This window comes from Canis lupus, unplaced genomic scaffold (assembly GCF_011100685.1).
Source record: "Canis lupus familiaris isolate Mischka breed German Shepherd unplaced genomic scaffold, alternate assembly UU_Cfam_GSD_1.0 chrUn_S2017H2216, whole genome shotgun sequence".
Lineage (NCBI taxonomy): Eukaryota > Metazoa > Chordata > Mammalia > Carnivora > Canidae > Canis > Canis lupus.
The window spans coordinates 1-57,078 of NW_023330891.1; the positions used below are offsets into that span (position 1 = coordinate 1).

The 57,078-nt window shown below is 43.0% G+C and overlaps 2 protein-coding genes across 2 annotated transcripts; both read right to left on the minus strand.

Moving 5' to 3' along the window:
* Positions 1-541: 541 nt before the first annotated feature.
* Positions 542-23,103, minus strand: LOC119878870 (TRAF3-interacting JNK-activating modulator-like). The gene is made up of 16 exons (XM_038589418.1): positions 23,022-23,103; positions 19,193-19,596; positions 17,174-17,318; positions 16,967-17,030; positions 16,684-16,708; positions 16,388-16,417; positions 16,197-16,292; positions 9,774-9,845; positions 7,413-7,553; positions 7,161-7,298; positions 5,812-5,941; positions 5,168-5,230; positions 3,653-3,712; positions 2,425-2,561; positions 1,438-1,551; positions 542-784 (listed from the first exon to the last, which is right to left on the minus strand). The coding sequence occupies exons 2-16, from the start codon at positions 19,535-19,537 to the stop codon at positions 692-694; spliced, it is 1,653 nt and encodes a 550-aa protein (XP_038445346.1). The 5' UTR covers positions 19,538-19,596; positions 23,022-23,103; the 3' UTR covers positions 542-691.
* Positions 23,104-35,117: 12,014 nt separating this feature from the next.
* LOC119878869 (corticosteroid 11-beta-dehydrogenase isozyme 1-like) lies at positions 35,118-37,506 on the minus strand. Its single transcript, XM_038589417.1, has 2 exons — positions 37,336-37,506; positions 35,118-35,675 (listed from the first exon to the last, which is right to left on the minus strand). Exons 1-2 carry the CDS (start codon positions 37,472-37,474, stop codon positions 35,455-35,457), a joined length of 360 nt encoding a protein of 119 aa, XP_038445345.1. The 5' UTR covers positions 37,475-37,506; the 3' UTR covers positions 35,118-35,454.
* Positions 37,507-57,078: the final 19,572 nt, after the last annotated feature.

Consider the following 57,078-nt stretch of genomic DNA (forward strand, 5'->3'; position numbering starts at 1 on the left):
AGTCACGCTCCCAGCAGTGGCTCTCTGACTTTAGTGTTTCTCTCATGTGGATGGTATTCAGAAAATGATCAGTTCTAGCTCAGGGATGACCTCTCAAGTACGAATTCTGAGCATCTTGAGAACAGTAGGGAAAAATGCTGTCATCAGTTGTGCACATTGCCATGGGCAGGGGGAGTAGGTGCTGGTGGCCTTGGTCATACATTTTTGCCATTTCTATACTAGGAAGTCCTCTTGACGTTGCTGAGATATCTGTTGATTTTTTTTTTTTTAATTGGGTAGGCGATAGGAGAAAAGAGATTGTGAAGAAAGGTGGTGGAGGACAAGCAATATACTCTTGTGTGGTGGTTGTAAATATACCTGCCCTAGTGGATAGTGTCTGCCGGAAAGTGGAGGACTGGGTAGGTTTTACTGCATGTTCATATACCACCAACTTAATTGGACTATGGAGACTAGACCAGGATGCTCAAATGTCTTACGTTTATGGATATGACATGTCTTTCAGGGGTAAACTAAGAGTTCCAAGGAACAGAGACAATTAGGTGAAGTTTGTTTATTTTACAGTAGGTTAAAAAAAAATAATAGCAAAGTCAAAAATCTCAGGGAAATCCACACTTTAAAGTATGTAAACCTTCTGAATTTTTCATTAAGTTTCTTGCTTCAGATTTTCACTCATGCAGCTGTCACAAGTGATTCATATCATCAGGCTGTCCTTGTTGGCCAGGAGCACTGCCAGTGCTATAGCAATCATTATCATCAGCATCGAGAGCCACTGGCCATATTGCCTCTGTGAGGGGGTTGAGGAGGGGGTGTTGGGGAGAGAGAAAGAGGCCATGGGTTGTTTAGAGAAGGTACAGGCAAAAATAATCTTCCTTCTTCTCATCCCTGCCCAGTGGAAAGTATTGGGTCAGTAGAGGAGAAAAAGCTGTTTACATCACTGCCCCTCTCACTTGGTCACTTCCTTTGGGATTAAATCACTTTACTGCTGGTCACTGGCTCCTAAGCCAGGATTACTGGCCCGGGGAATCAAACCCAGCAAAGGCCAGATACTTAAATACGATAATAATCAAGGATGGAAAATAATTCAGCAAAATTATATTATTCTCCGTTTGTATTCCTTAGTGCTTTTGCTGTCCTTACTCTTGCCACTAGCTCATAATAGGCTAAAAGAAAAAAACAATAATAGGCTAAAAGAACACCACTTCATGTTTTAGCTAATAGTCTTCCCCTTCAGGTTCAAGAGTTCCATGAAAATTAGGCTTAGATGCATGAGCCAGTGTTTACTGACACTTGCTATACTGTCAAGTATATAAACCAGGCTGAGTGGAACAGGCTGGCCAGAGGTTGGCACAGGCTGATAAATTTTATCTGCAAGATTTGGCCAAAGGAGGAACCGTCCCACCATCATCCAGGACAATACGGGAGGATAGACTCTCTTACTCTGGGAGGCGGCTGTTGGCTCTGGTTCAGCTCTTCTCGACAATGCTGCAGCTTACGTAGGCAGGAGAGATACTCGTCACTGAGGTTGTCTAACTCCGAATGCAGTTCTCTGCACTGGGGGGAGAATACCACCAACGTCATCACCATCAGTTCCTTCTGGGACAGCTCAGATTGGGGAGAGGGCCCCATGTGAGTTACCCCTTCATTCATTTGGAATTTTTACCATCATCCTCCCTTCCCAGCCTTTCTCAGAGATTTCAGTTTGCCTTTTGACTGTCTCACCTACTTTGTCTGGAATGTGTCCATTTAAATGATTATAATGCATATTATAATATGTATTGTACATGTCAGTGCTCTCATGATTGTGTATGTGTAAGTGCTTTGTAGATGGGGGCACCAAAAAATGACGATCTTCTAGCACAGAGGACCTGGGAGTGATCTTAGTAAAAGCATCTTTGCCAGGACCTGGTTGAGTTGCATATGAATACTTCTGGGGATATGTATGTTCCCCAGTATGTAGATGGAAAGGGCTTTGTTAATTAAAAGACACTATATATGTATATATGTGTGTGTGTGTGTGTGTATATATATATATATATATATATATATATAAATAATTAAAATTATATTTGCGTAAAAGACACTATTATGTATATATATATATATATATATATATATATATATATAGTTTTGAGATAACTCTAGGGCAAAGTTTGAGGAAATAATATGTTTATTAAATGTGTTTGAGTTTAGGTTGACTTTACAAAAGGTAACTAGTAAAACCCTGAATAACAGTTGGTATAAATAAAGGAAGGAAAAGATTGACAAATTAGCCCAAAAGTAAAGACATTTTATAAAGGCAAATGAATACCTACTGACATCCAGTCACAATTTAAACTTTGAAATCTTTGCTCTCTGGCTGCCTCCCAGTAGTTTTCCTTACTATTGTGGGATGATCCCCTCACTATCTTGAGGTCACCGTCTCACCTCCTTTTCCTTGGCCTGGAGCTGCAAAGTCTTCTTTTGCAGCTGGTCTCTGAAATCCCATTCTTTCTCCTTCCCTGTACCCTCAGGTTCCACTTCATTATGGGAGGGCTTTGGACTCCACAGAGGCAAAGCCTGATCTAAAAAAGCAGCCAGATTCTCAGTGATAGTGAGGTCCACACCTCCGAGGGAGGGCCTTATCACTGAGAGAACCCTGGAGTGACGGGAAGGGAGGAGAGGGAGCAAGGGAGGACCTGTCCCTGACGAGACTGCACGGAGTAGAATTCTCTCACTTCCTCCCATTGGGACCTTGCTCAATCTTGACACAGAGCTGGAATTTGAGCCCCTTGAGGTCAAGATTGGCATCTTTTCTTTGTATCCCTAGTCCTGTTTAATGGCAGATATTTCTAGAGGATACTTACTAATCCAGTTTCTTTTGTAGTATTTCTGGTGGTAGGTTTGTTTGGTGCTGTTGATATAACTAAGCCCTTTCCCTTCTGTCCTCATTTCAGTCATGAGAATGGCTGTCCTACCCTAGAATTCATCTTCATGGGGTGGCTTAAGGATGGCTTCTGAGCCACGTGGCAGTCTTAGTCTTGGTGAAGAGAGCAGTGAACTAGGAGTTAGAAATTGTGGATTGTTGTCTTAGTGGTGTCCTTAATTCTTATGACCGTAGACTTTCTTTTTCTTATCCATACTATGTGAGTATAATAATTTCTGTCTTATCTTTTACATGGTGATTGATGAGAAAACAAAAGACCTCATGGAACGCATAAGTGAGGGTCTTTCTCCCTGCCCGACCCCCGCCCGTACATGATGAATTCTTCTCAGAGAGCTAAGGCAGAAGACTCTTGAGGGTTAAGAGTGAGGTAACCGTTGCATGCAACACAGTGTGGACTTGGGGAGTTGGATTTGATTCAGAAAGTCAAGTGTAAAAATTGACATTAAATCCTGAGTTCAAAATCAATTTATTGAAATGTTCAACACAGACATATTTTTTGGAGAGAGTAGAAATTCTTTTCACAGTTTATATACTTCTCAGGATAGGAGGCTAACTGGTTAAAGTGTTCTCAAAGCCAATGATCAATCACCAAAAAGCTCCCCTAGATTCCTGCCCTAACAGACTCCTAGAACTGCATGGGACTCCAAGAGGTCATGTGGTCCGTCTCCTGCCTCTAGGTAGGCAAAGAAAGACCACTATCTTAGAATTTGTGGAAGTAAATTTGCTGACCTTTCTTTGTTAAGAGTTTCTCCTGTTCTTGAAGCTGTAAGGATTGATTCTGGAGCAGACCTGCAGGAAAACATAAGGAACTTTTCTATACTAGCATATCTACTGCAAACAGTGTCTTTTCAGAACTTTGCTTCGAAACTTAATTATTCAAAATGTTCTTGTCTGTTATTGGTTGAATAACCACCACCATTCATAGGAAATCCTAACCCCTAGGTCCTCAGAATGTGATCTCATTTGGAGATAGGTTCTTTACACAGGTAATCAAGTATTTTAGGATATTAGAGTTGGCCCTGATTTCATATGACTGATGTCCTCCAAGAAGGGGAAATTTCAACACAGACGTGCATAGATAGAAGACAAGAAGAAACACAGGAAGAAGAAGGCCATCTGCAAGCCAAGGAGAGTGGCCTGGAACAGATTGTATCCTCAAAGCCCTCAGGAGGAATCAACCCTGCCAACACTTTGACCTTGAACTTGTAGCCTCCAGAGCAAAATAAATTTCTGTTAAGTGACCCAGTGTGTGGTATTTTGTTATAAGTACATCATCCTCATATCTCATCCTACTTTGTCTTTACCTTTAAGTCTCTGCTTAAATGTTACCTTAGAAGAAAGACTTCCCCAGATGACTTTGTATGAAATAACAACCGGTTTCCCTTTAACCTGCTTTATTTTTCTCCATAGTAGTTACTGCTACCTGACACGTACTTAGTTATTCACAGAAACTCTGTACTTTATTGTAGAGCTTATTCAGAATGTAAGCTTCCCTAGGGAAGCTGCTGTGTCAGCTTGCTCAGCACTGTATCCTCACCATGTATATCTAAAGTACCTGGCACTTGATAGGGGCTCAACAGATATGTACTGAATAAATAAATGCACGATTTTGACATGGCTCCTTGCCCATTCAGCTTCTGCCCAATAGGTGCTTGGCATCTGCTGGTGGTTGCCTTACTTTTAATATTCATTGTGTGAAATTTCTCTGTAGGGGTGTCCGAGGTTAAGGTGGTGGGCAGCCAGCGGAGATATTAATCAAATCAGGTTCTCTTTTCGGCAATTGCCTACTTCCTTTTTTCTACAAAAACTCCCTCTTTGGCTCCAAAAGGTAGTTTTGAGGCATACATGGCGTGAACTGATTTTCTGAACCATTCCTAAAGACAGAAGTCTATAGGACATATTCACATATGTAATGAATGACAATATATAAAATAACTGCCTTAGAAAACCTACCATTTTTTTTGTTTTGTTTTTGTTTTTGAAATCTGAAAACCAGGGAAATTTGGGCGGATGTCATTAGCACAGAAAGAGAGAAGTTTAAAGAAAAAAAAAACGGCAAATATTAACTTGTGAAGAGCTATGTACATGACCTCACTTTCCAAGAAGGTCTGAAAATGCACAGAGGTAGGGGATATGTCAAAGACAGCCCCAAACCCCTCCACTGGATGCCTTTTGTGGGACAGGAGCCCCAAGAACACCAGAGAGCCAGCTGTGCTACTTTGAGAATTTGGAAAGGGAACTTACCCTGCAGCTGCTGTACTTTGGCCATCAGGGTGAGTTTCTCCTCCTCTGACCTCTTCAGTTGATCTGAAAATGAAATAATGCAAACTGAAATAGACGAACCTAAGACTTAATGAACCTGACACCAGAGAACGAGTTAGTAGGTGCCTCTGATGTCTGTGGCCTCTGATGTGTGTCAAGTGGAAGCTACTCTTCTACTTGTCACAGTACTGGAGAGGTAAATCAGCTCTCGAGGACCTTGGATCTCATTGGCCTCAGCAACCTCAGGTTGAATCAAGAGTTGTGTTTGCATAGGATTTGGTACCTGCCCCCGCCCTGTTGACACACAGGCTGTGATGGGAGACCTTCACTGTCCCTTGTGTTTCAACTGACCTTTCCCTTTCAAATTAGAAATGCAGCTTCGCCACGTGTGACTAAAGTGGGAATGCTGTGACCTGGTTCAGAGGGACTGGCTGGAAAAGCAGGCCGATACTACAAGATTCGCTAGTGCAGCACAATTAATTTTCAGTCCTGGATGATCAAAACAGCCCTGCCTTTCCCTCGAGGTAAAATGAAATCACCAACCCAACCAAAGCCTGAGGCCTTCTCCTCCACCTAGCTTCCTTTCTGGGGCTCTCTCAGCCAGAGGCCTCCGAGGAGCCGGGTACCTTGTAGGTGTTGGGTATCTGAGCTGTCTCTGTCCCCCTGTAGAAGTTCAATCTTGGCCTGTAGTTCCTGGTGCTCATTCTCCAGAAGTTGCAGAGCCTGGTTCATCTGTAGGTCTCTACTGTCTGCTCCCTGTAAGGAGGAGGGCCCGACACAGAAGCAGGTCAGTGCCAGGGTGGAGGTTGGGAACAGATCCCATAGAAGAGGAAAACTAGAATTTCATAGACTGAAGTATTAGGGAAATGGAAACTAGGATTTTTTTTTTTTTCCTGCTGCTCTATTTCTCACATTTTAACAATGCATTAGACTTTTGGATGTTTCACAAGGAACTCGTTTGAGTTAATGCCCAAATTGAAAAATACCAAATCATCACTTTTTAGGTGTCTTCACATTGTCTTTTCATTCTAACACTGCTATTTTTTCTCTCAGATAGGGTCGTTTTTTTTTTGTTTGTTTTTTGTTTTTTGTTTTTCTCAATAAGGTTAAAAAGAAAAAGACCTTTATAAGAGATGTGGTTATTGTGCCCTGGTCAGCTGGGTTTGTTCCTTCGATAAGACTCCCATGCCCTGTCTTATTAATTTGGTTACTCAGGTTTCTGCTTCAATGAAATTATAAAGGTAAATTTTTGATGTGGGTTCTCAAAAATTTCAAACCAAGTAAGTAAAATCTATGAAGAAAAATAGCTAATATATGTGGAGGCTTGTATGTGCCGGGTATTGTGCTACATACTTTGTATGGATTAACTCACTTAATCCTACAACATTCCTATGATATGGGTACTATTAGCCTCCTTTCGGAGATGGGGAAAGTGAGATTTAGATTAGTTAACTTTGACAAGGTAACATGGGTTGGAAATGATGGAACCCTGGAGAATGCCAGGGGTCTACTATAATTGCTTAAAATCATAGTGGCAGGATGTTAGGTAATACCCAGCCTATAAGTAAGCTAGTGATGCTTGTTCCGTGCCAGTAGTAGGCATTTCTGAGCTGGATGCTCTGCTGGGATGGGGTGCAGAGAGTGGGTTGGAGTATGACAGCAATCTGATGAATATTCTAGTCACATCCTTTGCATTTGGATGGTGTCATCCAGTGAACACTTAGTTCATTGGCATGAGCAGTGCAGACATCCTTGCTGAACTCACAATTAGATTTCAGAGCCCAAACAGTGAGTCGGGTACAAAGTGGGTAATGAGTGAGGAACTGAAAGAGTGAGGAACTAAAAACCACATGCTCTCAGGCTGTTTTGGAACCCCCGTCCTAGTGGCAGCTTCTTTCCTTGCTGCTGTCACTGTCCCCAACCCAGGAGCCCTGCCTTCTCTCCCCAAGTCCCCACCCCACCCCGGGCCTGGTACCTGCAATTTAGACTGAAGCACATGGAGTTGGCTCTCCAGCTCTCGGTGCTGGGTCCCCAGTTTCCTCCAGTCCTCCTTCAGAGCTTCATACTGGCTCCTCCACTCTTCACACTTCTGCTCGGCCAGAGCCAGGGACCGCTGAGAGGGTGGTCAAGACAAGAGGAGGGTGCCTTGGGGGTTCCAGGGAGTTGTGCAGCTGCCTTCTATGCTGCCCAGAGCCACCCCGGGGTCCCAGGCCCAGCATCCCCACACCTGTGTGCTTTGCAATTGCTGCTCTGCACTCATTTTCTCCTCCAGCACTTTCTGCAGTGACTCCTTGGCCTTCTGCTCATAGCTGTTTTTCTGGTCTTCCATCTCCAATAACACCTTTTTCATTCCCCAAGGGGAGTATTTCTGTAAATTTGATCCAATCAACAAACATATTGAGCTTCTGTGTGCGAATCCCTGAGCTGGGATACAGAAAGGAAAAGAATTTGGTCCTTGCACTCACCTCCCCTGCCCCCCTGAGCAGAGATAGAAGTAATCTGATGGGTCTTCTTCCAGGCTCAAGGTGGGCAGGGAGAGGGTCCCAGGTGATGAGGAAGGTAAGCACGCATAACAAATAGTGCTCTAGGCATGTTGGGCATTCCCCCAGGCCTTCCAGAGGCACTTCAAATTCAGCATTTCCAAAGCAAAATCGTCTTTCTCAACCTACTTTCTCCTGGGCTGCTGCTTCTCTCAGTGACTAGCATCCTCACCCACTGTCTCCCAAGCCTGAGACCAGGGAGTCATCCTTGATTTCTCTTTCTCCCACTAATCAGTGGTTCATTGAGCATTGTCAAATCAACCTCTTTAACAGTTCCAATCTGTCTCTTCTCCAGACTTTCTGTCAGTTCAGACTCGGACAATATTGTATGGGTCAATTCAATATTTTCTCTATCTTCAAGCCTTGTAGCCAAAGGGTACTTTCTGAAATGTAAATCTAATCACGTAACTCTCTGTTAATCTCTCAGTGACTAAGGAGCAGGTCCAAATTCCTTGGCATGGCTCCTCCTTATAAGCTCAGACTTTGATTCTATGCTACTTCCACCCAAGCTGAATTGCTTATAGATCCCCTAAGCACTGGGCTTTTTGGCCTTTGCCTTTTTCCGTATAGCTTCTGCCTAGAGCATCCTCATCTACCCTTTTCACCTAGTTAACTTCTACTCATGCTCAAGATTCAGTCCAAAGATCACGTAAATTCTGATAAATCTTGACCAATCACTCCCATCCCTCAACTCATTATGGATTAGGTAGCTTTTCTTAAGGTTCACATAGTGTCCCTTGTATGTCTATCTTTTCATTCTATTGACTCTCCATTGTCAATATTGTCCCTTAGGGGATTGTAAACTCCTTCAAGGTAGACAGCATGCTTTAAAAAAATGTGTAGCTTCAGAGATCTGAACAATCCTCAGTACTCTTAATTTTAAAATTCATACATTTGCATTAAAAATTGTCTTGGCTTAACTTAAGAAGTTAAGAGCAGCTTTGCAAATTCCCTTAGGGTCTTCCCCTTCCTATCCTTTTCATCTTTTTGCCTTGTGATTCTGGAGAAGGCAGGCAGCTTTTACTGTCAATTCAGTTATCCCACTGAATAAGCAGTAGTCCAGATGATGCAAATTTAGGGATCAATATGAAATAATTTCCATTTAACTTTGGAATCATCTGAAAATTTGAATTTAAATATCAGTAGATCTTATGTTCTTAAAACTTTCATTAGAAGCCAGATCTAGGAGCTACTGGCTGAGGTCATACATGGGTATGTTCTAGTTAGTGGATTTACCCATACTGGCCAGCTTTACCCCTCACTGAAAATATATAGACTGGTATTTTGGATTAGAAGTCAGTATTTTATGAGCACAGTTGGCATTATTTAGTTCATAAGAGTGACAAAGCAGGCCATACTGAAAAAATAAAAATTGTGGATCAGCAAACCTGTATATAAACTCTGTTCCCGCCTAAGACCAAAACCGTGCAGCCAGGTCCATCTTATCTCCCTAACTTCACATCACCTCATTCTCTTATCTGACACCTCATTCTCTTATCAGAAATCCATCACTTCTCAGGTGTGAAAGCTGATTTCTTTCTATCTCTTGTAATCCAAGACCAGGCTAATGAGTTAACTGAAGATGGATAACAGTGCAATAGAAAACCCAAGAGTGGTAGCCTTTTACTTCTTCCCAGGGATTGCTACTAGACTAAAGTTGCCCATGGAATGGAAATCATTTTGTAAGACTTTATTATAATATCCAACTTATCTATTCAGAGATTGGGACCTATGAAGGTCTATCTGGGTATTGTGAATCTTTACCTAGGGTCTCTCCCTACAGTTCCAGGTATTCCTAAGATTCCCCTGGAACTGGCACAGTACTGATGCTAGGGTTCCTTCTCAGGGTGCAAAGGGAAGAACGCCAGGAAAAAGGGAGAAAAGGATGGGTTAGAGGCCAAAGTGAAAATGGCAAAGACAGAACTGAGTGAGTAGGTATGGGTGCTTTCATCTCTTTCAAGTGTCATTTCTAGAGAGTAGAATCAAGGTTCAAGCATTCTCCTTTAATTCTAGATTCCTGGGCTGAAAGTGTCCTCCCGAATGCTTACCTGGGTACAGGTGTACAGCTGGTTTTCTAAAGATCTCAGTTTGCCCTTCAATTTGTCTTCATTCAGCTGGCCCTGGAGCAAATGGGATGAGTTAATGAGTTTGGGCCAAAATACAGCATGCAGAGTTTTCTTCTGTTTTTCTAGCTTATTGCCTAGAACGTGGTCAGTGTTCAAGCAATGTTTTTGGAACTGAACCCTTTCAGGAGGTAGAGAGGAAGAAAAATGACAAAGGATCTTTTCCAGTTTCTCTGAAACAGGAGAAGGGAGAATCAGACTGTCCTCAGTTCTTCTCTGTACCTTGAGGTTCTCTAGCCAATGTTTCAGGATATCAGATTAGGAGTTCACTTGAAAGAAATCTTCTAAGCTTTCTTTCTTTCTTTCCTCATTACCTCTTTCCCGTGTCTAGGCACTTCTATATTCCTCATCTCTTTATAGCCTTGTACCTGGAGCTTTACTTCTAAAGTATAGGCTGGTAAGACTAAAGAAGTCTCTACATTCCCTTCCTTACTTCCTTTCATGGGCTGAATTGTGCCCTCCCTCCACTGCCTTCACCCCAAGTTTAGATGTTAACATCCTAACTCTCAGCACCTCAGAATGTGACTGTATTTGAAAATAGGGTCTTTAAAGCGATAATTAGGTTGAGGGGAGCCTGAGTGGCTCAGTCTGTTGACTGTCTATTGATTTTGGCTTAGGTTATAATCTTGGGGTCGTGGGATCGAGCCCTGCTTCGGGCTCCCAGCTCCGTATGGAGTCAGCTTGAGATTCTCTCTCTCCCTCTCCCTGCCCCCCTGCCATGCTCTCTTTCCTTCTTTTAGAAAAAAAAAATAATTAAGTTAAAATGAGGTCATTAGGGTGGGCCCTAATCCAATATGACTGGCGTGCTCATAAAAAGAGAACAGAACATCATGTGAAGACAGGAGAAGGCAGCCATCTGCAAGCCAAGGAGAGAGGCCTCAGGAGAAACCAACCCTGTCAACACCTTGCTTTTAGACTTCTAGCTTCCAGAATTATGAGAAAATAAATTTCTGTTGGTTAAGCCACCCAGACTGTGGTATTTTGTTATAGCAGCCCTAACAAACTAGTATCTCCCCTCACTACCTCCCCTTTCCCTCAACACACACACACACACACACACACACACACACACACACACACTGGACTCAAGATGAGAGTGGGGCGCCTGGGTGGCTCAGTTGGTTGAGTGGCTGGCTGCCTTTGGCTCAAGTCATGATCTTGGGGTCCTGCTTAGCCTGGAGTCTGCTTCTCCCTCTCCCTATGCCCCTCCTCCTGCTCATGCTCTCTTGTGTGCACGTGCACACTCTCTCAAATAAATTAAAAATCTTTTTTTTTTTTTTAAAAGTTGAGAAATCCTTTAAGAAAGCAGGAAATGGAGGAGAGCTATCAAGGCAGGGTGTGTGTATTTGGGGAGTAGTCGTGGTGGTGAAGGGGCTTCCCAGAAAGCCACGTTCTGTGTATTCCCAAGCAGGGTGGGTTTGATGCCATCTTGGACATTCCAGGAAGGATGCTAATCTCAAGGGTGAGGGTGGAGAGGGCAAGCTGGAAGAGGCTTATCTGTTTCTCAATTTTTCAGTATTTCAGCCTAGTAGCTAACTACCTCTTCGCTGCTCTGTACTTTCCTCCACCTGTAATTGTCTCCCTTTTTCCCAGGGCAGGGCTTTGTTCTTCCAGTCTGACGGAAGGTTGTGTGTACGAGGGGGTTGGGGAGCGGGTGCCATCAATGAGAGCTGGTTTCCCAGAGGAAAGGCCATGGGTCTCTAGCAAGAACCGATTTCCATATCCTTTCTCTGGCTTTTCCAACCAGGCCCTGTGAGATGCTTGTGAGGTCTAGAAATGACATTTCTCTCAGTGCCTAAGATGCCATGTCCCCTCTCAGTCAGGCGGCTTGGGTGTTTGGAACCCTCATTATGCTTCTGGTCTACCGTGGCCTGGGTGCAGAGGAGAGGACTCTGTTTTGAGGTCTGTCCCCTTCAATGAGTTTCAGGGCACCTGGGGGAGGCAGGAAGTGGTATCTCACAGCTCCTGTTTTGATCTTGTTTGGCTGATTCTTCTAAACCTTGGGAGCCAGAGGGCGCCCCCACCCTTTCTGCTTCCTGTATTACTCAGCTGGGCTTTGCAAAAGCAAAAAGCTTTGCCAAAAAATTTTTCAAAGTGCCTCCTGCTATTAATGTTTTTCATAATGTCTCGTGTGAGAGCTGAGAGTCCAACTGGATTTGGCATCGCCAGTAACCACAGGGCTTTGGGACAGATAAAAGAGATGGACAAAGACTTCCATTGTTTTGGGCTTGGGACTAACTGGTAAAGGGCTGCCTTCCCCTGAATGGCGGGTTCACTGTCAATCCACGGGTCCTGAACTCAACTTCTGCACCCCCATTTCCTGGTTCAGATCTCTACATTTTCCTTGTGCCTAAACTCCTTGCTATGGCACAGTGTAATCAAACCCACCGAGTTTAAGGTTTATCTGGCTGTGGTTTGAGAAGAAAGCAGACCAGCCCAAAGCAATATCCTTATATTTTCCCCTGTCTCTTACCCTTTTTTTGGGTGATTCCTCACTCCTCCCTTACTATGGTCTTAATCCAGTATCTTGGCCCTCCCAACTATTTTTGTATTTTAGCCGTACCCCAGATTACTTTTCCATTCACAATGCAACAGAAGACAGTTCAGGATAGCCCCTTCAGTGGGGATGAAGGACCACCCAAGTCTGGGGCTTAAAAAAAAATCTCCTCCACAGCTCCACCTTCCCAGACTCCCTGAGGCAGGGAAGAAAGTTGTAGCCAAGTTGTTGCAAATGAGGCATGTAGTTTCCTGGTGTGAGCCCCAGCCCCCCACGCCCCCCTCTCCCGTCATGAAGCCCAGTGGTGCAGTATGTGGGAAGAAGCACTCTTTACAGGCCTACAGTGGACCGTTTTTTGGCAATCGCCGCCCCCCGCCCCAGCCTGGGAGCCCCAGGGCTCAGAGAGCAGAGCACCCCCCCTCCCCCAGCTGGAAAAGGGAGCAAGGTGGAGGCTGTACACACCTGGTGCTGGTCTGAGGGCTTCAGCTCCTGCTTCTGCTTGGCTTTCCCCAGCCTCTGATCTGTTCTCCAGAAACACTACCACCTCACCACAGAAGCACCAGCCCACAGCTCATCTCTGCTCTAGCAGAGGTTGATTGAGGCTTGCAGCCAATCCCCCGCTGGGCTGTCATCTCAAAAATCTCGTTTCCACTTTACAGAACTTAAAACCCAAGTGTGCCCTGCCTCGGTTTTTGAATTGCCCAACACTGAGAGCTTGCTTTCTCTTATTACCCGAATTGTTTCTGCTCTGGAGTCCCCGCAGGGCCCTAGGCCGCATCATATTATCTAATAGGCCCAGAGTCAGCTTTGAGGAGGAAGCAATGGAGGGACCTCATTCTTGGGGTTCTCACAGAGCTTGTGGTGAGCTTCCCTGCATGTGAAGTTGGAAACTCAAATCATGGGGGCCAAATGGAAAAAACAGAGGCCTGAACTGGGCTGAACGCCAGCCCCCGTTTTGGTCACATTCTTCTCAATTAGTTTTCCCAGGACCACAGTCTCGGGCTGTCCTTCCATGGAAGTTGAGGCTTCCATGGCAGGAGTAGAGGGTTGCTTTATTTTGTTTTGGGGGAAACAAGACCTCTTAACTGAAAAATCTGACTATTTCTGTTAAAAACAGGAAGCTGTGGGGGGGAGGGGGTTGGTGGAAAGGAGGAAGAAAAGAAGGGTGAGTATAGGGAGGGGTGGGAAGACGGGAGGGAGAAAACCACAAGCAGAGGAACCGAGGCTCTCATGCCCCTTGTGGCGTGAAACTGCCTCCAGAGGTGACCTTGGAAATGTCTCCCATTTCCGCCAAGCTTGCTATGACTCGCTTGGGATGTCAACACAGCTCTGGCCACTTCCCCACCCACCCAGAGCCAGGGTCCTGATTGTTGTCAGAGAACATTTCAAAGCACAGATCTGATCATTCATTTTCGACTTAGTTCCTCAGCGATTTCAGCGTGTATGCTGCCAAAGTGACCACAGCTCCACAGCTATTGACTGAGCTCTTCGTGAGGATGGGCCAAACATTGCTAAGTGTAGGACTTTAAACCCAAATACAGAGTCCTCCCATTGCTACCCTGCTGATGGCCTGGAGCAGTGTTTCTCGAACTGGGAGTAGCATGTATTCTCCGGGATCTGTGATCCTTTCATTTAGGAAAGAGTCTCTACATTATTTTAAGGTTGAGATACCCTGTCCATCTGAAAAAGGTTAAGCTTCATAATTCCAGAGACCCATCTGAAGCCCTTTCTGGTCTTATCTTTGGAACTCCTCTGACATGATGCCGTCATTTCAGCCACACTCGGCTATACCCAATTGTTTGTGAGACAGAGGCCTATAAGCATTCTGATTCCTTTACCTTAAACAGCCTTTCCTTTCTGCTTTTTCTTCCCCATCATCATTCCTACTTCTGTAACCAGTAAACGACGCATCCTTCCTGACCCAACTCAAGTGGTCCCTTTCCTTTGAAGCCTACCCTGTTCCACTTTGGGCCGAGTAATTATTTGCTTCTCTCTCCTCCGTGTCACGTTTTAGAAACCACTGTTACAGCTTCATCACACCGTACATCTCTCTCTTCCTGGCTGATATGTGAGCTCCTCAAGAGCAAGAACCCTACTTCTTTTTGTCCCCATAGCACAGGGCTCAGCACATAGTTGCAACTTATCAGATGTCTGTTGAATAAATGAGTGAGATGATCTCAAATTAGTTCAGCACCGGAAACCACCTGGCATGCACAGCTGTCTGTCCCAGGCTCCTGCTCGGCTGATGAAAACAACTTCCTTGACAATCAGGACCCCTGAACGTAGACACTAAATCCCGTAGAATGCCACGTGAGGAAGGAGGACTGCGCTTAGGAAGTCTCTTTTATATCACCATTAACTTCTCAGTTTTGTTTTAAACCCTCCCAGCCCATCTCTCTGTCTAAATATGAACCATCTATGCCGCAGGGTTAGATGTTCATGGAGGCCCGTGAGGTCATGCATTCTTTTTTGGACCAGGCACTTTATGCTCCAGTGGCGTAGCTCCCTGAACATCTAAGGGATCTCACTCTGGGGGTCTAAGGACCCCTGAGAGTCCCCGAGACCCTTTCACAGGTTCTATGAGGTCTTTTCTCTCCCAACTATGTATCTGTGTGAGGCTGGATTTTCCTCCATACGCTTCAACCAAAACAATGTATTATAGCAGATGGAAATACGAGAATCTTCTGTTCAGACTTTAAAAAGATTTGCCAAAGTGTAAAATAGTGTTACTCCTCTCATGATTTTTTTGGAAAATAAACTTATTTTTCATAAAAGTATGTCATTTAGGTTCGCATGTAGTGGGTTTACTACTGTATTTTAAAATTTACACACATTTTAAGTTTCCTGTTTTCATTTCTAATATGGTAAATCCTGATGTGGTAAATACAAAACATTCTTTGGGGTTTTCAGTAAACTTTTTGAAGAGTATAAAGCAGTCTTCAGATTAAAGTGTTGTTGGAGACCCATTGCATTAGACTATATTATGCCTCTAGGTCTTTGTCTGTGCTGTATCCCCAGCCTAGAATATAGTTTCTGCTTCCACGTTAGTCTGGAAAATACTTCCATAACTAAATATTTCCTTGGTTTTCCTCTTCTCTGGAGTCATTCCTTCCATCTTATATATACTATTATATACTGAAAACATTTCTCTTATTTCGTTTGTCATATCTCTGCATTGTTTAGGCATCTGCCTCCCTGACAAAACCACAAGCTTTCTAAAAGCAGGAACTCTAACTAATTAATATCTCATGATTTCCAGTGCTCAGTACGGAGAACATGATCTATAAATATTTGTTGAATGAATGGACTAAAATAAGGAGGCCTGAGTTTTAGTTCCAATTCTGCCTCTAACTAGCAATGTGACTTTGGGCAAGTCACTTGACCTCTCTGACACTCAGTTTCCTTGTTGGTGAAATGGGAAAACTTAGACTACATGATCTTTCAGGTCCCTTCTCACTTTGACATTGATATCTAAGCTGAATAGTAGGTGCATGATGGCTCAGAGTTAATATTGGTATGAATCCCATACAAAAAGAGTTGACATTCACCATAGTCAATAACGGCAAATGTATTGGGATCATCCTTCTTTTCTTCCAACAAATTGAAAAATGGCAATTCTTGCCTGTTTTGGTTCTGAGTCTTCCCTGGGTGTGGAGCAACATGAGCCCAGCTAATGATTCTGGATTTAGCTGAGCTCTTCCATATATTTACTGTGGCATGTTTGACCTTTAGATCTTAGCACCTCCTACCTCGCCTCTTCAGTAGTGAGAAAACCCCTTCTCTTGCGGGTGGTGTGTAAAGAAGAGTAAGAGCCCACAAGCTTTGTTCAAACAAAGATTTCATTCCCTTACCTTCCAAGAGCTGTCAGAGGCCCTTATCAGAGTGGACAGTAGGTCTTGGAGAATGACCATTTTTTGTTTTAGAACCAGCTCCCTCTGTAGGGCCTCCTGGGGGGGCAAAAATGCAAGAAGGCATGATTAATCTGGATGAGAAGAGAGCAAATGGGTGAAGGAGCTGAGGGGAGAGTTCACATGTTACTTACTTTGAGGTACTCAGAAAGCTGGATGATTTCCTAGAGAGAAAGAAAAAGGGTATTCAAGAAGACTCTAGGTCCCCTGAAATTCTTGAACATGCAACGAGAGCCGAGACTGGCTTGTGTCAAGTAACTTTTCTTCCTTGACTCAGACAGAGTCCCTCCAGGTCCTCCTGTCTGTGCTCATCCAGGAAGAAAGTGCCCCTCCATCCCAGCTGTGTTTACCATAGAATTCCAGTATGTCAGAGCTTAGAGGAGCTGAGATACCCTTTGAGTCAACCCCTTCAACGCGAGGATTTTCTTACCTTATCTAGAACTGCAACTCCATAAGGAGAGAAGAAAATAAAAACAGAAATGACACTCGATCAAAGAAACAAGCACATCAGGAGATGGCGGGTGGATTCCTTCTCTGATCTCTTCTGAAGAGCCAATAGGGTGGGGAAGGCCTTCCTTTCTCTCAACTAAGGTGGATGTGGAAGTTTGCTGTGTTCCTTCTCCACATACTGGGTGAGGATTCAAGCAAAGCTTAGAAGAGAGGAGTGGATGGTATGGAAGGAAGCTGGGGGCAAGGACATGGAAGGTACTCACTTGGTCTGCTGACTGGCATCATTCTTAATTGCTGGCTGGGCTGTTTCTGCCTTTGTCTGGGTGCCTGAGTGATAGAGGATAAGGTGATTCAGAACCCATGGAGGAGGAAGTGGGAAGGCACAGGGACTCTCCACTGTCAGCAAGCTGAGCCTGCTGTGGCCAGATTCTCTGCAGGCCCCAGTGAGGTGGGGGAGGCTCTGCTCTTACCACGGTGGTGTTTGGGTGGTTTTTTGGCGGGATAATCCTTCAGTGAAAGGTCCTCAGCCTGGGAGGGCTGGCTGGCCAAATCCCTCCAGGGGCCTGAGGGAAGGTGATGCTGGCTTGGAAAGACCTCAGAGCTGGTCCCTGACACCTGGAAAACAAGTAGGGGATGCGGAAAGCCTAGAGCCTCTTAGAGCATCATTCTCCAGCTGACCGCAGAAAAGTGAACCAGTGATCAAGTTTCAGGTCCAGAAAACCAAGGTAACCCATTCAAAACTTAAAAACTACAAAGTTGTCCCTGCTCCTGGCCTTCCTCAGCTGTGGGAGGAATGGTCCTTCCCATGCCAGGCAAATGGGGAGCTGGGCTTATCTCTCCTTACTTTCTCTAGAACCCCTGACTTATCTTATTTGGTTTCAGCCACCTATGCTGCCAGCATGGTGATGTGGAAAGAGAACTGGCCTGAGAGTGAAGGCATCTAGGGTCAGACCCTGCCTTTTCTACTAGGTCTCATCTCCTATCTGTGCAATGAGTCTGTGTGATGTAGATGATCTCTGAGGTCCCTTCCATGTTTGAGAGGTGGCTTCCTTCCTCTCAGTCATGGCTGGAATACTGCTGAGGTTTTGTGAGAAGACAGTAGAGCAGGAATGTGTAGGGAGGGGTATAGTAGTAGTTGTCACAATCTAGTCGGCTCTTTTTATATATTCTTCATGCAAACTCAAAAATTCTATGGTTGTAACAGAACACCAAAAGGCTAAGGGGTGCCTGTGGTATCCAATCATGCAGACCGACTCGAGCTCAGTAAAACTTCGATAACTGACAGGCTTAGGCAAAGTTCTTTAGTTAAATGTGTTTTTGCACTTTTTTCTCCTTAAAAAAATTCTTTTTAAACAAAAAGCATTCAGAAGTCTTCTCGCCTTAGAAGGTAAACAGTTGGTTTTATTTTACAATCGGGCTCAAGGATCGTTTTTCTGAGCAGCACCTTCTATTACTGATAACAGATCCACTAATTAAGAAGCCCGACTGAGGGATCCCTGGGTGGTGCAGCGGTTTGGCGCCTGCCTTTGGCCCAGGGCGCGATCCTGGAGACCCGGGATCGAATCCCACATCAGGCTCCCGGTGCATGGAGCCTGCTTCTCCCTCTGCCTGTGTCTCTGCCTCTCTCTCTCTCTCTCTCTCTCTGTGACTATCATAAATAAATAAAAATTAAAAAAAAAAAAAAAAAAAAAAAAAAAAGAAGCCCGACTGAACTTCTACTCTGGGTGCGGAACCAGGCCAGGCACTTCCAGGGAATACAGCGGACCCATCCCTGCTGTCAGCATACTCATAACATGGGTAGGAAGACACAGATGGTTTGCTGGCTTAGATCCTCTCAGCACACCCTGATTTTTGCCAGCACTGCTCCTTCCCAGGCCAGAACGATGGGTTCTCTAAGTATTATTACACAATCTTAGAGGATTTATAACCTCATAAGGACCACAGAGTGCAGAGGTGGCCTGGAGAAGCCAGGGAAAGCTTACTGGACCAGACAAGACCTTCGCTGCATGAATTTAGTACAAACGGAATGGTCCAAGTAACAGAGAAAAGGTAGGTGGGTACAATAGTCTCACAGAAGAGGAGAGGAGAGGGTGTGTGTGTGTGTACTCCTGAGAGTATCAAGAAGATAGGCCTGTGTACCTGGCACACAGTAAGCACTCAGTATTTGTTGTGATGGTGATGAGAAGAAATGCTCTAGAACATATGTATAGACTGCCTAAATTTGAACTGATAACTAAGAATTAGCAATGGGATTGCTTTTACGTTTTTTTTCTTCCTTAAAAGGCCAGTGCAAAAACAACAAAAAAGAGCTAAACAAACAAAAACCCAAACAACAAAAACCTCTGAATGAGTAAGTGGGTAAGGGAGATGCTCTATGACTGAGGAAGAAGGAGCTTAATTTAAATCACTTTTTGGTGAGTCTGAGCCCAATCATCTGCCTTAGTACCCCTGCCTCCATCCAGAGTAGCGTGTCCCTTGACATGACCCACCTGCTGCCGGGGGGAAGAGATCCTGTTGGCCCAAGACAAGGGTTCCTTGAGGTCAGTTGGCTGGCCTGGCCTCCTGGAGGGACCTCGCTCCTTGGCCCTGGGGCTCTGGGCCTTGCCTGTCTCCTCCACCTCCAGGTCCCTCCTCCTGAAGAACTCCCGTTGTCGTGCACTCTGGAGCTGCTCTCTCTGCTGGGTCCTCAGTGCCTTCCCCACCCGGCGGCAAGTGGTCACATTGGGGCGGCAACGACGGCTCTCACGGATTTCCTGCCGGCGTTCACACTTGGCCTCATAGCTCTCAGCCCCCCGGGCCAAGCCAGGGGAAGGCCTGGGGTCTGGGCTGATCATGATGACCTCCTGAGCACCTGTTGTGCTTGGCTTCCAGTTCCTGGAATAGCTGCCTGGGTCTGCCAAATGCCAAGAGGGAGGAGAAGGGGAGGGGTCAGGAGATGGGCAGAAAAATGACTATCTCCCTGGACCAGGGGGCAGAAATAGCACAATGTCTCAGTTGAAAACTGAGGAGGTGATGGTGTTGAACTTGGAGCAGGACTCCTAGGTCCAGGCTCCATACTAATTTTTGCTTTCCTCTGGCCTACGTTCCCCCTCTGCAAAGTGGGAAGATCTCTTTGCACTGCCACTCTTCCTTGATCTCACCTTCCTTGATCTCACCCTGTTTCTAAGTCAGGGGAACCTGAGAAACGATTGATAAAAATTGTCAGGAGCATATAGCATTTTGGATGGCAGATAGGGATGTGTTCATTTTCCAGAGACTTCTAGAGAACAGGTAAACTGGCTCTCTCTTCTCCAATCTAAAAGGAAGGCCCGCATCTTTCCTGCTCTCTTGACCCAAGCTGAAATAGCTGAGTGACTCTTTTCTCAAGGCCTGGAATAATAACCAGACCCCCCCCCCCCCAAAATTGGGGCCAGTCCTGTGACTACCACCCACTGCTGTCTTCTTAACCCTTAGCAACTAGCTTCTGAGCCCAGACCTGGGCATGGTTTAGGAGGAAAAGCTCACACTAATTCCTCCGGTCATGGAGTCCTGACGTTGGTCCATTGGTATCCACTCCTGTCCCAGGATTGGGATCTGACCCTCAGGAGCACATCAACTCAAACCAATATTGGCTGAGTACCTGCCATCTGTGCAGTGTTGACTGAAACCCATTTCACAGCTTCTAGCTCAATAACACTCCAAGCTAAAGGTTTCATGTTTTAGAATCTCCTCCCTGCTAGGGCTACGTAGGCTGCTAGGTCTGCTCTCCTTAGCCCAAATACAAATCATACCATCAAAACCAGCAACCACATGAATGATACCTCAATAAGGCTATTATAAACAAATGAAAAAAATGAAACAGTAACCACAAGTCCCCAGGGAACCAGGCGTGGTGTAGAAGCCGTACTTGCTGCCTGTTTAGATAATCTTACCTGGTATTCACATAACCCCAACTCTAACTTCTTCTTCTTTCTCTATGCTTTCTCCCTCTTTCCCATTCTCCCTCACCTACCTTCTGCAAATTTGTTTGGGGCTGGATGTGGCTGAGCCAGATCCTGAACACAGGAAATTCTGTGCCCTGTTTCCACTGACCATTGGAGCTAGCCCAGTGGAGGACGAAGGAAGAGGGACTCCCCCTTCCAGCTTCTGTTTCTCCTTTCTGTCCTACAATGTCACTACCCACTGCCCACAGAACCTCGTTCCTGGATAGGTCAGAAAGGGCATCTCAGCTTCATTGACCAGCAAGTAATTGCCAGCTCTGGCCCCTTGAGTTTATTTATAGGCCAAACAGACTCAACAGGTAGCAGCCTTTTTGTCCTTTCATTGGAACTTTGCTGCCCATCTGGCTCAGTCCAGAATTCTCTGCAGGATTCCTGCTATCTCTCTGATCAGACCACTCATTCCCTGGGGTCATTTGTGGGTGGGGCAATCTTACTCCAGGAGAGGGGTCCTATAAGGTCAAGCCAGGCATGCTCTCAAAGAGGCTTAGTGGGGGATACTCTGGTATGGGGCAGTGCAGACCCCAGGCAGAACTGTGAGGCTGCAGGGTACTTGGGTGACTCAGTGGCTGAAAGTCTGCCTTTGGCTCAGGTCATGATGCCGGGGTCCTGGGATCGAGTCCTGCATCAGGTTCCCTGTAGGGAGCCTGCTTCTCCCCCTGCCTGTGTCTCTGACTCTCTCTGTGGTCTCTCATGAATAAATAAATAAAATCTTAAAAAGAAAGAAGAAGAAAAGAAAGAAAGAAAGAAAGAAAGAAAGAAAGAACAAAGAAAGAAAGAAAAGAAAGAAAGAAAGAAAGAAAGAAAGAAAAGAAAGAAAGAAAAAAAAGAGAAAGAAAGAAAGAAAGAAAGAAAGAAAGAAGAAAGAAAGAAAGAAAAGAAGAAAGAAGAAAAGAAAGAAAGAAAGAAGGAAACTGTTGATGTTGTGGATGCTTGTTCTCTACTCCATCCCTGGGAGGTAGATGATGCATCCCCCCCTTTCTTTAGGCTTTTCTCCTCATTCTACTCTGTTACGGTTCCCTGACTTCCCACCTGCCACTTCTGTTATTTAAAAACAGAACAGGATGCAAAAGACCCATTCATATGAGTTGTAAATGACTGAATGGAGGAGACTCGGGATTATTACAGGTGAATCCCATGTCCAGAATCTACCCTTCTAGGAGCCTAAGCCGTAGCTCCTGGCTAATTCTACCTTAGATGGGGGGAAGCGGAGAGAGCCCTCGCTCCTGGCTGTGTGGGTTCATATCCTGGCTCTGTCATCTACTACCTTTTTTGCTTTTAAGTGCCTCTAAGCCTTAGTTTTTTTCATTTATAAAACGAGACCCCAACCTCCCTTGTAAGTTTATAAGAATTAAAGGAAGAAAACGCACATCAAGCATCTGGCACATACACACACAATAAATGTCAGCTTTTTTACAATACTGAAGTAGGATTATTACTACCCCTGGTCTTGCTGATCTTCGGCTACCAAAGACTTGGTGCTGTTAAGCCCAAGCCTTCAGCTGGACCAGCACCCCCAAGATCAAGAATGCCTCATCCTTCTGTTCCCCACCCTTTTCTGTTACTACACGGAGAGGATGTGGCCTCATGTGGATCGTATTTACTGCTTCGGTTCGTCTGACCTCTGGATGTGGGCTACAAGGACTTGTCCTTGAGCTGGACACAACCGCCATGTCAAATAGGCCCGGCAGAAAAGCAAAGAAGAGGTGGGGAGAAGAGCCGGTGTCCAGCCTGTCTGCATCCCACCATTAAAACGTGGGCCCCAGGTAATCCTAGGGCTTTGTAGAGGGGGCAAAGCCTGTGATTATGGAGAATCCTCCTACCTTCCTGAGGGGGGAAAAGCGCCGTGGGGGAGGAGATGGAGCCTGAGATGAGGTCTCCCCAGACTGCCTGACCCTGGCCAGTGCACCAGTCTGCAAGACACATGCCAGTGGCTTTGCTCTGCTTCCTAAGGGGCAAACACTGGGACCTGTTGCCCAAGTGGGGACTTGCCGTCCAAAGGGCTCCTTACAGAAGGGAGCATTCGCAGACCCCCAGGGCCTGACACCCGGTAGGATTAGGTGCACACAGCTGAGTGGAATCACATCCAGCTTTCGGGGGTGTCTTGACTGTTCTGATTTGCTTCAACACAAGAAGCCATGTGGCATGGTTGACTGACAGGGATGGGCTGTAGAAGAAAAGGGAACTAGTCCCTGTGTGGTTCAAAGAAAGGTCACTGGGCCACTGCCCCAGGCTTTCTGGCAGCTGGCAGCATGACAGGGCCCATTTGAGCTTGGGGAGGAGGGGTGATCTTGGCTCAGGGCGTAGTGGCCTCAGGGAGAGGTCAGGGTGCTGCCCTCACCTGACAGTGGTTTGTCGCTGCCTTTCCAAGTCTGCTCCTACTTCCTGGCTGTGTGTGCAATGAATGTCTTCCTGTATAGGTCCTGGCCGTCCTGGTGCAGAGCTCCCAGTGTGAGCCCAGGAGAGAAGGGCCGGCAGGCACCTGGGCTGTGGAAAGGCAGCTTATTGTTTTGGGGACTCCTGCTTTGAGGGGAACTATAAAGAGCATTTAACTCATGCCCTAGTACTGGGTAGCTGGGACGCTAAGTCATTTGACTCACCTCCTAATACAATCTGAAGGACGGAGCAGAGGAGCGTTTCAAAGATCTACCCCTATGCCATGGCTAGTGCCTCCGGGAGCCAGCCAGGATGCCTTCCTGCTTACCCAACCCCAAACACTCTTAAACTAATCCATCTGCTTCCGTGTCTCCCCCTCTGAGCCTAGGGAAGCTTGGATGACCGAGCATCTTCCCCACCCCAGAGTCAGAGGTCCCCAATCTGGACACAAAAGCATCCTCCCTTCTCAGTTACCTTGGGCCCAGGCTCCAAACCAAGCAGCTCAGGAAAGCATTCCAGCTCCTGGGCAGATCTTGGCTCTGGTCTCAGATGGGGCAGGACAGCAGCTGAGTAAAATGCAAGCTCCTCAATCCATGGCTCTGGGCCCCCCTTAGCATTTCCCTTCTTGGGTACCGTCTTTCTTTTTGCACGGCAGCCTTGCTTGAAACAGGGAAACAGACAAAGCACAGTGCTAGCTCACCCCAGTTCCTCTCTCTTGCTCTCGGGTTACAATCTGAGTGGGGCCCCCGAGCCCTTGAGGCCTCTGGGGCTGGGCACAGGGAGCTCCTCCCATCTTTGGGCACCCACCAGCCACCCTTTCTCTGGCTAGTGCATTGGTGTGAGCTCTCAGTTGGTTGCAAATCAACGATCCCTTTCTAAAAGTAGACAAGGATGGGACTCTGGGTCACATCCAAACCTTGCAGTTTCTATGGGGAGGCAAACAGCTTTTTGACCATAGAAGAGACGTTCCCAGCATAGGTTTTCATGTATATCAGGTAGCTGTCTCTGTAAAGATTTTCTCTTTCCTCTGGTTACCTCTTCCCCAATCCCAAAGAGTTGTAAGGAGTTTCTGCTCTCTGAAGTACCCGGTGTCTTTTTCAGAATTCTGGAATGAGGCCAGCTCTGACTTTGCTCCTTTCTGAAGTAGTGCGGGGTAGGGGGTGTATGAAAAGGTGGTGGATGGATGGCAAGGGAATGAAAGGAGCCATAGCAGCAGAATCTCATAAAAAGAATTTCCAATTGACAAGAAATTTGGGTAAAAACTAGAAAGAACCGATCTCTGTGCATTAAAAAGAAGCTATTACAAATGATACGTCAGGAAATGCATAAGAAGGTGGAGGGGAAATTGCATTAGGACAAGTTAACTAAATAGCTTTGTAACCATGTGCAATCAGCTTGGTCTGTATGGTCCACTCAATACAGCTTCTGTGAATCCTACGTCTTGGCACATGTGAAGGCTATGACGGGACTTTTAAACAGTTGTGATAACGTGTATTTATTGACCTGTGGGAAGTATGTCACAATCTTCTCCAGTGCCTACTCCTTCCCCCGTTCTTTGAGGAGGAAGAAGACAAGGAGTAGGCAAGGGAAAAGCACAGAGGATGGATTCTCAGGCATTAGAGCCGAAGGCAAACAACATTCCTTCAGGATGAGAGACAAGAGCTCAAGATCCTGGAGCCTGACATACGGAGGCGAGAATCAGCAGAGGATAGAGACGCTGGGGAGTCCAACAGAGCAGAATAAGAAATTTTATTGGCACAGAAGAGAGAGAAGGTTCTGGTAGCTTAGGACACTGGAGTATAGAGATCATAACAGGAATTCCTATCGACCAACTTTTTGGACTCCATTAAAAATCAGAAAGGGGACGCCTCGGTGACTCAGCGGTTGAGTGTCTGCCTTCAGCTCAACGCCTGATCCTGGGGTCCTGGGATCGAGTCCCGCATGGGGCTCCCTGCAGGGAGCCTTCTTCTCCCTCTGCCTATGCCTCTCTCATGAATAATAAATGAAAACTTAAAAAAAAAATCAGAAAGAAGGGGCCTGGATGGCTCAGTGAGTTAAGCAGCTGCCTTCAGTTTGGGTCCTGATCTCAGGGTCCTGGAATCAAGCCCCACATCAGGCTCCCTGCTGAGTAGGGAGTCTGCTTCTTCCCTCTCCCTCTGCCTCCTCTACCCTGGTTATGTGCTCTCTCTCATGTGCTCTGTCTCTCTCTCTTTCAAATAAATAAAATCTTTTAAAAAGAATCAGAAAGAAACGTGTATGAAGATCAAAATCCCTTTTAGGGCAACATACTCAATGGGATACCACCCAATGATCTAGTGAAAGGTAAAAATGATTGCTTTTGTCTTCAGCCAAGAATTCTGAGAGCCTAAACAACACTAACTGTATTCACTACACTCTAATTCTGGAGATATTTGCTCCCTAGTAAAATTAGCTCATTTAATAGTGTTATCTTCTTTCTGAAACTGGCAATTTTCCTTCCTGGTTTAAACTGTCATTCCTTACCACAGCCTTGGTTAAACTGTCCCAAGTTATTTCATAGATGTCCTCCACATTCCACACTGAAATATCTTCCAGAGCCTTTTCTATATGTTTTTCATATTTCTATACTTACCTTACTTACCTTTAAAAAAATTTTTTTTTACATAAACTCTACACTCAGCATGGGGCTCAAACTCATGACCCTGAGGTCAAGCGTCACGCACTCTGCCGACTGAGCCAGCCAGACACCCTTCCTTTCTGATCTATTTTATATTCAGAACAATCTGTTGTTCATAACAGAGAATATTTAAATTGATGTAGTAATATTGAACCAAAACTGATCTCACCAAAGCCACTGACAGATTGCTGTCAGCCTGCTGTGCAGAGAGCATTTTAGGAGCACTCTCTGAAGACTGATAAGGCAAATTGATAGAAAGATGGGTCAAAAAACATTCAGATTTTCTTTTTTTCAGTTTGTAAAAATTCTAATATGATACCATTAGAATAACTTTATTTATTTATTTATTTATTTATTTATTTATTTATTTATTTATTTATTTATTTATTATTTATAAAGTAGGTTCCACACTCAGCAGGGAGCCTGACATGGAGCTTGAACTCCTGAGATCAAGACTTGAGCTGAGATCAAGAGTCAAGGATGCTTAACTGACTGAGCCACGCAGGTGCCCGTTTTATAGTTTTTTTTTTTAAATTACTCTCAAAGTAGAAAACAAACATCTTAATCTTACTCCCAAACGCAAATTTCATCTTTTTCACATTCCCTCCTAGTTTTTGTCTATATATACACCTTTTTAAAAAACGTATTTTAAGTGTAGTGAACCTATAATTATGCGTTTGTTTTTCCACTTGATACTATCTTTTTTTTTTCAGAGTTTTAGTTCTTTTTTGGCATTTTTTTTTTGGCATTTTTACCTTTTAGTGTCATCATATATTCCATAATGTTAAAGTACCACAATCTGTTTAATAATTTCCTTATTATTGAACAATAGCCATGTCAGGCTGACATTGCTTAGGATAATTATTAACCCCTGGTAAATACAATTTAATAGCCATAGAAAAATGAGCCTGAGTTATCATAACTTTCTGTAATTGCAATCATTAATTTAGAGCTGTGATAACTTTCGACCTTATAACAAGATTACTTTGTATATCACATCTTGGCACCTGCTTTTTAGGGCCCGTTGCTCAGTGGGAAGCATACTGCCTGAGTAGCAGCCTGGGGCGGAAGATCAGCAGGACCTCTCAGAAGTAGGGCTGCCTGGATTGGTAGCCTGGGTTTACCATTTGCTTCCTGTTTCGGCTTAGTAAATTAACCATCTTTGCATCTCTGGTTCCTCCTCTGTAAGATGGCAATAATGATCATACCTACTTGATGTGATTAATTTAGTATAACATTTAGGATGCGCTCAATAAACTAGCTGTCACTACTGTCATAGTAACATCTGCAATTTGGAGCATCTGCCCTTGTGACTTATCAGTGGTTATGACTAAACAGACTCTCGCTCAGACCTGCAGTTGTATGGAAATGAAGTAGTTCGGGCTGCAACAGTGTGTTTTATCTGATACCATTTCATAAGTATATCCAGAGACTAAAAAAAACATTTAAAAATAATCACTTTGAAAATTAATAAACATAAGGAACTTCTCCATCCATGGAATGATGGGAAAAGTTAAAATATGTAAGTTTTTTTAAAAAAGATTTATTTATTCCATGAGAGACACAGAATGAGAGAGAGAGAGAGAGAGGGAGAGGGAGAGGGAGAGGCAGAGACACAGGCAGAAGGAGAAGCAGCTCCCCGCAGGGAGCCTGATGCGGGATGAGCCTGATCCCAGGATCACACCTTGAGCGGAAGGCAGAGGCTCAAACGCTGAATCACACAGGTATCCCAAATATGTAAGTTTTTAAAACTCACCCAACTCAAGTCAACTGACGATGTTCTTTTACAAATATATATATATATATATATATATATATATCACACAATTGCATATGGAAGAAAAACACTTGATGTGCTTCACAGCGGTCCTTCAAATAAATGTCTTGTAGACCATTTTATTTTATATCAGACCAAAGAAAATGTGTTCTGCAATAAATGGGAACACAATAGCACCTACCATCATAGGGCTGTCTTGAGGATTCAATGAGTTTATATTCATGCAATAGAATAGTGCCTGAACATAGTAAGTCCTATGTTTGTTAATAAAGTGGAGTAAAAAACAAATTGTCCCCCATTGTAGGGAGTTTATTCTTAGATTCTGCATGATGTAGTTAATCAGTTGATTCATATGGAGATTATATAGAGAGATTTATTTTTATTTATATGGAGATTTTAGTCATTTCTAATTTTTTTAAATTTTATTTATTCATGAGTGACACACACACAGAGAAGCAGAGACATAGGCAGAGGGAGAAGCAAGCTCCATGCAGAGAGTCTGATGTGGGACTCAATCCCAGGACTCCAGGATCATGCCCTGAGCTGAAGGAAGATGCTCACCTGCTGAGCCACCCAGGTGTCCCTCATTTCTAATTTTTTAAACAGATTTTATTTACTTATTTATTTGACACACAGAGAGAAGTGGAGCACAAGCAGGGGGAGTGGCAGGCAGAGGGAGAGGGAGAAGCAGACTCCTTGCTGAGTAGGGAGCCCGACAAGGGACTTGATCCCAGGATCTTGGGACCAAGACTGGAGCCAAAGGCGGATGCCCAACTGACTGAGCCACCCAGGCACCCCTGTCATTTCTAATTTTTAACTTTACAAATAATACTGCAAATGAGCATCTTCAGGCAGGCAATTATGTGTGTGTGTTTTTTGTTTTGTTTTGTTTTTGTTTTTTTGTCTTTTGAAATACTTCCTGTAGGATAAAATCCAGGAGTGGGTATGCTGGAGCAGTTTCAAGAGGAAGCAGTTTAGTTCTGATGAGGAAGTTCTGCAGGAAGTGGGCAGGAAGGAACAGAGCTAGGATGTGGGTCACTGCTGGAGATGGCAAGGTTCTGAGAACCGCTGAGAGGTGAGGGACTCTCCCAACGACTAAGGTGCTATTGCTTGTAGGCAAAGACAGGGTGGTGGCGGGGAAAAGAATAATGGGCAGGAATCTGATGAAATGACTTTTAGATCCAGCTACACCTCTTCCTCAAAATGAAAAGTTGTTTTGTCCACCTGTTAAGCCTTTCCCAGTATTAGGGCCTAGGAGTCCTTTATTTCTCAAACATTAATCACATACCTTATTCATACCAAGATCTGTGTTCAGTATCAGGGATGCAACAATGAGTAAAAAGAAAATAAATACCTTCAAGTAGTTACAAAAGACCATTTTAAAGGTAGATTTAAAGCATAGTGAGCTAAAGTGATTGACAGATACAGAAATTATAGAGGCATGGGTGGGCGGTGGGAGAGCACCCATCCCAGCACTGTGGATAGGCCTGGGTGGAAGGAAGACACTTGTCCCTGAGGAGGTCAGGGCAGAGCTGAGTCTTGAAGGACAGGTAGGAGCTAAGCAGACAATAGGGAGAGTGAAGAGCAGTCTGGGCAGAGGAGATAGCATGGGCAAAGCCCTGGTGGGAATAAAAGGCTGCCTTCAGAGGACCGGCCATTCCTGGTCCTTGGGGAGTCAAAGGCAGGACAGGTGGTCTGAGACGTGGCGATGGAGGTAACCAAGGCCCTCGGACATCATTTTAAGAAGTTGGGTTTTCTTTATACCTTTTGGCTCTGCAAACATGCTCGTTTGCAGTGACCGCCTAGAATCTGCCTTGGTCTCCCCACTTCACATTGACCTTTCTTTCCCTCGGAGGCTCACAAGCACCCTGCTTTTAAGGGTGACCACTAGCTGTCGCTATTGAACAGATCTAGCTAAAAGCCAGTGGTTTAGGGCCTAGGCTGGCGGCTAGGGACCGGCGCCCTAAGCCTGATTCTCCGGGGTGAGGATGCGAACCGGCAGGAAGAAACCGCGGGCTCCAGGTCACCGGTCACCGGTGGGGGGGCTGCGGAAACCCTCGGGCTCCTGGCCCTGCGATAGCCTGTGCACCCTGCACTTCTATTGTCCCCCCCAGAGACTCCTATCTCCAAAGCCTCCCCAACTCAAACAGTTTGTTCATCTGGCACTTTTCTTTCTCTTTTTTTTTTAATTTTTAAATTTTTTTAAAGATTAATTAATTAATTAATTAATTAATTCATAGAAACACAGAGAGGGAGAGACACAGGCAGAGGGAGAAGCAGGCCCCATGCAGGGGGCCCAAGGTGGGACTCGATCCCAGGTCTCTAGCATCAGGCCCTGGGCTGAAGGCAGGTGCTAAACCACTGAGCCACCTGGGCTGCCCACCCCCCTTTTTTTTCTTTAAGAACTCATTTCCTAGCCACCCACTCCTTGATGAAGTGTTGGAATATAAGTGAGGTCCGGAGCCAACCACCAAGAAAGAATTCTTGAGCCGTCTTTGGTGCAAAATGGTGGTTTTAGTAAAGCGCAGGATTAGGACCCGTGGGCACCAAGAGCTACTGCCCCGGGCCTCTGAGGGTAGCTGATTGGATACCTGGGAGTTGGGAGGGGTCTGGGGAATTTTGGAAGCAAGGTTTCCAGAACCTTGAGGGGCCTAGCTATTGTTGGGAAAAAGTCACTTATTACCGTCTAATAAACCCTGAGTAATGAGACTCTTCAGATGTGTATCCTGGGCCGTGTGCTGGGGGATGATTGCCAGCAGGTATCTTGGGGGTTTAGAGATAAAGGAAATTTCTAAAGGAATTTTTATATGTTAAAGTAGACTTACAGGCTCCTGGGGGTTGGGCTAAGATTGCCTCGAGGCAGTTGAGTCCATAGAGGAAGGTCCCTCTGCCTGTTTCAGGGACTTGTGCATGTGCTGCCCTGGCTGGTGCCTGGTCCTCAGCTAGCCCCGTGTTCCCCCATCATCCTGTGGCTTTATTTATTTATTTATTTATTTATTTATTTATTTATTTATTTATGAGAGACACACAGAGAGAGAGAGAGAGAGAGGCAGAGACACAGGCAGAGGGAGAAGCAGGCTCCATGCAGGGAGCCTGACATGGGACTTGATCCCAGGACTCCAGGATCAGGCCCTGGGCAGAAGGCAGCGCTAAACCGCTGAGCCACCTGGGCTGCCCCATCCTGTGGCTTTACCTTTTGCTCTAGGTTCCTGTCCTCCTCACCCTATGTGTTCTGGATCCATATGGACCTAAATCTGCTTCTCCTGGCTTTTTTTTTTTTTTTTTTTTTAATTTTCCTGTAGGCATTAGCATCCTAAGTCCTGCTTTACCTTTTTGAAAATTCTTTCTTTTCTCATTGGCTCTGTCCCTGTCCCTGGTTCCCCCCTACCTCCTCCTTAAAAACTGGAGAATTTAGACACGTTCTAAGTCTAACTAGAGAACTTCTAACAGCTAGAGAAGTTACATTAAGAATTGCCTAGGGGGGAGCATGGAAGGGGTATCTTGATTTTCCTGAGCATTGTCCATGAACTGGTGACCCTGTGGTGCAGGATCTAAGAGTACTGAGATGTTGACAGGGAAGTGGAGTTGCTGGAGTCATCGTGAGACAGGATGAGCACCGCATCAAGGCGGGCAATGTGTTTTTCTGCTCCCTTGATACTGCAAATTAGTTTGGTTTGCATACTTCCCTGGAGAAATTAAGGGATACTTCCGGGACTTGATTAGCATATGTTCCCCAGTGCTCTAGGCTGGGCACTAATGAAGAAGAATGTGGGTCCTTGGCAAATTCTTCGGACAGCTGGCATTGTGGGGGGGGGGGTGAGGGGGTGGAGTGGGGGTGGGGAGGATGGATTCTATCCTACATGTGGCCCCCTGAAAGGTGAATGGGGGCTGACCCTGAACCACGGGTGCTTGCTGATGCTCTAACCTATGGCTGGCTAGAAGCATAACATACACTGACCTCTTTCTCTAACATGGCTTTAGAGCCATGGTCTCTGGCATGTCAGAGGAGTGACTGGATGTGGGGAGAAGACAGTACAATTTCTATTTATTTTTAATCTTGTCTTTTCATGATGTTTATTTTTGTATACACTTCATGTTAGTAAATATTACTGTGTATCTGTTAGAAATCTCTACGCCTAATCATTTTTTAATAATGAAGTATGTGATCAAAAGCTTTGGCAGCTACTACTCTGGAGAAATTTTTGAAGCTTGCCATGGACTCTGGGGGTGGGTTTGCAACACTGGCCTAGAGCGGTCCAGCCATGGAGAAAGGCCCAGCCTGGATGAACAGATGTGGTGGCGAGGTGGGAATTAACTGTCCCTGAGAGAGAACTCTCCAGGAACAGCAGATGGGATGACTCCCCTGTGCCAATGTGAGTCATTGCCTCTGAGGTCACCTCAGGGCTCCCTGCTACCTCTTGTCCAGGGTCTTCCATGACACTTTTTACTGGAGAGAGGGAATTGTAGTTTCTCAAAGTGAAGTTTGGAGAGGCGGGAGCCTAGGATGTTCTGCAGCATGGGGGTAGCTGGGACTAAATTAGGCCTTGCAGATGGTCAGTGGGACTGGGTCCTGTCATCATGGTCAGGAACCTGGCATCTTAGGAATGGTGTCCTTCCGCTCTGTGTATTTCTTTGCATTTGTCATGATTTACACTTGTGACAAACACTTCTGCTTGCCTAACAGAGCCCCAATTTCGTGGAGGGTGTGACAATGTGCTCAGCTGAAAGCTCCATTTCTCAACCTCTCCTGAGGGGATGGATGGTCACACGACAAGATGCGAGTTGAAGTCCTAGATGGGGCTTCCCAGTTTGTTCTATATCAGGGTGCAGATTCAGCTGCTGTGCATGCTTTGCCCTTCACGTTCCTCTTTTCCTTTCCTGAAACACAGCATGATGCTGAGGTAGACCAGCTGTCTTGTACTCCACGGTGATGAGGAGGAGGATGGTTAGTTGAGTGGAAAGACAGAAGTTAACCTGGCTTCCTGACACCCTGGTCTGCTCCTCCCAGACTTTTTGTTATGGGAGGAGAAGTAATTTCTACTTGATTGAGCCACTGTCAGTGGGGTTTTCTGCTACTCCCAGGGGAATGCTGTGCTAGCGAACACGAAAGTCGATTTCAGGACTCGCACACAGGTAAGGCCATGGACGTCATGCAAAATGCTGACACCCTGAGAATCCAGAATGTGGGCATCCTCTGTCTTTGGGAGCCCTTGTTCCCCTAGCTTGCCCAGCAATGGTAGAAAGAAGCTGCCTGTTACTTTCAAGTCCTTGGAGGAGAGAAGCATTTGATCTGGGCCTTTAAGAATAACTAATTCTGTCAAGAATGTGGAATTGGAAAGTCAGGGTGGTGTGCTGGAGCAGGCTGTACAGGTTTGAAAGAGCTGATGGTGCCGTTTCTCTTCTATTACACATTCAGTGATGTGACCTGGTGGCTTGAAATCGACCACAGTGAGAGCATTTACATCGAGGAAGCAGGCAAATATTACAAATTAGGGCTTTTCTCTCTCTCTCTCTCTCTCTCTCTCTTTCTGGTCAGCCAGTTGTTAAACATTTACCAACACACCCTTGGAAAGACCAAAGGTTTAGTTTATTCGTTACCTAAATATTGTTACACACCTTCTCTTGCTTTCCCCATAGGTGAACAGAATCAGGGAGCAGCTGATTTATACTAAACATAGGCTGAAGTCTTAATGTGTCTTTAAGTCTAAAGAGAACCCTAAAAGTTCAGGTTGAAGGCAAAACTAATTGGAAGCTGACTCTGGCTGTAAATTTGTCATTTAGTCCCGCTCCTGTCTCAGCAGTTACCTCCTTTTCTCCTGATCAGCCTCCTGCCCTCATCCTGTTGCAAGCCTGGCTTCTTGCCCCATCTGTGTCGTGTGCAGAACATGGGACTGGCACAGCAGTTATCACCTACATCCAGACACTTCATGATCTCTGATCCAGCACTAGCAATGCATGTGTGTTAGTCAGAATGCCATATAGTCAGAAATCTAACTTCACTTTTTGGGTCTATTTTCTTTCTTTTCTTTTTTTCTTTTTCTTCTTTTTTTTCTTTTCTTTTCTTTTCTTTCTTTTCTTTTCTTTTCTTTTCTTTTCTTTCTTTCTTTCTTTCTTTCTTTCTTTCTTTCTTTCTTTCTTTCTTTCTTTCTTTCTTCTTTCTTTCTTTCTTTCTTTCCTTCTTTCTTTCAAGATTTTATTTATTTGAGAGAGAGAGAGAGCAAGAGAAAGCATGAGCAGGGGAGAGGGAGAAGCAGACTTCCCACTGAGCAGGGAGCCCAACATGGGGCTCTATCCCAGGACCCCGGGATCATGACCTGGGCTGAAGGCAGACACTTAACTGACTGAGCCACCCATGCACCCCTTGGGTCTATTTACTTGCACCTAGGTGCAGTCAGGTCTTTCTTGCTCCCTAGCACTGAGCATAGTCTGGAGAGAATCTCTTTCTAAGAAAAGCCCAGCTATACTCACCCTCAGATCTAGCTCCTTGTCCATGTGGCTGGCAGGCTTAATGGATTCCAGTCTGTTCTGCTGCCTGGACGTTTAGAGTAAGAGATGGGAAAAGGAAATTTCCCTTGCATTTCCAAGCCCATGTCTTGTGTCCTAGTATCTCTTCCCATGGAAGCCCTACATTTTGGGATGTTGCGTTCATGCTGGATATATCCCATCTGTGCCCCCAGAACACTCTCCATTCTTTCCTACCCTGCTGTCCATGAGGAAGCTGACCTGTGTGGTTTATATGAATCTGCTCCCTTGTCCCTCTGTTTAGATAATAGAAAATATTAGCAAGAAATTGAAGGGAGGGAGGAGAGTGAGGCTGGGTGTTTATTCCCCAAGATCCCTCCTACATGGTCCTAGGTGGGCTAGTGGCATCCCATAACTGAATATCATAGCTCCTGTTCTGTGATGCTTTCCAAATAGTTTCTATCTCTGGGTTCTCATAACCATTCTTTTTGTCCCTGAGGTGGGACTAGCCTCGAGATACTACCTTATGTGATTGCCCAATAACCTTATCCACACTTTGAATAAATAATCCCCTTTTTAAATAAAGTCTACTAAAATGATCTAATTTGCCATCTCTGACCTGTTCAGGAGCTAACCAATATAGGGCTTTGCTCATTTGTTAATATAGTTGATTTCTGTTTCCTGTTTGGTTGTAGTCAGGTGATGCCTGACACATGCTTGATAAATGTTTGTTGAATGAATAAATGACTAAATGTGTAAGTGGGAGGATTAAGCTCCATCCCCTTCTCTCCAGACTTCTAATATACCATTGAAAGCTCACATGTAAAGTATAGATGCTTGATGCAGCCTGAGCTCAATAAACATGTGTAGGTTCTCTGGCTCCAGTTAACAGGGATTTCCACATCCATGGGTTTGCCCTAATGATTTATACCCACCCAGGTGTTCTCCTTCCCAGAGAAGCAATGTAAAATAATATAAAGAGTATCTGAAATATATAATAAGGTATGGACATGATGTCCACTAAATGAAGAGTAGGGTGATTTCTTTAACTCAAGAACAGAAAAGTTTCCGACCACAAAATACGAAATGAACACTGAAAATTTTCACTTGTATAGATCATGGTTTTAAAGGAGCCATACTGAATGAACTGAACTTAGAGCTACTAATTATGAATTTATAAAGTTGATATGACCTTTATTATAATTAATATTGTATTAATCATAATATTATATATGAGGTAAATTTGATAGAACTATTTTTTAATCGTACCTCTGGTTACTATCATTTTCATGACCACAGGTTGCAGTGGTTCATGACATTCATTATAATTACATTTCCACTGTGCAAGTGTTAGAGGAACTCCTTCAAATTGTGAGATGTGATGTGTGACTTCCAACTCTCTGGGGACACTCATTTGTCTCTCCGGGGAGATACCTTCATGGATGGAGCTCAGGTAATATCAGGATGAACAGTCCCTTCCCATGCCGCATCCTAAGGAAGTGCTTAGTTGTTTATAAATTTGTCCAGTTTATAACTTCTTAATGACAAGAATTCCAGGATCTTCCTCCCTGGATTTCCCAGTAGGAAAGCTGTCCAGACTGAGTTGTCATAGTACACTTCCTCTTGGCGCAGAGCTCCCCCTTTGATGATCTCCAGGGCACATTCTTCCTTTGAAGATGCTCCTACTGTGCTGAGTATCCCAGAAACGGCCTTCATGGCTGTGTCTGTAGAAATGAGAGAAGAGTGTGGTTATCCAAGACCAGTAGAGTCTACAAGGTGGAGGGTCTGTAGACAGCAACAGCTTAGCTGTTAGGGGCTGTTTGCCTGTGCTTGCTCTACAAGGCCTACAGGCCGTCTCAGAAGACTGGGTACATTTAGGGCCCACTCTGCAAAGAGAGGCTTAGAGTTAATGTGGGCCCTGTCTTCCTGGATGAAGATTTGGGGGGCAGTTAAAGGTGATGGAGAGATTTAAATCATGCTTCTCTCTTGTGCGTTTTGGATGGGATGAAAGAGTAATATGGAGGAGCAGAATGAGTATAGAAGCTAATGGAAAGTATCAGTGGGTAAAGCCAAGTGCTGTATGATAATGATTTACTAGCTTGTAAAAGGAGGATATGGACAAGAATCCAGGCCTTTGTTTCTGTCAACACAAACCACTTTCATTTGGAAGGAAAGTTAGTTATCTCTTCCAAATTTCCATGTCCTTTTTGCACAGCTTCTTTTTCTTTTTCTATCCTTGTTTCATTATGTGTCTTTCTTTCTCTCTTGTTCAAGAACAACCACTCAATTGACTCAATTACTCTTTAAATAAAGTTTTCTCATTGTACCTATTCTAGATAAACTTGCATTTGGACTTACAGAAAAGTTGTAAAACTTGTGCAGAATATTCCCTTGTAGCCTTCACTCTGCTTCCCCTAATTATAACGTCACACATAAGCACTGTACTATTGTCAGTGTACAATATATTTGGGACAAATTTACTAACTAAAACACAGACCTTATTTTGTTCACTAACAACCTTTTTGTGTTTGAGGGTCTTAGCCAGGATTACACTTAGTAGTAATTTCTTCTTATTTTCTCTCCAGTCTGTGACAGTTCTTCATTCTTTCCTTGTCCTTCATGGGCTTGACAGTTTTGAAGAGTATTATTAATCAACTGTTTTGTAGAATGTCAGTTTGGGTTTGTCCATTTCTCTCTCTTTTTAAAAAAAAATTTTTTTTTAAATTTTTAAGTAATTTCTACACCCAACATGGTACTCAAACTTACTACCCCGAGATCAAGGGCCTCATGCTCTACCGGCTGAGCCAGCCAGGTGCCTCTGTCCATCTCCCTCTGCTGACTAGATTGAGATTATGCCTTTTTGGCAAGAATATCACAAAAATGATACTGTGTCCTTCTCAGTGCATCATGTCAAAGGGTTATGAGGGGTGCCTGACCGGCTCAGTCAATAGAACATGCAATTCTTGATCTTGGGGTTGTAAGTTTGAGCCTCATATTGGGTTTAGAGATTATTCATGAAGAAGAAAAAGGTTCATGATATCAATATGTCTTATTACAGGTGATGATATTAAGAATAAGAAACTTGTACTTGATAAGCCTCAAAGAGGAAAGTAGTGGCCATCGAGTGTTCCTGAGGATGTAAAGAATAGGGTCAAGTGATGAGTCTGGTGTCACTCAGCACACTTGGTGGTCAGAATGGAAAGAAGGGTCAAAGAATAGTCAGAGGCTCCACTAGTGACAGAAGTGCTTCGTTAAATGGAGACTTGTGCTTTTGCTGGTTTTTAGTGCCTTACACATGAGTCAAAGAGTTCAGCACCTTCTTTGCCCACAATGGTAAGGAAGGCAGTCATCTGCAGGCTGTTTATTCCACTCTCTTCACCTTACCTGTGTTTATGAGGCCGAGGATACAGAGAGTGATCGACACATTGACCTTGGTCACTGAATGTTCCATCCTGACAGAGGAGAAAAATCCGTCCAGAGCAAATTTGCTTGCAGAATAGGGTGCAACAAGTGGAGAAGACATTTTCCCTAAATAATAAGGAAATGGGTTAAGAAGATGACCCATTTTAGCTTCTACAGAGATGATCTTTGCTTTATCTGTAGTAGGATTTGTAACCCCTGTGGAGTCCTTTTACCCTTTGAGACATAGTTTCCTCTTTACTCCTATGAGATTATCATGCTGTGTTGAATTTCTTTTTTTTTTTTTTTAATATTTTTTTTCAATTTTTATTTATTTATGATAGTCACAGAGAGAGAGAGAGAGGCAGAGACACAGGCAGAGGGAGAAGCAGGCTCCATGCACCGGGAGCCCGACGTGGGATTCGATCCCGGGTCTCCAGGATCGCGCCCTGGGCCAAAGGCAGGCGCCAAACCGCTGCGCCACCCAGGGATCCCCTGTGTTGAATTTCTGAAAGAAAAAAAGATTATTAAGGTATCAAAGAAACTCTCCTTGAAGAGATTGAGGTGGGAGGTGGGGTGGGCTACAGGAAAATCTTCTCTGAAGAGAGATTGGTTAGATTTTAATAAAGGTGGTAAATAAATGACCATAAAAGAGCCATGTAATCCCACAACTGCTAACTCTGCTACCTCTGAACCCAAGAATGCTGAGATCCGAAGGTTTGGGCAAGAGCTCTCTGCCAACATAGCAACCTATTATTGATTTTTCTTTCTATACAAGCGAAATGAAAATCCCTGCCTTTTTTTCTGCTTCTGCGTCTGCCTTCAGCTTGGGCCATGATCTTGGTGTCCTGGGATCAAGCCCCACATTGAGCTCCCTGCTTAGTGGGGAGTCTACTTCTCCTTCTCCCTCTGCCCCTCTCCTGCACATGCTCTCTCTTTGTCACTCTCCCTCTCTCTCAAATAAATAAATGAATGAATAATCTTAAAACAAAAAACAAAAAGAAAAAAACCCCTGCTTTTCTTACTTTCATCATCCTGGTTAATTCTCAGCCAGTTTTTGGGAGGACATGTGGACATCTGCTTAATAGGATAACCTATTCATTATAACCCTTTCTAAAGGGAGGGATTAGAAATGGCTTGAGACCTTAGACTCTGCTGATCAAAGAGTTATAACAGTTACTTTAGGATTTTTGTCTGCTAATTCTAAAATAAGGTCTTTTAAGGAATGTTCTCCATTGATTGCTTTTCCTCCTGAGTATCAGTCATATTTCCTATTCTTGTATGTAGAGAACTTTGCTGTGTATTCTTGATATTGTGAATGATGCTTGTAGAGCCTCTGGATTCTGACATATTCCTCCAAAGAATATTGATTTTTTTTTCATGTGGGCATTTAACTTGGCTGAAACCCTGTGTCTCTTGCAGCAGGGTTCAGCTAAAATATCCGTTGAATTATTTAATCTTATTTGGGCTTCTTGGTATCTACACTGCCTATGAGTGGTGTAATTTAGGGGACAAACAGATTTTGGAAGAGTCTGTATATAGAATTTGGTATTCTTCCCCTGTGGCTCGTTCCTTTCCAGGGTGTCCCCCTCCACTTTCTGGCTGCTACAGAAACCCTAAACTCTTCTTTCTGGTTCTTCAAGGTAGTAGATGGCATTGTGTTGACTGTGGCCTGCCTTTAGGCATAAGCTGTAAAATTGGGAAACTCACCTAGTGTCAGTTCCCCCTTTCAAGTATCAACAAGACTCCAGTTTTTGTCAGCTTTTGCCTTTTCTCCCCATTGCCTTCAATGGTTGTTTTCCATATTTTGTCCAAAGTTTGATCTAATGCAGGCTGATCTGTTAGATACCACTCTGCCCTTATTGGAACTGGAAACTTGTGGGCGACCACGGACTAGCTGGAGTAACTGAACCAAACCAGGCCTCGACTTGCAATCCCTCATTCACTCAAAAGGCTCAGGAGCCTAAAGGGTGAATAGTTGGTTGACGCTTGAGAAAGGGCTTGAGCAATGGTTTTCAGAGCTGGCTTGTGCAGTGATCGCCCACATAACACATTAGATACAATGTATTATGGCCTCGCCATAAAGTTGAATAGGGGTCTGTGCTGTCCTTGCTGGTCTGTTAACCATATCTAATATTTCTTTGAGGTATGTACATCTGGAGCAACAAGCTTATCTATTTACCAAGGTCTTCTGGCACCAGTGGGTCTGTCTTGCATGCTGATAAAGGGGAACCTTGGAGGGTTTCACAAACATGCTAAGAAACAGATACTTCTTTGTCTTTGTTTTGCTTATGCTATATAATCTTGTAGAACCTTGAATAAAGCTGGCACTGCTTGGACATCATCCACTGTGTCCCCTCCTGTCCCCATCTCTTTACTTTCTTTTATTTTCCTCATCCTCTTACCCTCGGGATCCTGATCGTGTTGCCGCAGAGCACACAACAGAAACTCTATAAATTCTTAAATGAAATTTCTTGCCAAATCAATGAAAAAAGAATGACTTAATCAATAAAGATGCTGGGAAAGTTGGTTAAGTCAGTGGCAAAAATTGTTAGTTCCTTGTTCTATATCATATATCCCCAAAATTCTAGATGGAAAATATGGCAGATGTTGTCTACCCAATATCCATTTCCCCCTTTTTGATAATAGAATTAGATTTTTTTTCTCAGAGCAGAAGTGTGTTGAGATAAAAATATTTATTTCCTCAAGATTCCCTTGCTCGTTTGTGAGGCCAAGTAATCTAGTTCTAGCCAGTGAGAAATCCTATAGATGGGGTCTCCAGGAAAGATACTGATTTCCTGCTGAAATAGGTAGATTCAGGTGGCATGTACCTTTTACATTTTGCCTTTCTTCTTTAATTCTAAAAGTACTTCAGATGTGATGCCTACAATTGCAGTGATCATTTGTGAACTTGAGGAAAACCTACATATTAAGGATTATAGCACGGAAATGTGGAATGAGCTTGGATTCTTTAAGATATAATAAGTCCACCAAACAAACTTTGAACTTATTACCTGAGAAAAAGTAAGCCCTATTTAGTGTTAAGTGATTGTAATTGGACTTTTTGTTATATGTGCAGCAGAATGCATCTTCTGACTGATAAAAAATAATTCAATCAGGAAAGAAGATACTATAGGTGAATATTTATCATATCCGTATTATAAAGGATCATTCTAACAGAAAAGTAAAAAAAAATGTGAAAAAAGCAAAGAATACTTGATAATACAAAATGTAAACTTCTGTAGTGAAAGCAATAACTATAATAACATCATTATAACAGTAAAAGGTAAATGAAAAACTAGAAAACAATTTGGAACATAGTGGACAAAAGATTAATATCTTCAATCTGAACTTTAATTACTAGTATATTAACTCTCAAAAAGATACAAACAAATCTCTTTAGGGAGCTGCTCCAGCTCCATTCTCAATCATGAGTTTTGGCATGAATGACTCTATGGTCAAGTTCCAGGAATGGGTGTGTGGCACAGGATGTCCAACCAGAGTAATCTGATACCACTGGGTTGTTGACTAGTCTAGGACTGGACCAAACACTCCACTGGGGCTTCAGGACACATTGTTCGTTGCCTAATCAGAATTTAGGTTCCCCTTTATTCTTTTGTAACTGAACCCCAGTTGAATTCATGTTTTCCACCTGTTGTAGAGACTGCTAGCATGCTCTCATTATATCTTTTGCTCTTCTTTATTAGTGGAATCTCTGATTTGTGTCTGGGCAAATAATTATCTGGGATAAAGTCCACATTTCTCAGCTTTTTTCAGCCAATGTTGCCAAATGACTAAAGTGCTGTCCAATGGGTTGTAAAACAGAAATGTATCATATGATTTCTGGGATATGTCCTTAAAAGAAGAAATCAGTCTCTCCCTTCCACTCCTTCCTCCTTCTTGGTGCCTGAAGGTGGATATGATGGCTGTGGCTTCAGAATGATCTAGGACCATGAAGTAGAAGCCACATGGGTGAGAATGGCAGAGCATTGAGACAGGAGGGAAACTGGGTGACCATGGAGCCTCTATCCTAGCTCTACCTCCAGGACTGCCTACCTCCAGACTTGATTTACTTTTCAACTTATTTAACCTACTGCTATTTTAGGTTTTCTGCATTAGAGAGCTGAACCTAATCCTTACTGATAGTCCTTCTTACTTTTATGCTGCCCATGTTCCAAAGGAAATTTGATTCCATCTCTAACTCTAGGGTTGGGCTTGTATAATTGATTTAATCTAATCTCCTAGTCCATAATTGACACAGGAATGAGTATTTGGGCCCATCTTGGAGGAGAATTTGTTGGAGGGTCTGAGAAAATTCTTTATTCTTCTGGGGGAGTTTCTTAAAGTAGCCATTTTGTTTCTTTTCTACTGGACATTCTTGTGAATGGATATGGGGGCTAGAATTACTGCAGCTATTTCACTATCAGCCTGGGGATGAAATCACACATGGAAGGCAGCAGAGCCAAGAGATCATGGGGACACTGAACTCAAGTCAAGTCAACCCTATTTTAGTATATGTGCTGCCAAAGTGAGCACGAGCCAAGTCAACCCTAAATCTGGACTTCCAGTTATGTCAAAAATCTTTCCTATTGTTTGAGCTAAAAATAGACCCAAATTATTTATAAGAGTAGCATAGTGGTTAAAAGTATGAGCTCTATAATTAGATGACCTGAGTGGAATCCCAAGTATGCCATTTCTTAGCTGTCATATGTGGGTAATAATACTGCTAAGCTGAAACAATCCATGTAATATACTTAGCGGCAAACCTCTGGCACATAAAAATTATCTAGTAAATGTGATTGTTATTGGTATTCATGTTTCAAAATTGGTGAGAAAAGTAAATACTATTGAAAAGATTATGTTGGGACAAATAGGCTACTTAGAGAAAAGTACCCTTCTAATAAAAAAATTCAAATTATTTTAGAGAGTATACATGGAAGTAACAAATAAAGGGTCAATATATGATCTCAAGGTAGGAGATACTTTTTAAAGCATGAAATCAAAGGCATACATATGAAAGAATATATAAAGAGATTTGAATATATAACACTTAAAAGACTTCTGGAAATGCTCACCACTGCCTTCCTACATACAATACCCTTCAAAAAGATCTTGCCTTCGCAGACATAGAAGGTCAAGCCAGTGATAGCTAATATGCACAATGGTTTGAACATACATCGTGGTCTCTCTCTTTAAAGATATTGAAATAAGTGATGCAAAGATTCTAATTAGCTGCTGTTGGATTTTGAAACTAAAAAGTCGTGTGGGTTGGGGACTGGGGTAGCTATTTCCTGCCATGGAAAGGAATAAACAAACAGAGAGCAGCCATGTGAAGTAAACAAAAACAATCACAAAAATTGGAGCTAAATAGGAAGCTATCATTTATTTAGGTCTTATGTGCTAGTCTCAAGGCTAAATAAATTGCCTAAAGTTGCATAGTTATGAGTAGGAGGAACCAGGAGTCAAATCAGGATTCAATTTGACTCTAGTGGCCATGAATTTCAAGCAGTAGGTGAGATTCCTCATGTTCTTTTAATTTTTTTTAAATTTAAATTCCAGCATAACTAATATACAGTGTTAGATTAATTCCAGGTATCCAATATGATGATCAACAATTCTATACATCACTCAGTCAGAAGCCACTGTTCTTTATCTGAGTATTTTTCAGAAGCCAGATGTTAAATCCAGCCATTCCTGAGTTGGGAAGATTCTCTCTACGTGACAATTGAGCCTCAAATAGGCAAAATGTATATATGTATTTTTTTGGAGGGCAGCAAAGCAGTTTATTGAGCGATAGTAAAGCGATAGTACAGAGTTCCCAGAGAGGGAGGAGACCCAAGAGGGTTGCCGTAGGCACAATTTAGGAAAGTAGTGTTTATTTTCCACTTCTAAGATGACAGACAAGGGCAACCCAGAGGGCTAGCAACTACTAGGTTCTTTGTGTGAGTTTCCTAGAGCTGCCATAACAAATTACCACAAACTTGGTGGCTTTAGGCAACAAAAATTTATTCTCTCATAGTTCTGGAGACTACAAATACAAAACCAAGGTATCAGCAGGATCATGTTCCCTCCAAAAAGGCTCAAGTGGAGAATCTTTCCTTGTTCTCTGCAAGCTTTCTGAATATCAGTCTGGTGCTAATCTTACATGTTCCCTGGTTTATAGATGCATCACTTCAATCTCTGTCTCCATTTCCATATGGCCTTCTCCAATTTTGTGTGTAAGTTACTCTTCTTATTAGGATACTTGCCAATGGATTTAGGCCATCAATATAACCTGAGATAATCTGATCTTGAGATCCTTACCTTTATTACATCTGTAAAGACATTTTTCATAAAAGGTCACACTCACAGGTTCTGGGTTGACATGTCAGCTCACATTACCCTTCTAGATGATAATAAAGATATTGACTATGGTATTTTGTGTGTCTGCCCAGATAGCACAGGATGCAGAAGCAAGAGACTATGTGAAACCCATAGTCTGAAGTCCTGTAACAGTGATTTTGTCCCACTAAGGGAGCTTAGTGTATCCCACTCTCTGTCTTTAATTATGCCTTAGGTTATGTTCAAAGTACAAAAAAAGATCTCCAATTGTTTCTTAGGAGGAAAGGAGAGATTTTGTTGCTGGTGATGTTTTTGTTGTTGTTTTTCTTCCAGAGAGGAGAGTGAGAGAAGAGAGAAAGACAAAGAGGAAGAGAGGAGAAAGATAGAGAAACAGTAGGATATGGCAGAAAAATTACCAGATAAGATGTATGGTAAAAAAAAAACTATATATATATATATATATATATATATATATATATATATATAAGATTTTATATATTTATTGATAGAGCACAATGGGGAGAGGGGCTGAGGAAGAGGGAGAAGCGATGCCCCTCTGAGCAGGGAGCCCAATGTGGGACTTGATTTCAGGACCCTGGGAATCATGACCTCCCTGAGGCAGACACTTAACCAACTGAGCCACCCAGACTCCTCTAAAAATATTTTAAATGGTGAAGAAAGTACTGAGTTACTAGACAATAGTCAAGATTGGACAAAGACTGTTGAAAACTCATTAACCTTATTATGAAAACCATACATGAGGTACACTGCACTGTCATTGACATTTATTATAAATTTTTATCTCTTAAATTTTGTGATCTGCATTGATCTGCAGACCTTTAAACCAGTTATTCTCAAATTCAAATATGGGAGAGTTGGGGCACCTGTCTGGCTCAGTTGGTACAGCATGCAACTCTTGATCTCGGGGTTGTAAATTCAAGCCCTATGTTGGGAGTAGAGATTACTTAAAAATAATAAGATCTTAGAAAACAAACTCAAATATGAGAGAACTGCAGATTTTAGTCTACTCCCTCCCCAGAGTCCTCTAGTCTGTGTTCTGGGTCCTGTGTTGAAGGGTTTCAGTAAGGAAAGGCCTTTTTCCATAAACCATATTTATGGTGGGCTTTGAGGGTGGGTGTGGGAACCAGAGATGCATGGTAACATATGTTCATTGAACAATGATCTAGGAACTCCTAGAAGAATAAAGAGGGAGGTCTTTGGAAGGTGCTGAAGTTTTATACAGGAAATGGGTGAGCAATCATTGAATTATGAGTTATTGTGTCTCTTAAAGCCAATTAGTGTGACCTGGGGGAAAAAATGTGTCCCCAAACCCAAGATGAAATTTAGGTGAAGAAAGATCTTGGACTAACGAGGAAACTTCAGATTTTCCACCTTCAGGAGGTAGATTGTGAAGTCTACTTTGATAAGAGAAGGTACAGAAGGGCCAGGGAAGTAGGGAGTAGCTTGTACAAAGACTAAAGGTGAGGATGAGTTAGTGATAATGAGTAGCCACTAGAGCAAGAAAAAATAATAACACAGTTCATTATATTTTCTCCTTTTCAAAGTATAGGGTAATAAACCTTGTCCAAAACCCATAGTGTCCGATGTGTAAATATTTAGAAATTATTTTTGATTTTAGGAGGTGGCATGGGGCTTATAATGTAATTATATAGCACTCCCAGTAGAGTCTGGGAGGCATGCTGATGAAAGCAAAAACATTATTTATTTCTGCATTAAAATATTTGAAGATTTATTCTGAGATAAGAGCCTTTAAAGTAGCTTCCCTTCAATTCAAGTTAAATTAACTATAGAGAATTAATTATGGGGAAAAAAATCCTTAGTATTAGAGCTCCCAACCCCCCACTCCACGCCCCCAGCCCATAGCTTTTTTGGATTTTGGAGTTGCAGATAAAGGATTTTGCGAACCAGTCTAGGCTCACTAAAGAAAAGCTGAAACATGTCAAAAAGTAGAAAAAAGAGAAGAGAAGGGAGAAAAATCTCCTAGGTGTTCACTATTCCAAAACAAATCTGGTGCATTTCATTAAAGCCCACTTTCTATTCACAGAGCTGTTCTTAAACATTTTCCCATATAATGCTGATTCTCTTGTGTGAGGGAACCTCTGTATCATTCTTTATGTAAAATATATTGAGAAGTTTCAGAAAGCTGAAAAGGACAAGGCCCCTCCAAAAACCCAGATTTTTAATTTTTTTTTTAGAAAGATTCTGTGAGTTAAGGGGCCCTGGCCAAGATGGAATAAATAATATGTAACAACATGTTAAAAATTGACTTCTCCCACTCTAGTTTGAGTTGAGGTTCAAAGGCTGAGAGCAAAGTAACTGGCAAAGACTTCCATCTTCAGAAGGGAGGTTCCAGACTGCCTGGACAGCACATGGTAACACAGATAAGCAAAACCCCCAAAACACCCCAAACCAAAAGGTGTTTGTAACATATGAACCTGCAACCATCCTGAGGGAATTAAAGGCCAGAAGGTGAAAAAACCAAAAGGAACTGGGTAGGGAGCGGAAATGAACAGCGTCTCAGTGATCTTCCAAGGAGAAAGGGTAAGCCTTCTCATGTCTATCCTTGTGATAGAAGCTCTAAGGGCACCTCAAGGAGAGCTTGTCCCTAGGACCTTGAGGAGCACCAAGGAATGGGGTTTGACTAAACCTGAGAGGTTCTGGTTATTATGGGCAAGGCCACTACAGAGTTGGTGGTATGGGGCTTTGTCCTAATGCGCACCCCTTCTTCCCCATTGTCATTCCCAATCTTGTCCCAAAGGACAGCCCCAAGTGGTGAGTGTACCCCCCTGTATTCCCACTGTACCCCCAGGGCCTGAGGGAAATAAATAACATAAGCATCTGCTGTCCACATCACAAGAAGAGCTAGCAGTGTTCCAGCGGGGGCTTCCTAAGACCCCACAAAAACACTCAATGCAAGAGTCAGGTTTGGTCATCCTCTGAGGTCAGAGAGCATGAGCTTTGAACAAGTGCTGTGGCCACAGTTCAGTGGTACATCTGGTAGGGGGCCAGCCTAGTGGGTGGGACCTTACCTCTCCTGAACCTCCTTCTTCCCTGTGCCCCCTATTTTTTTTAAACAAGAGGGGCGAGGCAGCCTGGTAAATGAGGAGGAGATAGGGAATGAGAGGAAAAGCTGAATCCAACTCTTTCCTATCCCTGTTTCCTATAGCAGGTTAGAGCTTGATCGGGGAGAAGCTTTAGTTAAATTACTCGTGACTGGACATTTTAATTACTGAAGTGAGACCTTTCTTGAGACTGGAAGCAGCTAGAGGATCTTTTATTATCCTAGCGCGTTGCCATCTGCCTGCGATCACATCCAGTTTCAGGGATGAGCTAACCCATAAATGGGTCTGCGGGAAAGAATAAAGTTGTTTTCTGATTGCAGCATACAAGATCCACTTGTTCAATTACCAGTTAGAAAATATGCCAGAGTATGAGGTTAATTAAATCAAATGAACAAGTAAATAAATATACTAATTTGCACGAAACTGTCATGAAAGTGAGGGGGTCGACGCCTGAGTGCTTCTGTCCTGGGTTAACTTTTGTTTACGTGGGGAGAATGGAGCCATCACAGCAGAACAGATAGATGTCAGCTAGATTTCTCTCCGGGGAAGTTTTAGACCGCAAAGAAACAGAGCTCTGGGGATCATATTTTCTGAAGCAAAATATGGGACATGGAGTCTGACAAGTAAGAGTGCAGACTTGGTGATGAATGGGACATACTGTTTGCAATTAGCTCTGTCCCAGAAACGTTGGGACTTAGCCACTGTAGGAACAGCAAGAGCCAGAGGGCTGGCAGCTTAGCTGTGTGCTGGAGCTTGTTAGCTGAGAAGAAGAGGTCAAAAGCAGGCCTCAGTGCTTTTGTTCATCCACTCCACACCCTCCATCCCCAACTGCCCTGCTGAGATTTTGAAATTACAGTATTTCCATTTCAAAGGCAGATTTTAAACTGCTTGAATTGAGAACTCTGAAGAAAGTGTGCAGGATTGAAAAGCTTCATTTCTGCCTGCCTTCAGACTTTCAGAGTGACCCCAGGCAAATGCACCACATCTTCTACTGAGTGAGCCTCAACTTGGGGTTCACCATTCCCTGATGGCTTCGAGGAGGGGAACTCATCCTGGATCCTGCTCCTTTTATCCAGTTCTTCCTAAAAATATTTCCTTAGCTGGGCCCCTCACGGTCCAACTCCCTTAGTTGTTTGGGTTGATTCGGGTTCTAAAAATAAATCATCTTTCTACTGCAGGCTTAGGAGAACCTGAGGTGTCGTTGTAAGTATTAAGACAACCCACAACCCAGTGGTAACAGAAGCAACGTGGACTGGATGGGGATGTCCAGGGAGAGCATATTGAGTGAAAAGAGAAGGGGGCTCAGGATGAAAAGAATCCTAAGGAAACCAGCAGTAAGACTTTGGAATAAAGCGAACTGAGACATGGCATTCAGGGTGGCCAGAGGACATGACCCTGAGGGGACTGTTTTGGCTGGACATATAAGAGGGGTGTATGGTGTTGAAACAGTGCAAAATACATCAGAGATAAGTGAGATAAAACCGGTTACTAGGTTTTGCAAGATGACTTTGGCAAGAGCTTTTCTTGCGTAGGTACAGGCCATGAAATATGGCTCCTCCTATTGTCCTGAGCGTTGAGCACATCTCCTAAGGTGAGAATAAAAGAGTAGATTTCAAGAGCCCCACAGTTGAGGGGTGGGCCCATCCGGTTCCACGAGCATTACCTAATCACCCACATCCAGCTTAAATAGTTGTGCTTAGAGAAAGGAGAATGGTCATTGTCATATGTGTTCATCCACTGGGGGTCAGGGAGGCATTTGCATTCTTATCACCTTAAGTTGCACGAGAGGGGATTTAAGATTATTTGGAGACCTTTGCAAGTATCCACTGGAGTTTGGGAACTAGTTGAATGCATCGTGGGATCAAATATATCGATAAGCATCAGGCTTCTCAGAAATCAAATGTGGAACCTGTGGAGGGGAGCTGGCCTGGGGTCCCCTGCGCTTGGATGGTGGGGTGGACTGGGCCAAGGGGGATGGGCTGATCAAAGCCTTGGAGCTGAGGAAGAAGCCAAAAAAGAGTCAGCTGGAGGAAGTATTAGCACATCTCCTACAGGGGATCCCCAAGGAACCCATGAGAAAGCCCCACAAAATCCACCCATATACCTCTTCCAAGTCACTACACCCTCTAGGATGGGGACTTTTTCTTTTGAAATAATTTCAAACTTAGAGAAGAGTTGCAAGAATTGTACTCCCTTTTCTGAACCATTTGGGAGTAATTACTGTAATTGAGGTCATTGTGATCTAATGTCCCATCACCCCCGAATAAGTTAGTGTGAATTTCCTTCACATTCTCAGACATAACCACAATGCATATCAAACCACAACCATATCAAAATGTGGGAAGTAATTTATTGGTTTCCTAGATCTGCCGTAACAAATTACCATAAGCGGCTGACTTAAGACAACAGAATTTTATTCTTTCACAGTTCTGGAAACCAGAAGTCTGAAGTGAAGGTGTTGCCTGGCTGCACTCCCTCCAAAAGCTCTAGAGGAGAGAGAAGCCTCCTCTAGAGCTTCTTCTAGTTTCTAGTGGCTGTCAGCATTTCTCATAACCATATCACTCCAAGCTCCACCTCTGTTTTCACACAACTGTATCTTTCTGTCTATGTCTTTTCTTCTGTCTCTTTTTATTTTATTTTTTAAAGGTTTTTTATTTATTGGAGAGAGAGAGAGAGAGACAGACACAGAGCACGAGCAGGGGGAGGAGGCAGAGGAAGAGGGAGAAGCAGGCTAGATCCCAGGATCCCAAGATCATGACCTGAGTGGAAGGCACACATTTAACCAACAGAGTCATCCAGCCACCCCTCTTCTGTCTCTTATAAGGACACTTGCCACTGGATTTAGAGCCCACCCAGGTCATCCAGGATGATCTCATCTCAAGATCCTTAAATTAATTACAGCCACAATGACCCTTTTTCCAAATAATGTCACATATATAGATTCAGGGAGTTAGGACATAGACATATCTTTTTGAGGATCGCCATTCAATCTACTACAATATCTTGTAAGATGCTACTTTAAAAAACCCCTATCTTAACCAACGTTAAGTGTACAGTTCAGCTGGATTAAGTACGTTCATATTGTTGTGCCAGTTATTACCAGCATCCATCTCCAGAGCTCTTTTTATCTTGCAATGCTGAAATTGTGTATCCACTAACAGTCACTCCCCATTCCCCTCTCCTTCTAGCCCCTGGAACTACCATCCACCTTCTGTCTCTATGATTTTTGACTACTCTAAGTATCTTATGTACGTGTAATTATATAATATTTTCCTTTTTGTGACTGGTTCATTTCACTTAACATAATGACCTCAAAGTTCATCCATGTTGTAGCATATATCAGGATTTCCCTTTTTTTAAAAGGCTTAATTGTATGTATATACTATATTTTGCTTATTCACTCATCTGTTGATGGACATTTGTGTTGCTTCCATGATTTAGTTATTATGAATAATGCTTCTATAAACCTGAGTATACAAGTATCTTTTTTGAGGTGTGCTTTCAGTTCTTTCAAGTATATACCAAGGAGTATGATTTTGGGATCATGTGGTAACTCTATTTCTAATTTTTTAAGGAACTTCTATACTAGTTTCCATAACGGCCGCACCATTTAACATTCCCACCAACAGTGCACAAAGGTTCCAATTTCTCTAAATCTTAACAGATCTTGTTACTTTCTGTTCTTGTTTTTATTTTGTTTTGTTTCTAATTTTTGATAATGACCACCCCAGCAGTTGTTAGGTGGTATCTCATTGTGGTTTGGATTTACATTTGGATAATTAGTGATGTTGAGCATTTTTTTCATATACCCGTTGGTCATTTGTACGTCTTCTTTGGAGAAATGTCTACTTAAGTCCTTTGTTCATTTTAGAATCATGTTTTTCTGTTGTTGAGGAGGGTGGTACTTTAAGACAGTAAATATCATGTTTCTTATTAAACTTTTATTCACTAGTTTTGGCAACCATTGATGTTTTCTGGCTGAATTATTACTAATTCTTTTTTTGAATTATTACTAATTGTTTCTAATTTCATCACTCTTTCTAAATTTATCATTTAGCTTTCCACCATATGGAAATGTCTTCTCACTCCCCATTTTTCCATGTACTTATTTATATCATCATGGGTTTTTATTGTATCTTATGGCTTATAATCCGTTATTATCATTATTTAGTTGAATGCCCCAATGGTTCCAGGGTTGGCAAGCGGGAACCTTTTAAAAGTTTCTGTGTCCTAGTAACATGTCGTTATTATTCTTTGGGAAGTTTTTTAAATTACTGGCACAAGATTTTCAGGTTCATCTTAAACCTTTTCTGGCATTGTCCTGGAATCAACCATTTCTCCAAGAATACTTGGATCTTTTTAGTGGAGAATGATGTTTAGAAACCAAGATCTAGACACTCAGTGTGCTCCCAGGTCCTCTCAGTAGACAGAGCTAGGGAATATATGCGTGCATATATAGACATACACATCTATATTTCCATATTTAACCATGGATATTAAGAACAATTGGTTCATAGATACCTCCAGGTCCAATCCAATATCACAGGCTTCATTCTACTTTGTAACGCTAACAACAAGATCCATTATCCTTAATATGTATTACTTATTTGATGAATTCCCCTCATATGTGATTATTCTTTAGTTATTTCTGAGCCCTTTGTGTGGGTGCCCTTCTTATCCCAACCGGGCTCTGGCACTTCATCCTAGGGCACATGGGTGACCTCTTTACTCCATGTTGGGCTGTCCCTTGGCAGCACCCCTTGCAGATGTCCGTATTCTCTCTCTTAGTTCTAACGCTCCATGCCAGGTACCACATGGACACCCTTCTTGGTCCACTTGAGCTCTGAAACTTCGTACCAGACTACCATTGCTGCTTCTTGTATGGACATCCTCCTCATCTCATCTCATCTCATCCATCTCATCTCATCTCATCTCATCTCATCTCATCTCATCTCATCTCATCTCAGTGTTGATATCTCAAGCCACGCTGCCATTGCTGCTACCTGACACAAACCTGCCCTGGCCTGCCCCAGTTGGACAACCTGTGCTGACAGGAGCAGTCTTTAAGGAAGATTATCCAAAGGCTAATACAAATGACTCAGACACATCAACCATCGTGTACCCTGCTTCTTTCCTAACTCTGTCCTCCCTGTGGCCTCACTGGTTAGACCTGAGTCAATGATTGTGCCTCCAGACTGGTCAGGCCGTGAATAACTTGGGGCATTGACTTATAAAATTCAGCAGCACCAATTAGATACCTCTTCCTTCCAGGGGGAGTTTGGAGTTGGGAGATTGAGAGACCAGGATAGCTGGTGATGGGGCGGAAACTCAAAGCATATAGAAAGCCATTGGGCTGAGGAAAGGGCTGCGGCAGCCAGGTTGAAGCAGGTTCCAAATGAAGGAGGGGCTAATGGAGAGAGAAGAAAGGTGCACAAAGGTGCTGAGAAAAGCAGGTATGGCAAAGCCATGCTATCTCTGGGGGATCCTGGCATGGCCTTATATTCTTGCAATGTCTAAGCTATCATTGCTGTATGGCCAGCTGCCTCCCTAGGGATGGGCTGAGACAGATGGATGTCCAATGTAGGCCAGCGATGTGACACCCCTTCAAAATAGTATTCTTTAAATATTGCTTAATATGGGGCAGTTGGGTGGCTCAGTGGTTGAGGGTCTGCCTTCAGTTCAGGTAGGGATCCCTGGGGTCCTGGGATCGAGTCCCGCATCGCGCTCCCCGTGATGTCTGCTTCTCCCTCTGCCTATGTCTCTGCCTCTCTTTCTGTCTGTGTCTCTCATGAATAAATAAATAAAATCTTTAAATAAATAAATGAATGAATAAATAAATATTGTTTGACATTTATTTGATGTTAATTACTTTCCTAATGCTAGAAATAAAGGGTTTATCGTATGACTACCTGGGAGTTCCTGAACCAGACAACTTTGTGGGCAAATATCAAAAAATTTAAAACCCACGGAGTAAAATGGACTATGCATTAATTGGATCTTCACATTTAGTTGACTGTGATGACTGACTTCAGGCACATGCCAGCGGGCTATTCTCAGCGTTGGTAGCTTTGCTTGCAGATTAGCAGACATGGTTGAAAAAAATCCTCCGATAAATGTTCTCCTACGTATTTCTGTGACTGGACTGATGATTATATCCTGATAGATTCTCAGCATGACATTTTCTGAGTGAAATGATGGAAGTACTTTTGAGGCTATTGATACATATTGCCAAATTGCTTTAGACAAAAAGAAAAATGAGGGGCTAGACTTTTAAAGATCAGTGGTAGAAACCACTTAAAATTAATTAAAAAAAAAAAAACAACCCACACTTTTCTCCACCAGGAGTATATCGAGAGTGCCCAGCTTATTATACCTACTCTGTGGAGTGAACAAAGTTCTCAGCAATTGACAATTTTGTAGGCAAACAAACACACAAAACACAACAAAAATCAACAGTCCACTCCCACCATGGCATTTAGTAGTTTGAATTTGCTAATGTAATAGTTTCAGTCACTTGAATTTGCTTGTTTACTTGTGAGATTGAGCACAATCTCAGTCCTCCCCTCCCCCCAAGTCAGCCCCATGGGAGGAGTAATATTTTGGTTCTAGTTACCACATAGAACTCGATCCCTTACTTTAAAAAAATTATTCTGATTTTTCTAATTATTCTAAGCTTATTGTACAATAAATAGCTCTGAAGTCTATAAAATGAAAGGTAAAAGCCCCTTTCTTTAAACATAGTTGGACTCATACTATATATACTGTTCTCTAAATTACTTTTCTTTCAAGCATCATGATTTTTATAGTCAGCATGTATAAAAATTTACATAATATTTCACTGTATTAGAAACCTGTCACTAGTAGTGGACATTCAGATTGCTTTCAGTTTTTTTATAACTGTAAACAATGCGATAGTCGTTTACACTGGAATGGAGGCTCCACAGTGATGCACCTTGCCTTGCCTTCCTTGCTCCCTGCCATAGCCCTGGCATCTGGTACTGTGTGTGGCTCAGAGTGGATCCTCAATTCATATTTTTGGAATAAATGAATGAATATATTTCACAAATACTTTTGCAAGTTCATGTGTAGAGTACATTTCTCAGATGTGAAGTCATGCTCTCTCTCCCTAGGCATTCCGCATCTTGAAGTATCTTAAGTGGACTTCTACTTATTGAAATTAATACTTATTTCAACAAGTATTTGAACAAGGAATTCTCCTTGGGTCAAACCCAACTGTCTAAAGCTGTATATTCACACCATGTCAAATTCACTTTTCACTTTATTAATTTTATATTTAGCTGAGTTTCAAAGATATGCCTTTGTCAATGTTTCCAACAAGAAGTTGCATATGAAATCGATTAGGTATATTTATTATTAGGCAAGTTTTGCTAACATCTCAGTGGGCAGGGGCATGGGAAAACAATTCACAGAATAGAAAATAAAAATATCCCATAGACACATGGAAATGAAATTAATTCACTAATGACCAGGCTTTTATTAAATATCCACTACATGCCATATGCTGTTACATGGAATAAGATATAATAGTAATCAAAAATAGAATACCACTGGTCTCAAAGGGATTATTTTTGCTCCACATATTGGACCTCATGTTCCATGTCACAAATAAACAAAGAAATGAAAATTATGACTACTAAACACATTTTTTTCTTCTTACAAACTTGTCAATTACCAAACACTTTGTGAACTCTGCAAAGTAGGTGTGAGAGAGACACTCATGTCTATACTCAGGGTGAAAATGGGGCATGATGTTCATATTTATCTAAATTCATTTTAATTTTGTCTATTTAAAAGTCTAGCCTTTATTTTTTCCTTTTATCTAAGGCAGTTTGGAAATATGTACCAAAAGCCTTCAAAATGTTTCTATCATTTCACCCAACAAATCTAGTACTAAGAATTTATCGAGGAAATAATCATCAACTCCGCTACTGATTTACATAGAAGGCATTTATTACAGGATTTTTAAAATAGCAAAACATTGAAAGGAACCTAAATGTCTGGCAATAGGAAAATAATTGTTTTATATCTCTATATCTGGAAAGAAATTCTCAAAAATATTGGCATGATTGTGGATGATTTTTACTTTAAGTTTTATACTTCTTTTTTCAGATATTCATAGAGGGTGTGTGTGTGTGTGTGTGTGTAATTTTTAAAATTAAAGAAACATTTAAGAAAGTTGTTGGGGACATTGCTCTTTTCTTTACTTTATGCCTTCACTTTGTAGTCTTTTATGAGAAATTTATTTAGGATATTATTTGCTTCCTGTAATACCTCCTTCTTTTGAATATAATCTTATCTATATACTGACCTTCCCTCTTGTTCTTTCTGTTAAGAAAGTTCAAGAGGCATGGGGCACTTAAGTGGTTCAGTTGGCTAAGCGTCTGCTGTTGGCTCAGATCATGACCCTGGGGTCCTGGGATGGAGCCTGGTATTGGGCTCCCTGCTCAGCGGGGAGTCTGCTTCTCCCTCTTCCTCTGCTCCTACCCCCCTCCACTCGTGCTCTCTTTCTCTCTCTCAAATAAATAAAAAAATATTTTTAAAAAAAATTCAAGAGACAAATTTGAAACTTAAGTGCTGCATCTGTGTTAAGTCTAATTTTGACATTTTTAAGAGATTTTATTTATTTAAGAGAGAGACAGAGAGAACGAGGGAAGGAGGAGGGGCAGAGGGAGAAGCAGACACCCTGCTGAGCAGGGAGCCAGACATGGGGCTCGATCTCAAGACCCTGGGATCATGACCCATGCCGAAGGCAGATGCTCAACCAACAGAGCCAACCAGGCACCCCTAATTCTGGCATTTTTAAATATTCTTTTCCTTTTTTTGGGGGGGGTTATTAAAGTATAACTGACACACAATGTTAGATTAGTTTCAGGTATACAACATAGTGATTCAACAGGTCTTATATTCTTCTTTGCTTAAGATCTAGTTTTCTATCTGTATATTTCCAAATAGAGTGTATTTGTTCTAAGCCTTCTCAAACTCCTCGGTAAGTAAATGTAAAGACATGATGGTAGGGTTCTCCTATTTTCATCAGGAAGTGCACTGGAACAAAACCAATAGTTTAGTCGGGTTAATAGCCATGATTACTTAAGCTCTACCCAGCCTTTCAAGGGAGAAAGGTAGAGCAATGGTTGTCATGGATGGCATTGCATGGTTCTCAACCTGTGCTAAATTGTTACTGTCTTCAGCAGGGAGTCTCTCTCCTCGCAAATCTGCATTTGCCCCTTTTGCACGGCTGGCACAACCACCAACAGGTTCTGTCTCAATCCTTCAGGTTTGCCTAAACACAACCTCTTGAATTGAGACAACTGTGGCTCCTGAAATTTTTACGTCCAGGTTGTGGATTCTTACTTGAATCTCCTTTCTGGGCATCTTCCTGACCCTATAGATGACATATCTATCTACACATGCACATACCTTCTTCCGCATGCACATACCTTATCTTCCCCTGTCTCCCTTCTCCTCAAATTCTCTTCAAATCTGAAGCAGCACCTGCCTCCTGCCCACACAAATACCTCTATTCACATGTATAAACACTGTCACTCACCTTGTAAAGTGTGGTTCCTGAAAATTATTTCTGAGATAATTGGATTTAAGGGTAAAGATTCATCTTAGAAAAACATAAAACAGTTGGGTGAGGGATAAATATCACCCCTTCCTACTCTAGTTCTTAGGCCCCTTTGCATCTCCAGACCTTGACCTTGGCCCTCCCCTCCCACCACATTCCAAGGCATATCCATACATCGGGACATTGTCTGCCTTTCAGGAAAAAGTGGGTAAGCAGAGCTGAAAGCAAGGATGAGATTAACATCTGTATATTATTGCCTTGATGCAAAACACCATATGGGTATTCCAAATCCTGTTAGTTGATATCTCTAGTGGAGAAACCTATTTTATTTTTTCCCCCTCTTTGTAACGATGAATTCTTAAAGTAGGTTTAGACCACACAGGCAGCTCTTAACCCACAAACAGGTTAAGATCCAACAAGTGACTTCATACATTGGTTTGAGTTTTCCCACAAAAGCATTGTCTTATGAGGTAGTGGCCCCTAGCTACTCATCTCGTAATGTGTCTGAAATACTATACATCTATGTAAAAAAATATGAAGCAATGCTGGAAATGAGTAAACCAGAAAAGGAATACATATAGAAAGCTGATCTTTTCAAAGAGGGTCTACTTGGAGAATAATGAATAGGTAATTGGAGACGCTTATGGTGCTCGCAAAGAGAGGTCTGAGCATTCAGAGGCTATTGGCAAGGCTCTCTTATTCCTTTAGGTTTTTTTTTTTTTTTTAATATTTAAA

Coding starts and splice junctions, on each gene's coding strand:
- LOC119878869 (XM_038589417.1), bottom strand. CDS start 37,474: ATGTCTTCTCCACTTGTTGCACCCTATTCTGCAAGCAAATTTGCTCTG. Junction 35,676..37,335: donor CCTCGGCCTCATAAACACAG/GTAAGGTGAAGA, acceptor TCATTTCTACAG/ACACAGCCATGAAGGCCGTT.
- LOC119878870 (XM_038589418.1), bottom strand. CDS start 19,537: ATGATCAGCCCAGACCCCAGGCCTTCCCCTGGCTTGGCCCGGGGGGCT. Junction 7,554..9,773: donor AGCTGTACACCTGTACCCAG/GTAAGCATTCGG, acceptor TCAAATTTACAG/AAATACTCCCCTTGGGGAAT. Junction 3,713..5,167: donor CAAAGTACAGCAGCTGCAGG/GTAAGTTCCCTT, acceptor GTTTTCCTGCAG/GTCTGCTCCAGAATCAATCC.